Source organism: Mobula birostris, chromosome 1 (assembly GCF_030028105.1).
Source record: "Mobula birostris isolate sMobBir1 chromosome 1, sMobBir1.hap1, whole genome shotgun sequence".
In the NCBI taxonomy this organism is placed as follows: domain Eukaryota; kingdom Metazoa; phylum Chordata; class Chondrichthyes; order Myliobatiformes; family Myliobatidae; genus Mobula; species Mobula birostris.
The window spans coordinates 78,293,878-78,365,966 of NC_092370.1; positions in this window are offsets into that span (position 1 = coordinate 78,293,878).

Genomic DNA, 72,089 nt, shown 5'->3' on the forward strand with positions numbered 1-72,089 from the left:
ATAATTTATTACAGGTTGTGTATAAAAGTACATGAATGGCATACATCATTACACCACCAGGTCATAAGTACAGACCTCACTAGGGTCCTGGATTCCTGTGTTTTTTGTTAAATTAGTTTTTGGAGCTAAAAAACAACTGTGGTGATGAGAAAGTTTTAAATTGAACTGGAGACGACTACCTACCTGTTGAAGTGCAGCAAGATGTTCGAGTTTTTAAAAAAAACACCACTTTTTTTCTTTGGAAGGGGAGAAAGAGACATTAGAGTTGTAAAAAAAAATGAAGCATGTGTTTTTCACAAGGGAAGAAAGACGATCAAGTTAAAAAGGGCAGAAAACAGATGAAATTAATGGGTTCATAATCATAATATATTTTTTAAAAAAGCAGAAATGGCTGGCTACATCAGAACAAGAGACATGTTTGACTGCACAGAAGATAACTGGCTGATGTATACTGAATGAATTGAGCAATATTTTGAAGTAAGTGAAATAGCTAATAAGAAATGAGTGCAACTTTTGCAGAGTGCAATAGGCAGAAAAGCATACAGTTTATTTAAAAGTTTGACAGTTCCAACCAATTATCCAGAATAAGATTTGCTGCTATTATGAAAGTAATGCAGGAATATTTAGAAATGGAATCATTGTTAAATGCAGAATGCTTTTAAATGGAATTAAAAACAACTGGAGGTCCATTTGAACTCATGAGGTTAAATTGAAGAAGTTGTCTGAGCATTGTCAGTTTAGCAATGGGCTTAATGATACATTGAGAGATTGTTTAGTTGGGGAAACCTTCCAAGAAAACGTTCAAAAATGGCTCATAATTGAAGCACAATTCACATTTAAAAGAGCAGTTGTAATCGCTGTATAATGGAAATAGCAGCCAGAGACATAATTGAGTTGAAGTCAGGAATAAAAGTGAGCGTGAAAAAAATTGCAGCATCTGAACAGAAATCTGCTGACAAATTGTGTTACTGTTGTGACAGGAGCTCACATACACCTCACCAAAGCAGGATTAATGGTGAACCTTGCAGAAAATGCAACAAAGTAGGACACATACAAAAAGCATGTTGGGCAGACAAAAAAAAATGGATTGCACAGGAAAGAAATAAAAGATCAAAATTCAGTTTCAGAAAGAGCACTAATCTGCATGTTGTTGATAGTGATCAGAGTGACACAGTACTGAGTAGCACTGAGGTTTACAGTGTGGAAACTAACACCAGATAAGCAATATAGCTTACACCAGAAGTGAACGGCAAATGAGTTAAAATGGAATTGGACACTGGCTTGGCTATTTCAATCATTCAACAAAATGAGTTTGAGTGGCATTTCAAAGATATGGAATTGAAGCCTGCAGATATCCAACTACGAATTTATACTGGAGAAAAGATAACTCCTGTGAGAATAACATTCATAACAGTGATATTCAACAACCAATAAACCACATTGGGCTTGGATATGGTAAAAACAGGAGGGCCAGCATTGTAGGGCTGTGATTGGCTGAGGCAATTACAACTTGATTGGAGATCCATTCACCATTTGTATGTCACATCCCCTGCAATGGATTCAATTGAAATTGAAGTAAGAAAGGTCCTGGATGAAGTCACAGCAGTGTTCAACGATGACATTGGAAATTATTGAAGGTAAAATAGTGTTAAATGAAAATACCACACTCAAGTTTAACAAAGTCCATCTGGTTTCTCATATCATAAAGTAGTCAGTGAGCTGGATCACATGGAGGCAAAAGGAGTTCTTTCCAAGGTTGAGTGGCGGTCATAGGCATCATCAGTGGTCCCAGTAGTCAAATCAAGTCAAATTTATTGTCATTTGACTATATACATGTATACCATCAAACGAGACAATGTTTCTCCAGACAGAATCAGGTTTATTATCATCAGCATGTGATGTGAAATTTGTTAATTTAGCAGCAGCAGTTCAATGCAATACATAATCTAGCAGAGAGAGAAAATAATAATAATAAATAAAATAAAACATCATAATAAATAAACAGGTAAATCAATTGCGTATATTGAATAGATTATTTAAAGATGTGCAAAAACAGAAATACTGTATATCAAAAAAAGTGAGGTGGTGTCCAAAGATTCAATGTCCATTTAGGAATCAGATGGCAGAGGGGAAGAAGCTGTTCCTGAATCACTGAGTGTGTGCCTTCAGGCTTCTGTATCTCCTACCTGATGGTAACAGTGAGAAAAGGCCGTGCCCTGTGTGCTGGAGGTCTTTAATAATGGACATTGCCTTTCTGAGACACCGCTCCCTGAAGATGTCCTGGGTACTTTGTAGGCTAGTGCCCAAGATGGAGCTGACTAGATTTACAACCTTGTGTAGCTTCTTTCAGTCCTGTGCAGTAGCCCCTCCATACCAGACAGTAATACAGTATGTCAGTATGCTCTCCACAGTACAACTATAGAAGTTTTTGAGTTTATATGTTGACGTGCCAAATCGCTTCAAACTCCTAATAAAGTATAGCCGCTGTCTTGCCTTCTTTATGACCAGGTTAGATCCTCAGAGATCTTGACACCCAGGAATGTGAAGCTGCTCACTCTCTCCACTTCTGATCCCTCTGTGAGGATTAGTATGTGTTCCTTCGCCTTACCCTTCCTGAAGTTCACAATCAGCTCTTTCGTCTTATTGATGTTGAATGCCAGGTTGTTGCTGCAGCACCACTCCACTAGTTGGCATATCTCACTCCTGTACGCCCTCTCGTCACCACCGGAGATTCTACCAACAATGGTTGTATCGTCAGCAAATTTATAGATGGTATTTGATCTATGCCGAGGTGTAAAGCACAGTAATACCCATAACAGAATATAACACACAGTAGCTTAGGAGAGTAAAGATAAAATGTACAAATGAATTATGCATAGATAAACAAAGTAGAGTTAAAAAATTAAATATTGTAAGGTACAGAACAGAGTAATCAGTGACCCTTTGAATGTGATGTGGCAGGGAGTTCAGAAGCCGAATGGCCTGAGGGAAGAAGCTGTTTCCCATCTTGACCGTTCCTGTCTTAATGCATTGGGATCTCCTGCCTGATGATAGAAAGTCAAAGAGGTTGCTGGATGAATGGGTGGGATCCTTGATAATACAAAGGGCCCTAGGTATGCAGCACTCACGATAAATGTCCTTGATGGATGGTAGGGAGACCCCTATGATTCTCTCTGCCATTCTTCAGTCCTTTGTACAGACATCTAGTCTGATGCTCTTTTGCTCCCAAACGAGGTGGAGGTGCAGCTTGTCAGGACTCTCTCAATAGTGCTCCTGTAAAATTCAGTTAAGATGGTGGGGGTTAGGGGAGAGCCTTGCTTGCCTTAATCCCTTTAGGAAGTGGAAGTGCTGCTGTGCCTTCTTATTCAGGGAGCTGATATTGAGGGACTAGGTGAGGTTGTCTGTGATGAGAACTCCCAGGAACTTGGTGCACTTAACTTTCTCTATGAAGGAGCCATGTATGCTCATAGGGGGATGGAACTGGTGCTGGAAGCAGAGTTTCAGATTTATGAATCATTGGGGTCTCTTCTGAGGAAAGTATGACCTCCACAAAAGGGATGGGCTACACCTTAACCTGAGGGGGACCAATATGCTGTGGCTAGGTTTGCTAGAGCTGTTGGGGGGGGGGGTGTGGGGTTTAAACTAATTTGGCAGGGAGAAAGGAACCAGAGTTACAGGGCTGAGGATAGGGATGTTGATTTACATCAGACTTAGTATATCGTGACACTGTCAGGAAGGACAGACAGGTGACAGGGCAAAGTTGCAGTCAATGGGTGGGTTACAGTGCAAAAGGAGGACAAAATTGAAAAGGATGACAAATACAGGACTGAAGGTGTTATATTTGAATGCACGCAGTACACGAAATAAGGCAGATGATCTTGTGTTGCAATTAGAGATTGTCAGGTATGATGTTATGGACATCAATGAGTCGTGGCTCAAAGAGGATTGTAGTTGGGAGCTTAATACCCAAGGATACACAAAGGACAGGTAGGTAAGCAGAGAAGGAGGAGAAGTACTTTATACTTTATACTTCATTGTCGCCAAACAATTGATATTAGAATGTATAATCATCACAGTGATATTTGATTCTGTGCTTCCTGCTCCCTGGATTACAAATATTAAATATCAAAAATATTAAAACTAGTAAAAATTAGTAAATATTAAAAATTTAAATTATAAATCATAAATAGAAAATAGAAAAATGGGAAGTAAGGTAGTGTTAAAAAAAAACGAGAGGCAGGTCCGGATATTTGGAGGGTACGGCCCTGATCCGGGTCAGGATCCATTCAGCAGTCTTATCACAGTTGGAAAGAAGCTGTTCCCAAATCTGGCTGTACTAGTCTTCAAGCTCCTGAGCCTTCTCCCGGAGGGAAGAGGGATGAAAAGTGTGTTGGCTGGGTGGGTCATGTCCTTGATTATCCTGGCATCACTGCTCCAACAGCGTGCGGTGTAAAGTGAGTCCAAGGATGGAAGATTGGTTTGTATGATGTGCTGCGCTGTGTTCACGATCTTCTGCAGCTTCTTTCGGTCATGGACAGGATAACTTCCATACTAGGTTGTGATGCACCCTAGAAGAATGCTTTCTATGGTGCATCTATGAAAATTAGTGAGGGTTTTAGGGGACAGGCCAAATTTTTTAGTTTTCTCAGGAAGTAAAGGCACTGGTGGGCCTTCGTGGCAGTGAACTCTGCTTGGTTGGACCAAGTCAGGTCATTTGTGATATTGACCCCGAGGAACTTAAAGCTTTTAACCTGTTCCACTTGTGCACCACCAATGTAAATTGGGTCGTGCGGTCTGCTACTCCTTCTGAAGTCAACAACCAATTCCTTCGTCTTGCTGACATTGAGGGATAGGTTATTGTCTTCGCACCATGCCACCAGGTTCTTAGTTTCCTCTCTGTACTCAAACTCATCATTACCCGAGATACGGCCTACAATTGTGGTGTCATCAGCAAACTTATATATTGAGTTTGATGGAAACTTGGCCACACAATCTTGGGTGTACAGTGAGTACAGCAGGGGGCTGAGTACACAGCCTTGTGGGGCACCGGTGCTCCACAAGTGGCTCTGAAATGAAATCAAATCTTTAGAGAGAGGTGACATAAGATTGGAAGATGTAGAATCCTTGTCAGTTAAGAAACTGCAAGGATAAGAAGATCCTGAAGGGAGTTATTTACAGGCCTCCGAACAGTAGCTTGGTTGTGGTTCACAAATTATAGTAGAAATTCAAAAATCCAAAGTGCAAAGAGATTTGGGAGTCTTTGTGCATAATTCCCCAAAGGTTAATTTGCAGGTTGCAGTGCTAAGCATTCATTTCAAGAGGACGTAATGCTGAGGCTGAATAAGGCACTGGTGAGGCCTTATGAACAGTTTTGGGCCCCTCATATGCTGACATTGGAAGGGCTTCAGAAATGAAAGAGTTATCATATTAGCAGCAATTTAAGGCTCTGGGACTGTACTTAATTGGAATTTAGAAGAATGAGGGGTGATCACGTTGAAACCTATTAAATGTTGAAAGGCCTAGGTACAGTGGATATGAAGAGGATGTTGCCTTTGGTTGAGGAGTCTAGGACCAGAGGACACCAGACATCCCACCTCTCCTGGAAGATCCGGGAGTCTCCCGCATATCGATAGTGGCTCCCTGATGCCCGGAAATTATATACAATATCCCGGAAATAGATTTTTTTGAGAGGGAGAGGGAGAGCGAGCATCCTGATTGGTCTCCGTTCGTGCTAAGAATGGTCCTCAACCACCGGGCCGTGAAGAAACAATATGATTTGGCGATATGAAACGATATGAGTCATTTGCACCTTTCCTCATTCCCTGTCACACACTGTTGAACTTGAACGCATGTGAGGTCATTACCTGCGCGTCATCCATGTCAGCGCGGGAAGAAGATCAACTCCTCGAGCTTGTAAATGACGGCCGGCTGAAAAGTTTCTTTGATGTAACATCTCTGCCAGCATTCTGGATCAAAGTCAAGGCTAAATATCCTCAGATAGCCACGAAAGCACTGAAAACGTTGCTTCCATTTCCAACATCATATCGCTGCGAAGCGGGGTTTTCTGCAATGAATGCAATGAAAACTAAATTGCGGAATAGACTGGACATAAGGAACCCCCTTCGAGTATCGTTGTCTTCCCTCACCCTCAATGGGACTGTCTTGTTGCAGGAAAACAAGCCCAGAGCTCGCACTGATTCAGTGATATTGGTGTGTTGCAATGATTTTATATGTTCATACGCGGAAAATATGCGCTGTGTGTTTAATATCCAAATGTTACTTAACATGTTATGATGCTATTGACTTATCACCTATATTTCGGTCGTGATTAACACCCCCACCCCCCACCCCCGGTCAGCCGGTCCACAAGAATATTGTCAATATTAAACCGGTCTGCGGTGCAAAAACGATTGCGGACCCCTGCTAAGTAGACCCATCAGTTTTCTCTGTGGGCGGGCTTTACAGTCAACCTCAAAAATAATGAGTGTTGCTCGCTGCACTGTTTGCAACAGCGACTTTTCTATTGTCCATGGTGGGTTAAAAGGTAAAAGACATGTTGAGGTGAGTTTAACAGGTGTCATTACAGCATAGCTAACGTTATTTAAACTAACTGACTAGCTGCTAAGGAGCTACTCTATTGATGTCCTACGTGATGAGGCCAAACTCCCTGTAGGCTTGCTTAAAGTTGTAATAGAATAAACATGATAATATAATATAATATAAGTACATATTTTAATGTCACATTTGCTGCATATACCCAACTTGGTTTACAGATTAGACAAAATCACTAAACAAAGTATTACATACACCCTTGGAGGTCGACAGGGGGTGGTGGTGGGGGGATATGGTATTGCGCTGGGGGGAGGGTGCTACCTCCCTGAAATGATTTTTTGCAGGGTGGGATGTCTGGGACACAACCTCAAAATAGATGGACATCCATTTATAACAGAGATGAGGAGGAATTTCTTTAGTCAGATGGTGGTGAATCTGTGGAATTCATTGCCACACATGTCTGTGCAGGCCGGGTCATTGAGTGTATTTAAGGCAGAGGTTCTTGATTAGTCAGGGCATCAAAAGTTACAGGGAGCAGGCAGGAGAATGGGGTTGCGAGGGAAATAGATCAGTCCTGATGAAATGACAGAGCAGACTCGATGGGCCAAATGGCCTAATTCTCCTCCTATGTCTGACGATCTTATGGCCTACCCCATAATCAGGTCCACAAGTCCTGGCAACATCCTTGTGTGCTGGATTGGCTGTGTCCACAGCTCTCTGCAGTTTCTTGTGATCCTGGGAAGAGCCTTTGTCATATTAAGCTGTGATGCTATTGGAGCATCTTGAGGAGGCATATGTTGTCACAGGGAGAACATGTAAACTTCATGCAGACAGCGGCAGAGGTCAGGATTGAACCTGCGTTGCTGGAACTGGTTCTACCAACTGCACCACCACGCTGTTCCAGCTATTCTGTCAAGCCCAGGTGAATACAAAATACTGCATATGATTTCCTCATTAATTGGTGTCCGTCTAATTGGCAAAATTCAGTTGACAGGCAAGTTTTAGTTAGAGATCCATTTAACAAACTATTATATCAGTACAAACTGTCAGACCAGTGTGTAACACCAATTAGCAGGGCTCAACCAGACAGAAGCAAAGCTACTTAATATTTTAATTTAATAACACTTGTTAATAATGGAGTTTTATCCTTTTTAATAAAGACATTTAATTTAACCACATGATAATAAATCTTGCATGGAATATTAAAGAGTCTTCATTTTCACTTATTTTGAGTAATTTTTTTGACTGTTGGGGAGAGCGCAATTACTTTGGCTAAAGTTTATGTGCCATGTTACAAATGTAGGCACTAGAAGTTAAAAAGGGGAAAAGAGATCATACAGAAAGTGTGTATAGGCATCAGAACTGGGAGAGTGGGTATATCCAGACTGCTATAAATGCAGATTAATGTATGGTTTAATGCAATTGTTTTGATTGGGAAATTGGACCAGCCCTTTCATGCTCACACAGCTAATGTTCTTGCGTCATTTGCACACAGAACATCACAAGTCCTTTTGCCCATGATGTTGTCCCATCTAAGTAAGTTAGCAATAAAACACTTAATTAAACTAATCCTTTCTGCCTACACAATGTCCACACCCCTCTATTCTCTGATATTCATTTTAAGAGCCGCTTAAACACCCTTATCATATCAACCTCTATCACCACCCTTTGCAGCTCAATCCATGCATCCGTCATTTTCTGAGTAAAAAATCTTGCCCTGCACTTCTGCTTTGAACTTACTCCCTCTTTCCTTAAATGCATGCCCTCTAGTATAAGACATTTCTACCCTGGTACAAAGATACTGCTGTCTCTAAGCCGCTGATATTTTGTGTGTGTGTGTGTGTGTGTGTGTGTGTGTGTGTGTGTGTGTGTGTTTGTGTGTGTGCATGTTTCTATACAGGTGAGATTGCGTGCATTTTGCTTGTGTGCAGAACAGTGTGTACATGTGTGTATTGTGTGTGATATGAGTGTGTAAATGTGTATTTGTGTGTCTTTTACTGTATCTGCGAATATGTGCACATGTGCACAGATGTGCGTGTATGAGTGTATGCGAGTGTGTGTGTGCATGTATGTGAGTGTGTGTATGGGTGCATGTATGTGAGTGTGTGTGTATTGTAGAGCTCCTGCTTTACAGCTCCAGTGAAGTTGCTCCCACCACCCTATAGACGACTCATACTTAAACACCCCGGCCAACAAAACAAGAGGAATAAGAGAAAAACATCATTGGTGCGAAGAGCAACACACACAAAATACTGGAGGAACTCAGCAGGCCAGAAGCATCTATGGAAAAAAATACGGTCGACATTTCGGGCTGAAACCCTTCGGCAGGAGGGTCGGAAAGCAGCAGGGATCACCGAGAGGGAGCAGTGAGAGAGGGTTTCACTGAACTGCCGTCGAAGGGAAGATTTCAGTCCTGCCAAAGGGTTTCAGCCGGAAACATCGACTGTACTTTTTTCCATGGATGCTGCCTGGCCTGCTGAGTTCCTCCAGCATTTTGTGTGTGTTGCTCAGATTTCCAGCATCTGCAGATTTTCTCTTGTTTGTGATTGGTGTGAAGACCTGGGTTCAATCCTGACCTCAGCACTGTCCGTGTGGAGTTTGCACGTTCTCCTTGTGTCCGTGTGCGTTTCCTCTGAGTGCTTCGGTTTCCTCCCACCTTCCAAAGACAAGTAAGTTGGTTGGTTAATTACGGATGGGGGTCACCTGTGCTGAGGATGACGGGGAGGGAGGAGTGTCTGTGCGTTCTGACCATATGAGATCTGTTCATTAGGAAGTCCAACACACAGTTGCACTGTAGTGCATTTAAATCGAGGGGCAGAAGTTTGTTCACTGAGGTCTGTGGAAACAATAGTGTTGGATGTCGAACTGAAATCCAGAAACAGCATTCTATGAGTGTCAGGGCCTGTTGCATGACTGATGTTATGGTATTGATCATGCTATGATAGATCAGATGCTACGTTTGTCCTTGTCTTGTAATGTACAGTGCTGCTGCTGCTGCTTCAAAAAGCTGATGTTCATGGCATTTATACCCTGCGGATGTGCGAATGCCTATGACAACAATAACCTGCAACTTGAATAATACGGGACAGGAAAAGACCATTCAGAATCAGGTTTATTGTCACTGACTCCTGTTGTGAAATGTGTTGTTTTGTGGCAGCGGCACAGAGCAGGCATAACAAATTACTATGTTATCATAAAAAATAAATAAATAGTCCAAAAATGGAATAGTGAGATGGCCATCAAATTTTACAGCTCCTCCCTTGGAGGGTCAGACACCCTGAGCCAATAGGCTGGTCCTGGACTTATTTCATAATTTACTGGCATAACTTACATACTACTATTTAACTATTTATGGTTCTATTACTATATTATTTATTGTGCAACTGTAACGAAAACCAATTTCCCCCGAGATCAATAAAGTATGACTATGACTATGACTATGACTATGTTCATGGGTTCATGGACCATTGATAAATCTGCTGGCAGAGGGGACGAAGCTGTTCCTAAAACATTGAGTTTGGGTCTTCGGGCTCCTGTACTTCCTCCCTGATGGTAGTAATGTGAAAGAGGGCTTGTCCCTGGTAATGATGGATGCTGCCAACAAGACACTGCCTTTTGAAGATGTCCTCGATGGTGAGGAGGGTTGTACCTGTGATGCAAATGACTGAGTCTACAACTGTCTTGTAGCCTCTTGCAATTCTGTGTGTCGGAGAGTCCATGCCAGGCTGTGGTGCAGCTTCATTTGTCTACCTGCACTGCACACAGTCCTTTACATGTTCTGAGTGGGTCCAGGGTTCCGGCTGGGTTTAGGAGACTGGGATGAGAGTGGTGGTGAGAGGGGTTTTCTTGACCCTTTTAGAATTGTGCTTTTCTTGTCCTTCCCATCAAAGTAAAACACTTCACATTTCTGAATATCACGTTCCACTTGTCACCATTATGGCCATTCACCCAGCCTCTTTCTATCCCTTTTAAGTTTCCCTGCCAGACTTTACTATGCCTTTACTATGATGGACCCAATCGGACGGATACAGTTAATTACAGGGAACGACTACGACCAAGAGCTAGGATAAGAGGCTCTGAATGTCCAGTATGTTGGTGTGGGAGAGCGTTTTCTAGCATTAAAGGTTTACGAGTCCACCAAGCAAAGTTGAAGTGCTATTCCATCCCAGTGGATGAAGATGAGATTACTTCACCAAGCACAGATGATGTGGTCTTTTCAACCACTGATTCACAAGCCACAGCGATTCGCTCTGGAGAGAGTCATCATACTCCAGGTCAGACGAGAGATAACCCAGGTCAGGTTTCAGACCACAGTACCCAGGTAGATCCTTCACATGATGGCGGTGGTGAGGAGGTAGAGAAGAAGAGGAAGGTCAAGTGGCCAGCAATGGCAGATGAGAAGGCTTGGCTATTTGATGCGGATATCAGTATGATGTTGGAGAACACTCTCAGGGGAACATCAAAGAGAAAGTTGGAAGTGATGGGTGATATGATTTACGATGTTGGAAAGTACAGGTTTGGTTTGGTTGAGTTGAAGAAAGCAAAGCCTACACAGCAACCAAGCAGGCGCCAGAAGGAGATTAGTAGGTTGAGGAGAGAGCTTAGATTGTTGAGACAGAGGTGGAAGGTAGCAAGTGAGGGTGACAAGCCAGGGCTTGCTGATCTCCGAGAGCATTTTCGAATAAGGTTAGCATCACTCCGTCGTGCAGAGTCACAACGTAAAAAGAGAAAGAAGAGAGAGAAGGCAAGAAAGTCGTTCTTTGAAAACCCTCACGAGTTCACAAAGAAACTGTTTGAACAAAGTAAGAGTGGGCAGCTTAACATCTCTCAACGAGAACTTGAGGATCACCTGGCAAGCACTTACTCTAACGAACAGTGGGAGGCTCCTTTGCTTGACACTTCAGGGCTTGTGAAGCCTACCGAGCCAGGAGCGAAGTTCGATCCGTCAGAACCCAAACTGGCAGAAGTCGAACGGTTCATCAGAAAGGCAAGGTCAGCCTCAGTGTCAGGACCTAATGGAGTGCCGTATAAGGTGTTCAAGAAGTGTGAACAGCTGAGGAAATACTTGTGGAGATTGTTAAAGGTGGTGTGGAGACAAGGTGTTGTTCCTTTGTCATGGAGTGAGGCTGAAGGAGTATACATCCCGAAGAAACAATTCTTCTACATTGAATCAGTTCCGACCAATTTCACACCTGAATGTCAAGGGGAAGATTATGTTTGGCATTCTGGCAGAAAGGATATCTTCATTTGTGTTAGAGAATGGATTAGTAAATACATCTGTGCAGAAGGCAGGAATACCAGGCTTCCCAGGATGCCTTGAACATTCTAGTATGATATGGCATACCATCCAGGAGTCAAAAAGGTTGAGAAGAAATCTGGCTGTAATTTGGCTTGATCTTGCAAATGCATATGGTTCTGCTCCCCATGTCCTGGTTGAGTTTGCGATGGAATTCCTATGGATTCCCGCTAAGGTGAGGAACTTTGTTATGCAGAACTACAACGATTTCCGGATGAGGTTTTCCACTCAGCAGTTTACAACTCGGTGGCAGAGCTTGGATGTTGGAATCCCAATGGGATGTGCGATTTCACCCATCTTTTTTGTGTTAGCCATGGAGGTCATTGTGAGGGCTGCAGAATCAGTGGGACCAGATGTCGCACTTGATGGTGGAGAGGAGTTACCACCAATACGAGCGTTCATGGACGATCTCACCCTTTTGGGTCCCAGCACGGGGGCAGTGGAAAATGTACTATCTAGACTGGAGGAGCTAATGGATTGGGGAAGAATGAAGTTCAAGACCAAGAAGTCAAGGAGCCTTGTTCTTATGAGAGGAAAGCTGGTTGACTTTCATTTCACCCTTTGTGGAGAGGAGATTCCAGCCATTCAGGACCAACCAGTTAAGAGCCTCAGGCGATGGTACACAGAGGAGCTGAGAGACACCAAGAGGGTTCGAGAGACAGGAGAACAGATCAGCAGAGGTCTGATGTCTGTTGACAAGTGTGGCTTGCCTGGCAAGTTGAAGTTGTGGTGCTTGCAGTACAGACTGATGCCACGGATAATGTGGCCACTAACTGTCTATGAAGTGGCAATGTCCCACGTTGAGGCAATGGAACGGAAGATCAACAAGTATGTGAAGAAATGGCTTGGAGTACCGAGCAGCTTCACCAATGTTGCAATCCACAGTAGCGAGACAAAGCTTACCATCCCAGTGCAATCCCTTGTTGAGGAGGTCAAGGTAGCCAAAGTAAGATCATTTGTGATGCTTCAAGACTCAAAAGACCCTGTCATCAAGAACACCCAGCCAGATGTGAGATCAGGCAGGAAGTGGTCAGCCCGTGTAGCAGTTGATGAGGCAGAGTCCAGATTGAAGCACAAGGAGACGGTTGGGGCTATCCAGCTAGGCCGCCAGGGACTTGGATGGACAACCCACAAGTGGTGGTCATCTTCTACAGGTAAGGAGCGCCGTGAGCTTGTAACACAAGAAGTACGAGAGGTAGAAGAGGAGAAGAGGTTAACTAAAACAGCTGGCCTGGCCAAACAAGGGGCTTGGACCCGGTGGAAAGTGTTGAACAACGACACCTATCTTGGAACGTTCTCTGGCAGATGGAACTGCTCCGCATTTCTTTTTTATGCAGAGCAGCGTACGATCTACTCCCAACACCTGCCAACCTCAGCACCTGGTATGAAGAGAAGACAGACAGGTGTGCTGCTTGTGGCGAGAAGGGAATACTTCAACATATCTTGAGTGCATGCAGAGTCAATCTTTCCAGCGGCATGTACACTTGGAGACATAACAACGTTCTCAAAGTTGTAACAGAAGCAATTGAGCAGAGAGTACTGCAGCACAACTTATCTCATGCCCCATGCTGCACAGAACATCGCATATCATTTGTGAAAGAGGACTCCAAGTCAAGGGTGTGCAGCGCAGGCTCACGATCAAGCATACTTTCTTCAGCCAATGATTGGTGTGTCAAGGCTGACTTGGACTGGAAAGGCAGTTTCCCGGAGCAAATAGCTTTCACCACATTGCGTCCAGATATAATCGTATGGTCTGACAGCAGTAGAGAAGTGGTTATTGGTGAACTCACAGTCCCCTGGGAAGACAACATCGATGAAGCCCATGAGCGCAAGTTAACCAAGTATGCAGAGTTAAGATCAGAGTGCAGAGACAGAGGGTGGAAGGTCTCATGCTATCCATTCGAAGTAGGCTGCCGTGGGTTTATTGCGTTCACTCTCTGGAAGTGGCTGCGTGACCTTGGCTTCACTAGAAGAGAGATCAAGTCAACCAGCAGGGCTGTAGCTGAGGCAGCAGAGAAAGGATCAGCATGGGTGTGGACCAAGTATGTCCAGAGGGGCAGACGGTCAGACAGTGTATACATATCTTGCAAACCCTTCAGTAGTTGCATAGACACCTGAAGAGCAGACTGTCTGTTAGATGGAAGTGACCAACAACTCTGATAGAGGCAGATGCCAAGTTTTTAAGCTCACCAGTGGGAGGTGGTGCTTTAGCACTGCTGGCCCACCACCTCGAGGGAGTCTTGATCATAAGCGGGCCAAAATTCCTGAAGACAGGTGGCAGATCAACTGATAATCCCACTGGTGATAGCACAGGACAGTTAACATCTTAGTCCACGTGTATTTTGTAACTGCCTCCAGGTACTGTGTCATCTCCTGACTTGGAGGTCAGAGTCATGGTATAATACAACATAGAAACAGGCCCTTCAGCCCATCATGCCTGTGTCAACCCATCTGCAGATATCCCCATTACTAGCATTTGGTAGCTTTCTCTGCTCTGGTGATTCAAGTGCCCATCTAAGCACTTCTTAAATGTTGTGTGGGTCTTTGCCTTCACCACCCCCTCAGGCACTGAGTCCATTTTCTAACCCTCTGGGTGATAAAGGTAAGTCTTCAGATCCCCTCTAAACCTCTTCCCCCATACCATAAACCAATGCCCTCTCATAGTAGATACCTCTGCTATGGGGCAAAGTTTATTGTTGCTCTGTTTACCTCAGTTAGGATAACATTTTTCATTGCACCTCTGTAAACATGTACTTGTGCATATTGTGCCCACTGAATATTGAAAGAGTGGACCTGGCAAGGAAGGGGAGTGGATGAATCTAGGACCAGAGGGCATATTCTCAAAATAGAAGGACGGCCCTCTAAAACAGAGAAGAGCAGGAATTTCTGCTCTGGTGCCTTATGGTCTTATGGTCCTGCCTCATTTAATTGTTGGAACTGGAATTGGTTTATTATTGTCACATGTACCAAGATACAATGGAAAACATGTCTTGCATACTGTACATGAAAATCAATTAATTACATAGTGCATCATTGAGGTTGTACAAAGTAAAACAATAACAATGTAGAATGAAGTCTAAAAGCTACAGTGAAAGTGTGGTGCAGGTAAATGATAACGTGCAAGGTCATAACGAAGTAGATCGTGTCCATCCTATTTCATTATTTAATCGTTTTACAACAGTGGGCTAGAAGCCATCCTTGAGCCCAATGGCAAGTTCTTCAGGCTTTTGTATTTCCTGCCTGATGGGAGGACGTCTAGGGTGAGTGGGGTCTTTGATTATGCTGGCTGCGTCACTGAGGGTGCAGAACTGTAGCCTGCATCCATAGAGGTGAGGCTGGCTTCCCTGCTGTGCTGAGCTATAAAGTGAGTGTTGCAAAAGTCTTAATGGTTGGAGACACGAAATACTCAGTCGCAGAGTCATAGAAGTATAAAGCACAGAAATAGGCCTTTTGGTCCATCAAATCTATGCCAACCATGATGTCTATCTACGTTAATTCCTTTAGACCTGTTTGTCTCCACTAGATGTTTTTTAAACATTGTACATTAAATTTAAAATGAATTCTCTATCAAAGCACTCAGCTAATATGAAGAGCAAAGTCAGCAAACAGCTCGGGCTGACACTAAGAGAGGATTGTGAATGAATGAAGGAAGACAGTGGAACTGCACTTGACAGAAAAATTGTTAGACAAGGTGCTATTGTAATGAAAACACCAAAAGCATTTATGGAGCCTAGTGTTCCTGCTCTGTGGGAGGCTGCACCCACTGCAGAGACAGCAAATGTTTGTTTCAGAGTAAGTGGCCTTTTTCTCTCAAAGTGCATTGGCAAATGAACGTTTTAAAGTGGGAAGTTAAAAAGGTGCTGTTTACTGGAAATCATTATTACAGCAGAATAAAGGGAGCTACGAAGTTATGAAAGAGGAGCTGGCCAAGGCTGATTGGTATGGTCACTAACAGGGATGATGGCAGAATTAGGTTCTGGAATGATTTCAGAGAAATGGAAAATTGCAAAGGTCACCCCACTCTTTAAGAAAGAAAGGGGGCAAAAGAAAGGAAATTATAGGCCAGTTAGCCTGACTTCAGTGGCTGATAAGATATTGGAGACCATGATTAATTATGAAGTTTTGGTTACTTGGAGGCACATGAAAAAATAGGCTGAAGACAATATGGTTTCCTTAAGGGGAAATTTTGATAATTATGTTGGAATACTTTGAAGAAATAACAGGTAGCATAGACAAAGGAGAGTCGGTACATGTTGTTTACTTGGATTTTCAGAAGGCATTCGACTCATTAGAGAGAGTCCAGAGGAGGTTCATGAGGATGATTCTAGGAATGAAGGGGTTAACATATGAGGAGCATTTGGCAGCTTTGGGCCTGTACTCACTGCAATTTAAAAGAATGCACAGGGGTCTCATTGAAATTTACCAAATGTTGAAAGGACTGAATAGGGTGGATGCGGAGAGGATGTTTCTAATGGTGGGGATATCCAGAACTAGCGGACACAGCCTCAAAATGGAATGGAAACCTTTTAGAACAGGGGTAAGGAGGAATTTTTTTAGCCAGAGAGTGGTGAAACTGTGGAATACTCTGCCACAGACTGCTACGGTGGCTAAGTCCTTGGGTATTTTTAAGGCGGAAGTTGATCATTTCCTGATCGGTCAGAGCATCTAAGAATATGGCAAGAAGGCAGGTGTATGGGGTTGAATGGGATCTGGGATCGGCCATGATGAAATGGTGGAGCAGATTCAATGGACTGAATGGCCTAATTATGCTCCTATGTCTTATGGACGTGGTAATTTTATGTGTTGAGTAGCGACGAATAGGAGTTCCAAAGCGTGAGAAAACATGCCTCACTCAGGTTCACCGACAGGCTACATAAGGAATTGAGTCACAGCAGTTTGGGCCTTCTGACCAGCGGTCAATCAGCAGTCAGGATTGATTGGCAAGATCAAATTACAATAAGGCACAGGTAAGCGGAGTGGACATCGTTGGAGTGGACAGTGTTAGGGTGGATGTTTTGAGGCTTTGGCTCTTCGAGGCTTCAGTGGGGAGAGGCTTAAGTGAGAGAAGGCGAAAAGGCTGCAGGTAGATTTTTATTCCCACAGTTTAATCATTGTTTTTCCTTCTTTATATTTTCTCAGTTGGAACAGTAGGGATGCAGGCAGGATAGTTGAATGTTGCTCTTGTGTGATGTGGGAAGGCAGGGAGGACCTCCAGTATCCCTGATGACTACACCTGTGAGAAGTGCATCTAGCCGCAGCTTCTAACTCTCCACATTAAGTAGCTGAAACTGGAACTGGATGAACTCCGGATCATTTGGGAGATTAAGGGGGTGATACATAGGACATATGGAGATTGTAGTTATACGCAGGATGCAGATAACATGACAGAAGGAAAAGGGAATAAGGAACCATTGCCCATTCCCTTTTCCCTCTCTCTCCTTATCTCCTTACCTGTCCAACACTGCCCTCTGAAGCTCCTCCCCTTTTCTTTCTTCCATGGCCTTTTGTCCTTTCCGATCAGATTCCCCCTTCTCAAGTCCTGTAACTCTTTCACCAATCAACTTCCCAACTTTTTACTTCACCCCTCATTCTCCTCCACCGTGATTTCACCTATCACCTTGTGTTTCTTCCTTCCCTCCCCTGTCTAACTCTGACTCCTTATCTCTTTCTCTCCAGTCCTGATGAAGGGTCTTGTCCCGAAATGCTGACTGTACTTCTTTCCATAGATGCTGCCTGGCCTGCTGAGTTCCTCCAGCATTTTGTGTGTGTTGCTTGGAATTCCAGCATCTGCAGATTTTCTCTTGTTTGGAACTGATTGTGGACTTCAGAAAGGGTAAGACGGGGAAATGCATACCAATCCTCATCAGAACTGGAAAGGGTGAGCAATTTCAAGTTCCTGGGTATCAACATCTCTAAGGATCTCTCCTGGGCCCACATATCGATGAATTTACAAAGAAGGCATGACAGCGGCTATATTTTATTATGATTACGAAGACACGTAGTCCTCCTTTATTGCCATTTAGTAATGCATGTATTAAGAAATGATACAATATTTCCTCCGGTGTGATATTACAAAACACAGGACAAACCAAGACTGAAAAAACTGACAAAACCACGTAATTATAACATGTAGTTACGAACAGTGTAACAATACCATAACTTGATGAAGAACAGTCCATGAGCACAGTAAAAAGTTCAAAGTTTCTCAAATGTCCCACATCTCACGCAGACGGGAGAAGGAAGAAAAACTCTCCCTGCCATGCCGACCACAATCCGACTCTGAGTCATCCGAAAACTTCGAGCTCTGATCAGCTCTCCGACACTGAGTGCTGAGCGCCATCTCTCTCTGAACGATTTGACCTCCTTCTCGGTCGCCAAAAGCAGGCAAGGCTGGGGATTTTGAGGCCTACCCTCCGAAAGATTCACGACCGCACAGTAACGACAGCAGCGAATGGGCGTTTCAGAAATTTCTCCAGATGTTCCTCTGTGCTTTCACGTCCATTCTCCATCAAATCAGAATTGTCCACGGCCCCTATTTAGCAGATACAATATCATTTTTCACCAGAGGGCTGCGCATGCGTGCTGCGCTGCCATCTTCTCCTCCCGCCAAATTAAGAATTTGAGGCGAATTTTGTATGCCACCAAAGACTCTTGCAAATTTCTACAGATGTACCACGAAGAGCATTCTAACTGGCTGCATCACCATCTGGTCTAGGGGGTGGGCTACTGCACATGATCTGTAGTATTCAGGACATTTTTCAAGGAGCAATGCCTTAGAAAGGCAGCATCCATCATTGTCCCCATTACCCAGGACATGCCCTCTTCTATTGCTACTATTAGGCAGGAGGTACAGAAGCCTGAAGGCACACACTCAATGATTTAGAAACAGCTTCTTCCCCTCTGCCATCAGATTTCTGACTGCACATTGAACTCATGAACACTACCTCATTTTTTGCACTACTTATTTAATTTAACTATGTACTGCGGCCACAAAAACAACAAATTTCATGACATACGCTGATGGTGTTAAACCTGATTCTGATGTGGGTAGAAACTCAATATCAATATAATGGGTCTAATAGCTGGTGTTTCCGCTTTTATCTCAATTTATATCTGTCTACACTGCTGAACCATTTTACCATTCAAAGGGCAGTCTCCATAAAACAAATGATTAATTTAACCTCATTAATACCTTTGTTTCCATTAACATTTCTCATCATCTATTGTCAGTCCTAGTAATAGATCCTAATTGTCAAGGTTTGCTTTCCAAAACTCTTCAGTGATTTTAGTTTCAGATGATTGAGCTCAGCAAATGAGGCAGTTCAAGCCAGCATTCAGGAGAACGTTGGACGTCTTTCAGGATTGTCCTGTAAGTGACAGGTAACATTCACATCCTGAGAGTGCCAGGCAATGTTCACCTCCAGCCAGAGGAAGTTTAGCCTTTTGTTCTTGATATTTATCACTCAGTCCCCTCTTGTCTTGGCTTGATATGGCAACCGCTCTGCCTGAAGTAGTTAAAGCCCAGGGAAAGCAGCCAACATAATCAAAGACCCCACCTATCTTGGACATTTTCTTCTTCCCCCTTCTCATCAGGCAGCAGACACCAAAGCTTGAAACCATGTACCACCAGGCTCAAGGACAGCTTCTATCCCACTGTTATAAGACTGTTGACTGGCCGCCTAAAACGATAAGGTGAACTCTTGACATCACAATTTAGCTCATTATGGCCTTACATCTCATTGTCTGCCTGCACTGCATTAACTCCTATCCTGTATTCGGCTATTGTTTTCCCTTGTGCTACTTCAATGTGCTGTTGTGATGAAATGATCTGTAAAATCTCTTTGTGCATGTGACAATAATAAACCAATTTACCAATTTAAGAAAATACCAATTTACTTGTCCAAATGTCCCCTATTGTGCTAGAGTGGGACCAATTTACATTTTTGACATTCTGAAGTTCTTCCAGGCATGACGAAAATCAGTAGAACATTTTCCATTAAAGCAAGATGCACCCTGGACTGATCTTAAACCGCTTCTGTGAAGTGTTTACCACTTTCAGCTTCTGTTGTGGATTAAGGTTAGTGCAAAGAACATGGAGTGGTTTGTTATCTTGTACAACAATCCCCATTATTCAGAGCTGCTCAGGAGGCAAGACTTAGACCAGCCAGACCTGGGAGGATTATCCATTCGAAGGGATTACTGAGATATGGAGTGCAGGACTGTGGATGAATAATGAAGAAGGTGAAGGAATTCTTCCTCTGGAAGGCAAAGTACTTCAGATCACAGGCACTTCTTATATTTAAAGGACAATCAATCTCTCCCCAGGAGCGAGGGTGGGAAGTGTGTGAAGTGTGGTGGCGGGGGGGTGGTTAACAATCTGATTCCCTCCCCAGGAGTGGGAAACTTTCCCACACTCTTCCAGGGGAGGGGTAACTCTCCCTTACTATCCCTGGGCAAGGTGCACTCTTCTATATATCAAATAAAGTCAAGTTTATTGTTATGTGCACGTGCGACGAGATACAACGAAAAAGCTGCTTGTATCAGTATCACAGGCACAAGGCATGTGACTCCCTTGTCCAAACATTCCCTCTCCACTGGTCTCCCCCCGGCACTTATCCCTGCAAGTAGGGCAAGTGCTACACCTGCCGCTAAACCCATTATTTCTTCAGCGGTTTGATCGGGGCATGACTGCGCAAGCGCATGGACGTCAGCCAGTGAGAACAGTGAGAAAAGTTTAAAAGGAGACACCTAATAGAGCAGGCATCGTGGTAGAGGGAGACAGAGTAGGAAGTCTTTGGCTCAGCGGGGCTTCGGCGATAACGGGTCGAGGCGAGGTAGGTTGCCTATGTAGAATACAGACAGGAAGAATGTGTGTGAGGCCGGTGTTCTGTGCTCGGTGTCAGATGTGGGAACTCCAGGAGACTCCCAGCCTCCCAGACGGCCACATCTACCCCAGGTTGTCGAGCTGCAGATCCTTAGGGACTGCATTAGGGAACTGGAGATGCAGCTCGATGACCTTTGTCTGGTCAGGGAAAGTGAGGAGGTATAGGCAGGTAGTCACACCGGGGCCTAGGGAGACAGATAAGTGGGTAACAGTCAGGATAGGGAAGGAGCTAGAGAGCACCCCTGCGGCTGTAAATACTTCTGCTTGAGTACTGTTGCGGGAGGGACGGCCTACCTGGGGGAAGCAACAGTGGTCATGCCTCTGGGACAGAGTCTGGCCCTGTGGCTCAGAAGGGCAGGGAAAGGAAGAGGATGGCAGCAGTAAGACGGGACTCTATAGTTAGGGGGTCAGAAAGACGATTCTGTGGATGCAGGAAGGAAGCACGGATGGTAGTTTGCCTCCCAGGTGCCAGGGCCCGGGATGTTTCCGATCGCGTCTGCGATATCCTGAGGTGGGAGGGAGAACGGCCAGAGGTTGTGGTACATATAGGTACCAATGACATAGGCAGGAAAAGGGAGGAGGTCCTGAAAGCAGACTACAGGAAGTTAGGAAGGAAGTTGAGAAGCAGGACCACAAAGGTAGTAATCTCGGGATTACTGCCTGTGCCATGTGACAGTGAGTATAGGAATAGAGTGAGGTGGAGGATAAATGCGTGGCTGAGGGATTGGAGCAGGGGACAGGGATTCAGATTTCTGGATCATTGGGACCTCCTTTGGGGCAGGTGTGACCTGTACAAAAAGGACGGGTTGTACTTGAATCCCAGGGGGTCCAATATCCCGGCGGGGAGCTTTACTGAGGCTATTGAGGAATGTTTAAACTAGGATTACTGGGGGGGGGGGGGTGGAACCCAGACTGAAGGGACGGAGGAAGAGGCAGTTGGCTCACAAATAGAGAAAGCTTGGAGACAGTGCGAGAGGGAGGATAGGCAGGTGATAGAGAAGGGATACGCTCAGACCAATGGTTTGCGATGTGTCTGTTTTAATGCGAGGAGTATTATGAACAAAACGGATGAGTTTAGAGTGCAGATCAGTACTTGGAGCTATGATGTTGTGGCCATTACAGAGACTTGGATGGCTCAGGGGCAGAAATGGTTACTTCGTATGCCAGGCTTTAGATGTTTCAGAAAGGACAGGGAGGGAGTCAGAAGAGGTGGGGACGTGGCACTGTTGATCAGAGATAGTGTCACAGCTACAGAAAAGGAGGAAGACATAGAGGGATTGTCTACAGAGTCTCTGTGGGTGGAAGTTAGAAACAGGAAGAGGTCAATAACTCTACTGGGTATTTTTATAGCCATCCCAATAGTAACAGGGACATTGAGGAGGAGATAGGGAGACAGATTCTGGAAAGGTGTAATAATAACAGGGTTGTTGTGGTGGGAGATTTTAATTTCCCAAATATCGATTGGAATGTCCCTAGAGCGAGGGGTTTAGATGGGGTGGAGTTAGGTGGGTTCAGGAAGGTTTCTTGACACAATATGTAGACAAGCCAACAAGAGGAGAGACTGACAAAGGGTTCCGGCCAGAAATGTTGACTGTACCTCTTCCTAGAGATGCTGCCTGGCCTGCTGCGTTCACCAGTAACTTTGATGTGTGTTGCTAGGAAATCGTTGAATTGGAGTAAGGGGAAATATGAGGCTATCAGGCAGGAAATTGGAAGCATAAATTGGGAACAGATGTTCTCAGGGAAATGTATGGAAGAAATGTGGCAAATGTTCAGGGGATATTTGCGTGGAGTTCTGCGTAGGTACGTTCCAATGAGACAGGGAAAGGATGGTAGGGTACAGTAACCTTGGTGTACAAAGACTGTTGTAAACCTAGTCAAGAAGAAAAGAAGAACTTATGAAAGGTTCAAAAGACTAGGTAACGATAGAGATCTAGAAAATTATAAGGCCAGCAGGAAGGAGCTTAAGAAAGAAATTAGGAGAGCCAGAAGGGGCCGTGAGAAGGTCTTGGCGAGCAGGATTAAGGAAAACCCCCAAGGCATTCTACAGGTATGTGAAGAACAAGAGGTAGATCGTGTCTAACAAGCCTGACAGAGTTCTTTGAGGATGTGACTAAACACATTGATGAAGGTAGAGTAGTAGATGTGGTGTATATGGATTTCAGCAAGGCATTTGACAAGGTACCCCATGCAAGGCTTATTGAGAAAGTAAGGATGCATAGGATCCAAGGGGACATTGCTTTGTGGATCCAGAACTGGCTTGCCCACAGAAGGCAAAGAGTAGACGGGTCATAATCTGCATGGAGGTCAGTGGTGTGCCTCAGGGATCCGTTCTGGGACTCTTACTCTTTATGATTTTTATAAATGATCTTGATGAGGAAATGGAGGGATGGGTTAGTAAATTTGCTGATGACCCAAAGGTTGGGGGTGTAGTGGATAGTGTGGAGGGCTGTCAGAGGTTACAGCAGGACATTGATAGGATGCTAAACTGGGCTGAGAAATGGCAGATGGCGTTCAAGCCAGATAAGTGTGAGGTGGTTCATTTTGGTAGGTCAAATATGATGGCAGAGTATAGTATTAGTGGTAAGACTCTTGGCAGTGTGGAGGATCAGAGGGATCTTGGGGTCTGAGTCCATCGGACACTCAAAGCAGCTACGCAGGTTGACTATGTGGTTACAAAAGCATATGGTGCATTGGCCTTCATCAATCATGGGATTAAGTTTAGGAGCCAAGAGGTAATGTTGCAGCTATATAGGACCCTGGTCAGACCACACTTGCAACACTGTGTTCAGTTCTGGTTGTCTCACTACAGGAAGGATGTGGAATCCACAGAAAGGATGCCAAGGAGATTTACAAGGGTGTTGCCTGGATTAGAGAGCATGCCTTATGAGAATAGGTTGAATGAACTCGGCCTTTTTTCCTTGGAGCGACGGAGGATGAGAGGTGACCTGATAGAGGTGTATAAGATGATGAGAAGCATTGATCATGTGGATAGTCAGTGGCTTTTTCCCAGGGCTGAAATGGCTAACATGAGAGGGCACAGTTTTAAGATGCTTGGAAGTAGGTACAGTGGAGATGTCAGGGGTAAGTTTTTTATGCAGAGTGGTGAGTGCATGGAATGGGCTGCCGGCGACAGTGGTGGAGGCTGAAACATTAGGGTCTTTTAAGAGACTCTTGAACAGGTACATGCAGCTCAGAAAAATAGAGGTCCTTGGGAATTTCTAGGAAAAGGACATGTTCAGCACAGCGTTGTTGGGCTGAAGGGCCTGTATTGTGCTGTAGGTTTTCTATGTTTCTATGTTTCTAAACCTCTTCTCTCATTCAGGGCCCCAAACCTTCTCGTTTAAAATGTGACAACTTGCTGGTGGTTCATAGAGTAAGAAATACAACTGAATGTTTTATTTATTAATCAAACTTTTTCTGTGAAAAACTGTAAACAATCTTCACAATGAAGAGGCGAATGAAGGCGAGGCCGACGTGAAGGTCGAGGCATGCAGGTTAGAATGTTGTCTGCTGCACATCTGTAGAAGGACATGAGTCTAGATGTGCATAGTCCAGCTCCTTTCAGCCTCCTTAGAAAAGCGTGGTGTTGGTGAGCTTCCCTGATCATGTAGGATGTGTTCTGAGATCATAGGAGTTGGTGCGAGATGTGCTCTCCCAAGAGTTTGAAACTGCTGGCAGGTTCCACTACTGTGCCACTGATGTGAAGAGGAGTGTGAGTGGTTCGAGTTCTCCTGAAGTCGATAACCATCTCTTTGTCTTGTTGACATTGAGGAAGAGGTTACTTGCCTGGCACCAGATCTCGAGCTCTTCCAGCTTCTCTCTCTGGGCCATCTCATCATTGTTGGCGATGAGCCCCACCACTGTCATGCCATTCGCAAACCTTACAATGAGTGACGCGAGTGTTTGGCCATGCGCTCATGTGTGAGCACAATATACAGTAATGGGCTCAGCACACAGCCTGGGGGGAGAGACACCCATGTTGAGGATGATGTGGAGAAAGGAGTGGTTCTGCATCCTGACTATCTGAGGTCTGTTGGTCAGGATGTCCAACACCCAGTTGCACAGTGATGTATTCAGACCGGGGAGTGAGAGTTTGTTTACAAACGGGTGTGGAGCAAGAGTGTTGAATGCTGAACTGAAATCCGGAAGCAGGGAGGTGTCACTGATACAGTCAATATCAGTCTTGATGGCCTGCCATGTATGCTGGGAATCGTTATCGGACAGATGCCCCTGAATTTTTCTGGGTGTAGGCAGTCTTTGTCCTCTTGATGCCTAAGATGAAGTTTCTCCTGGCTGCTCTAAGACCTGTTCTGGTTCCAGACTTGAAGTCAGCTTCCAGACCTTTAGTAGGGAGCACAGCACAGCTCTGCATGAGCCAGGGCTTCTGGCTGGGCCTGCCCCCTCCGTAACAGACTTAGCCTCCGCTTGTCTGGAGTAGGGCTGCAGCACCATTGCCCTCTGATTTAAAGCCAAGAATGCTGATCACAAAACTACACCTAAAACGACATTACTATACACACACAGACACACACAAACACACACCCCTTGCATTGACCAATACAGTCATGACTATTTAAAGTAAGTGACTTCAGTTTAACAGCTGCTGATAACCAGAGCTGGTGAATGGGCAGCTGAGTCAATGAAAGCCTTTAGTCACCAACTTGTCATCTTTGGTATCCACACATTCATCACATTGCATTTTGTTAAATCTCATTAATCTTTAACTTGCTTCTCTGAAGCAAATCCCAATCCTTCCAGCCAGACAGCGCAATCTCCCATGACTCCTATTTACCTGTGTCTGGTGGAAACCTCACACTCTCATAAGGAACAAGTCTCAATTGTTTGTAAGTTAGTTCTGCTAACGAGTTTAAAGGTTAAGGATTTGTGGTTTACTCATCCACACTTTCAAACAGTTGCTGGTGGTTCCTGAACAGACTAGACGAGTTCAAATCAAATCAAAATCAGAATCAAGTTTATTATCACTAAGTTACAGTACATAGGAAAGATAGAAGAAGGTTAGCTTAGTCACATGTACTGTAAAACATATGTTGAAATGTGTCATTAGCGTCACTGCACAACTTAGTCCGACTATGTTGTGGAAGCAACCTGTAATTGTTGTCAACAACACAGCATTTTACTTGTTTAATTTGATGTACAGCGTGGAATAGGCCCTTCCTGCCTGCCGAGTCATGCCTCCCAGCAATGCCCCCATTTAATCCAAACCTAATCACCAAACAATTTACAATGACCAATTAACCTACCAACTGTTATGCCTTTGGACTGTGGGAGGAAACCCATGCGATCACAAGGAGGACGTAGAAACTCCCTACAGCCAGTGGGTGGGAAGTGAACCTGGATCACCTGTACTGTAAAGCCTTGTGCTAACAGCTCCTCTACTATGCCACGCCATGCCTTTGGAAGGTGAGATGAAACTGGGGCACCCGGAGGAAGCACATGTGGTCACGGGAGAGGGTAAAACACTTCTTACAGGCAGCGGCTGGAATTGAACAGCCATCGAAATGATGACTCCAAATTTGCTGTTTTACAGCAGCGACACAGTGAAAAAGGACTACAAATTCAAAGCTAAGTAAAAAGTACAAAGAGAAATGAATAATGAGGCAGTGTTTATGGGTTCAATTTCTTTCCACGTGGAAGTCCTTCACCTTATGTAGAGTTTTTTGGAAAGTGTAATGTCTAAAAAAATCTTGCGTGCCCTCGAGAGATTGAAGATAACTGTCTTCCACCCTGGTTTTGCAGTTTCTAGTCCGACAGATGAGGGCAATGATGCCAATAGACCAGGAGATGACTATGTTCAAAACATATGAGAGGGTGAGCAATTGGTTTCTGTCCGTGTTTTAGAACCTAGCAGGGGCTCTTTGGCCTCTAACATTGTGCCAAGAAATATAAACTTAATCCACGAGCAATCTAACCCTTCACTCCTCCACACCCCAGACCCTCCATTATTCTTACATCCGTGTGCCTATCTAAGAGTCTCTTAAATGTCTGTATAGCATCAGCCCCTACCACTACCCCTGGCAGTGCATTCTGGGCAGTCACCACTCCATGTGTAAAAAAAGCCACCTCTGACACATATATTGTATATCATATATCGGCCATACCCCCATCAGGGAGCATAGGAAGTGTATCCATTTGGGACACATGGAGAATTTGGTGGTAGCAGAATATTGCATTCACAAAGGCCATAGGATTCACTTCGACAACACAAAACTACTGTGCCACGTTAGTGGCTTTTGGGACCCCCCCGGTGAAGGAAGCCATTGAAATAAAACTAGAGGAAAAAAATTTTAAGAAAGTTAAAGGTTGCACTCGAGTAAGAACTGGATTCGACTGTAAACAGGATGGGACAGCGGAAACCTGATTGGATGAGGACTAACCAATCAGGAGGGACAGACAACAGGATATAAATACCACCAGACTAGACATGCCCAGGCATCATCCCTGATGAAGATGGCAGAGTTTGTAATTGAAACGTTGGTTAAAGTTGATACTTGTACCAGATGGAAGGCTGAGAAGGGTTTATTTGTTAGCTCTGACACCTCCAATAAACTTTTCTTTACTTACTTTAAATCAGTGATTCCCAACAGCGGCGGTTACTTGTCCTAACGAGGCAGTGGGGGAAATAGAAGTTGTCGGGAGGGCGTTCAAGATTCTTGGGGGGGGAGGTGGTAAGCAACACCCTAACTTGAGGCATGAGACTTGACCGACCATGTCAACTCACTGCTGTCATCAACATCCAATAGGCATTCCCAGTTTGTGTTAATTTTACATTTTAATTTAGACCCATTAATGTTGGATAAATACGTATGGCATGATCTCTATGAGTCTGATGGCAGTGAAGCCTTGAATTCTAAATCTGCTAAGAAACAGAAACTACAAAAAGTGCATCATAACAATGTTACATACCTGGAGTATGGTTTTATTCTCTTCCTGTCAGATCCGTGCTGCCCATGTGTTTTATTCGTAATTCTGCATTGTCTAATGAAGCCTTGGAACCATCAAGATTGCAGGAGTACCTCTATAAAAGACACCCTGAAAAGGCTACTTATGGTATTACTCTGTTCCAGAAGATGAAGGAAGCATTTGAAAAGAATTGTCCACTTGAGTCATTTGGCAAGAAAACTAAAAATAACCTTGATAGTGGTCTCATTGCTTCTTATAACATTTCCAAAATGATAGCAAAGTGGAAAATCTCATACAATTGGTGAAAGATTGGCAATGCTTGCTGTATCTGAAATGCTCACCACTGTTCGCAAAATGGATACCAGTATTTTAAAATCAATTCCACTGAGTAATAACTCTGCAGCTCGTTGTATTGATGAAATGAGTTAAGACATTGAGTATCAACTATGCACAGAGCTGCAAAAAACAGAACTTGGGATACAACTGGATGAGTCCACTCTGAGAGACAATGAGGCATTGCTAATGGCATATGTATCATTTATCAAAAATGGAAAAGTTTATGAAGAGATTCTCTTTTGTAAAAAGTTAAAAACAAATTTCAGAAGGAAATCAATCTACAATGAGCTCAAAATATATATTGAGGATAAAAGTATTCTGATTAGGAACATTATTTCTTGTGGAACAGATGGAACACCATATAAGACAGGTCACCTTGCTGATTTAGCGGCATTTATGAAAAAGAAATTCCAAGTCTGTTTGTAATACATTGTGTAATTCATTGTCAACATCTCGCAGCCAAAAACCTCAGCCAGCAACTTTTTTCAAGCATGACTCTTGTAATAACTAGTATCAACAAAATTAAAGCTCATTCAATAAATCGCAGAATATTTCTCCAGTTATGCCAAGATAATGACGAAGAGTTTGAATGCTTGCTTCTTCACACTAAAGTGCACTGGCTGTCAAAAGGCTGCTGCTTAAAAAATTTCTTTGATCTTTTTAATGCTGCTGTTGAATTTTTACTCAAAGTTGACAAGAGCATGAGAAACAAGTTTGAACTTTTACGTGGAGATGTGGTATACCTAGCCAATTTGTATGACAAAATGACAAAATTCTAAATATGAAACTGTAGGGTGAGAATTTCAGTTTAACTCAAGCAAAAAGTGCAGTGTCCAGTTTCTTTTGCAATTTGGAAATATGTAAGTAAACATTGGGAAAATGTTCCCACAGTTTCCCTACATGGGAAGTATGCACTCTCTTTCTTAGATGGTGATTTACAAGAGTAAAGCGTACTACTTACTCCCGCAGTCACTAAAGAAGGATTTTCAGAATCAATTCAAAGATTAGAATGATCCGGAAATTGTGGACTGGGTAATTAACCCATTTTTTTTGCAAGGTGGAAGAGAGCTTGTAGGAAGAAATTATCGAAATTCAGAATAATGAAGAAGCAGAAATGTTTTCAAAAATGTTGGCTTTTGTGGTATGTCTTTATACTGTCATACGAAGTTTAGTGGTCTTTGGAGAAGAACCAAACTGCTCTTCATTTCCATCCTCCTACCTTGCTGAAAAAAGCTTCAGTGCAGTGAACCACGTACTCACATAAAACAGAAACCACTTGGACATTGTAACGTGTGGGGACTTAAGGCTTTTGCTGACACAACTTGAACAAGATATTTCAACTCTTGCTAGAAACCATCAAGCTCAAGGATCACATTGATATTGAAGCTGCTGTACAATGCATGGGTACTGTGTAAGCTAGATTTAAAGATAAAAATTTAAAGCGGAATCATTTTTCTCATGTTAGCATATGGTAGATGTTTTTACAGTATGGGGTTGCTGGAAAGTAGATTGTGCCTTAGAGGGGTGTTGGCAAGTATGAAGGTTTGATAAATTAATGGGGCTTTGGCAAGTATGAAAGTGCTTTAAGGGTGCATTTGGCTGAAAAAGGTTGGGAAACTCTGCCTTAAACGGATGTCCTCTGCTATTGGCAATTGCTACTCTGGGGAAGAGGTGCCGACTGACCACTCTCTCTATGCCTCTCGTAATCTTATATACCTCTATCAAGTCACCTCTCATCCTCTGTTGCTCCAAAGAGAAGTCCTACTTGCTCAAACCAGAGGTTTATAGAGCTGCAACATTATCTCTTGGCTCTTGAACTCAATTTCCTGATTAATGAAGGCCAACACACTATATGCCTTCTGAACCACCCTGTTGACTTGAATTGCAACTTTGAGGGATCTGTGGATGTGGACCCCAAAAACCCCCTGTTCCTCCATACTTTCTCCTCACTCCTGCCCCATTCCATACCCCACCTTGTCTTCTATTCTTTTCCCTCTCATATGTTTATCCACCTTCCTTTTCAAATCAGTTCGGATCTTTAGAGTCATGGAGTCAATAAGCACAGAATCCGGCCTTTCCAATCCGGCCAGCCTATGCTAACCAATAAGCCCATCTAAACATTTGGCTCACATTTTTGTAAGCCTTTCTTATCCATTTACTGCCCAAGTCTCAACCACTTCCTTCTGTACTTCATTCCATATACAAACGATCCTCTGGGTGAGAATATTGCTCTCAAGTTCCGCACCCTCTCCTCGAATCAATGCCTTCCAGTTTCCCATTTCAGAATCTGGGAAAGAAACCGTATCCACCATGTCCATGCTAACCTCTTCGTCTATTCACTCCATGGATAAAATTTTTACTGGATCTATTCATGGCTGTATTATCTATAAAGGAAGGATTTAATTGGTTTATTATTGTCGCCTGTACTGAGCGAAAAACTGCTTTGTATGCCATCCACAACTGGATCCTTGATTTCCTCATCAAGAAACCACAGTCAGTGCAGACTGGAAATAACATCTCCTTACTGACAATCAGCTCTGCTGCACCCAAAGATGTGTGCTTAGCCCACTGCTCTACTCTCTCTACACCCATGACTCTGTGGCTAGGCACAGCAAAATGCCATCTATAAATTTGCTGATCAACTAACTGTTGGTGGCAAAATCTCAGGTGGTGATTTGGAGGTGGACAATAGCGGGAAGTGTGGGAAGTCAGCAGGAGTTGACAACATCCCTGCTGAACTGCTGAAGCATGGAGGAGAGGCTACGAAAGACACGCTTACCACCATCTGCAATAAGATCTGGCAGACAGGTGAATGGCCAACACCTTGGACTCAGTTGCTGATCATTGTGCTTCCCAATAAAGGCAATCTCCAACTTTGCCAGAATTACCGTAACATCAGTTTGATCAGCCATGTAAGCAAGGTAATGCTCAGAATCATCTTGAACAGACCTCAGGCAGAAGACATCATTGCCAAGGAACAAGCAGGCTTCCATAAGGGCAGAAGCACCACTGAGCAGAGTTTCAACCTCTGCACCCTCTGCGAGAAACACCTTCAGCACCAGAGAGACCTACCATGTCTTCATAGACTTCAAGAAGGCGTTTGACAGAGTCTGACATGATGCCTTATGGGCCACCATGAAGAAATTCAACATGGGGCAGAAGCTGATTCATACAATTCATCAGCTTTACGCCAAGGCAACCAGTGCAGTGCTCACTCAGGGCACCAATGGGGAGTGGTTCCATACCTCTGTAGGAATCCGTCAGGGTTGCCTCGTCTCCCCCACTCTCTTCAACATCTTCCTGGAACAAATCATGAGTGTTGCCCTTGAAGATCATGTGGGCACAGTCAGCATCGGAAGGAGGAACATCACAAACCTAAGATTTGCTGACGACATTGATGGATTTGCAGGAAAAGAGGATGAACTGGCCAACCTGGTCAGCCTTCTTGACAGAGCCTCCACAAAGTCTGGAATGAAAGTAAGCGCCCAGAAAACCAAGCTCATGGCAAATGCCAAGGGTGCCATCACAACAGACATCTCAGTCCACGGTCAGAAACTTGAGACAGTGCAGCAGTTCAAATACCTGGGGGCAATCATCAGCGATGAAGGATCAAGACCAGAAGTCCTGGCAAGAACTGCACAGACAATGACTACACTATCCAAACTCAAGACAATATGGAGGGACAGCAACATCACCATGAAGTACAGGATCAGACTCCTGCGTGCACTGGTATTCTCCATCTTCCTGTACGCATGTGAGACATGGACCCTCACAGCACAGCTACAGAGGAAGATACAGGCATTGGAAATGAGATGCTATCGCAACATCTTGGGCATCTCATACTTGGACCAAAGATGGATAGACAACATTAAAGAACGGACAGGGAAAACATTTGTGATGACCCAGGCTCTGGCACACAACCGTGACAGATGGAACAGACTGGTGCAAAGCTTGTCATGACAGCGCCCCGACGACTCCACCAGGAGTTAAGGGCACAAGGAGGGAAGGAAGGAATAGTGAGATAGGTCAGCTGGTTCAGTGGGTATTGCAACCACAGCCTTGCACTACGGACATCCATGTGAGTCTGGAAGACTAGGCCTGAAAGTCAAACCTGTGATTGGTGAGACCTTGGATCAATATCCAGACGTCGGTGAAGTCCGAAGTGCAGAGCATGGTGAGCCGTGCTCATCAAAGGCTGAAGGTGCCATGAGGAGCAGGTCTGTGGGAGTCCAGAAGTTGAGGATTGAACGCCAAAGTCATAATCGGCAAATCCTGAGTCTAGATCTGAAGGTCAAGCTCGTTATCAGCAAGTCCTGGGGTGAAATCCGTTGGAGGCCCAATATGTGTGAGTCTGAGACTCCTGGGCCGAGGACTGGAGGCCCAGAAGAGGTCTGACCTGTGGCTGGAGGCTTGTCTGTGTGGGTATGTGGGAGGTGGGAAAGTGACTTGTACGGCTGCTGTTGTCTTGTTTAGTTTTGTTGTCATTGTTGCTGCTTGTGTTATTCTGCTGAGCATTGTGGGCGTTCTGTATAGGTGCCAGAGTGAGTGGCAGCACTTGTAGGCGGCCCTCAACAAGTCCTTGTATATAATGGCTGTTAATGCAAATAATGTATTTCACTGTATGCTTCAAGTTGAAGTTTAGTGTATTGTCATCCAGCTGCACATGCGTACACTACCAAATAAAACAATGTTCCTCTGGACCAAAGTGCACAGCACAGTACATATAACTCACACACACAACACATAAAATAGTATTTACACAAATAAATTAACAAATAATCAGGTGCATTTATAACAAGTTGAAAAGTAAACAATAAACACTACTGGCACTTCATTAAATGTTGAGACCCAGGTGGTGGCAAGTAGTTTAGTAGTCCTATGGTCTTGGGAAGAAGCTATTTCCCACCCTAGCAGTTCTTGTCTTAATCTACACTCCTGGCTGATGGTAGCGGGTCAATGAGATTGTGGGATGGATGGGAGGGATCATTGACAATGCTAAGGGCCCTGCGTATGCAGCGCTCCTGATAAATATCTCTGATGGTGGAAGAGAGGCCCCAGTGATCCTCTCAGCAGTCCTTGCAATCCTTTGTAGAGAGCCTTGTCATTCCCATACCAGCTGCTGAGGACACTCTCGATGGTGCTTCTGTAAAAATTGGTTAGAATGAGGTGGGGGCGCCTCGCTCACCTCAGTCTCCTCAGGAAGCGGAACTTGGTGCTCCCAATGTCAGCGTACATTCCGATGTACGTGTGATGAATAAATCTGGATCTGAATCTGAATGTGGTAAGGGTGGGATAGAAGCTGTTATTGAGCCTAGTGGTACATCAGTTAGAATGAGGTGGGGGCGCCTCACTCACCTCAATCTCCTCAGGAAGTAGAACATACTGCTCCTAATGTCAGTGTACATTTCGATGTACATGTGATAAATAAATCTGAATGTGGTAAGGGTAGGATAGAAGCTGTTCTTGAGTCTGGTGGTATATTCTTTCAGGCATTTGTATCTTCTGCCAGACGAGGCGGGATGGAGAAGTGAGAGTGTTGGGAGTGGATGAGGCCTTTGATTATGTTGGCTGCTTTACTGAAGCAGTGAGAAGTGTAGACAGAGTCTGTAGGGGGCGAGCCTAGTTTCTGTGATGTTGCTATGAAGTCAAACAGCGCAATCTGTCATGACATGTATTTACTGTGTCTGGTGGAAGCTCCACACTCTCATCAGGAATAAGTCTCGTTTGTTTGAAAATTAGTTTCTTAACGAGTTTGGAGGTGAGGGATTTGTTGTTACCTTCTTGAGGCACTACCTCCTGTAGATACCAGCAATGGTGGGGAGGGATTTGCCTGTGATGTTTCGGGCAGAATCCCATCAACACAATCATGTCCCCGTGCTCTGTTCTAACCCCAGCAGATATACGCCCCACCTTTACAACTGCTGGCCATGGGACAACCTTTCCACGCCTGGTATCTCAAGAACACAAGGAAATTGGTGCAGTAGATGGCCACTCAGCCCATCAAGCCTGCCCCACTATTCAGCTTTACGATGGCTGATCTGTGCTAACCTCAAGTCCAAGTTTAATTGTCATTCAACCATACACATGAATGCAGCCAAACGAAGCAGTGTTCCTCTGGGGCCGAGGTACAAAAAACAGTACAAACAGTCACACAGAGCACACATAGCACATTTAGCTATGACAGCAGAGAAATATACGGTCACATGAAAAATACTATGACCCATGTCCCTGAGTGTCATGGCCTGAATACAGTCCAGCCTCCACCAAGTGCACACTGGGAAGAAGCAATGATGGGAGGGGCCAGCTCCCAACCCAGCACACCCGCTGTGCCTCTGCTCTCATCCCACATGGTCGCTAGCGCATCCTTCCCTGGGCGGCTGTAACAGGTGACACCATGTCATGAGGGTCTGGTCCACGCAGCTTCCCTGCTGCCGGTCTCACCAATGAACCAGTGAGCCAGACTTGGTGCATTCTTCATTACTATTGTCCAACAGGGTCTCTGTGATCACAAGAACAATGTCCAAGACAATCCTTTGCACTATTTGTGGAGCGCGCCACCACCTCTGTGTACTGCCTCTGAAGCCTTCCTCCTTGGGTGGCTGTAGCTTGCGACGACACGGTACGCAATGAGCCCAGCTTCACGGCTATTGAGCAACTCACTGCTGCAGTAGACCTGCAGTAGGTGATATTCGTAATCTTCAGCAGTGTCTGGCGATTGTAAATATGATGTAAAAGACAAACAATTACAGCGTTAGCTAGGCCCAGAGAAGCTACTGTGACTGAACTCACTGCTATCTTACTCTTCTCTGCCAGTTCCCCATTATCCTCAAATTTTTTTAGTCTTCCAGACATTTATCTATTTCTACTTTAAGCATATCTAATGATTTACCACCCTCAGGAGAGGACAATCCCAGAGGTTCACTGCCCTTTGAGAGAAGGATTTCATAAAACTTTCCTAATTTGCAGTGCTCTATTAGACTTGTTTAAATACAAAAAACAAAAATATGCACAGGACTCCAGATGAAGTCTCACAAACTAGCCTGAAATAAAATTCTTTTCTCTCTTCAAAGGTGAGAAGTCAAATATTTCCAGAATTTTTCCAAATCAAAGTTCAAATTCTTCTCATTACTACTATCAGGGCAAAGGTATAGGAATCTGAAGACCCTCACTCAGTGATTCAGGAACAGGTTTTTCCCCTCCACCACCAGATTTTTAAATACTCAATAAATCCTTAAACACTTGCTTTTGCAGTCCAAGAAGAATGATATTGTTTGCTAGTTTGCTTTCATATTTCATCTTTTCCCTCCTAATGATTCTTTTAATTGCTCTTTGTAGGTTTTAAAATGCTTCCCAATCCTCCATCTTCCCGCTAATTTTTGCTTTGTTGTATGCCCTTTCTTTTGCATTTACATTAGCAAAAGAGGACATTAGCAAATTTTATGAGGGATTTAAAATTCAAATCTGAATCAAACCTAACACCTAGGTTAGATACTTCTGAAATTAGAGATGGAGCCAAGTTTATCAAGAAGTTTATCTCTTTTGGCTTTGGGACCAATCAAAGTTTTTCAGTTTTATCTTCATTTAGTTTTAGGAAATTATTGCTCATCCATTTGTTTATTGCAGCCATACCAGATGTCAGAGAAAATAGGGTGTTATCATCATCAGCTTAACTGAGATAATTAATTCTGTGTCATCTGCATAACTGTGGAATTCAAGTTTATGGTCTCTAATGACACACACAAAAAATGCTGGTGAACGGAGCAGGCCAGGCAGCATCTCTAGGAAGAGGTACAGTCGATGTTTCGGGCCAGGACCCTTTGTCAGGACTAACTGAAAGAGATTTAGTAAGAGATAGTAAGAGATTTGAAAGTGGAAGGGGGAGGGGGAGATCTGAAATAATAGGAGAAGACAGGAGGGGGAGGGATGGATCTAAGAGCTGGGGAAGGGAGAGGATCATGGGATGGGAAGCCTGGGGAGAAAGAGAAGGGAGGAAGGGAGCCCAGAGGGTGGAGAGCAGGCAAGAGGTTATAGTGAGAGGGACAGAGGGAGAAAAAAGAGAAAGAGAGAAAAAAGGGGGGAAAAATAAAAAATATATTAAATAAATAAATAAATAAATAAATAAGGGATGGGGTGTGAAGGGGAGGAGGGACATCAACGGAAGTTAAAGAAGTCAATATTCATGCCATCAGGTTGGAGAGTACCCAGGTGGAATATAAGGTGCTGTTCCTCCAACCTGAGTGTGGCTTCATCTTGACAGTAGAGGAGGCCGTGGATAGACATGTCAGAATGGGAATGGGATGTGGAATTAAAATGTGTGGCCACTGGGAGATCCTGCTTTCTCTGGCGGATAGAGCGTAGATGTTCAATGAAACGGTCTCCCAGCCTGCTTCGGGTCTCGCCAATATATAGAAGACCGCGCTGGGAGCACCGGACGCAGTATATCACACCCGCTGACTCACAGGTGAAGTGTCGCCTCACCTGGAAGGACTGTCTGGGGCCCTGAATGGTGGTAAGGGAGGAAGTGTAAGGGCATGTGTGGCACTTGTTCCGCTTACAAAGGTAAGTGCTGGGAGGGAGATTGGTGGAAAGGGATGGGGGGTATGAATGGACAAGGGAGTCGCGTAGGGAGCGATCCCTGTGGAAAGCAGAGGGGAGGGAGGGAAAGATGTGCTTAGTGGTGGGATCCCATTGGAGGCGCCAGAGAAAACAAGATCTCCCAGTGGCCACACATTTTAATTCCATGTCCCATTCCCATTCTGATATGTCTATCCACGGCCTCCTCTACTGTCAAGATGAAGCCACACTCAGGTTGGAGAAACAACACCTTATATTCCGCCTGGATAGCCTCCAACCTGATGGCATGAATATTGACTTCTTTAACTTCCGTTGATGTCCTTCCTCCCCTTCACACCCCATCCCTTATTTATTTATTTAATAAACATATTTTTTATTCCCCCCCCCCTTTTTTCTCTCTTTCTCTTTTTTCTTCCTCTGTCCCTCTCACTATAACCTCTTGCCTGCTCTCCACCCTCTGGGCTCCCCTCCCCTCTTCTCTTTCTGCCCAAGCTTCCCATCCCATGATCCTCTCCCTTCTCCAGCTCTTGGCTCCATCCCTCCCCCTCCTGTCTTCTCCTATCATTTCAGATCTCCCCTTCCCCTCCCACTTTCAAATCTCTTACTACCTCTTCTTTCAGTTAGTCCTGACGAAGGGTCCCGGCCCAAAACATCGACTGTACCTCTTCCTATAGATGCTGCCTGGCCTGCTGCATTCACCAGCATTTTTTGTGTGTGTTGTTTGAATTTCCAGCATCTGCAGATTTCCTCGTGTGTGGTTTCTAATGATGTCTCCTAAGGGGAGCATGTATAAGGAGTAGAGTAGGGGACCAAGGCAGCTTCCATGAGCAACACCAAATGGTACATCAGAAAATTGGTCTCAAAGTCAAACCAAAAATTAGTTCATCACAATGTTGTAGGCTAAAGCACCTGTTCTTGTGCTGTACAATTCTATTTTCTATCTATAATTTATCAACAATTTATAAATTAAATTTATCAACAGTTTATAAATTGCTGATAAATTATATATCATAGAACAGAGAAGTGTACAGCACAAGAACAGGTGCTTTGTTCAGCCTATGAAGTCTTTGCTTCAGCCAATGAGAGGCAACGCTCTTATCTTATCCATCTCCTTCCCAACCTCTCTACAAATTTAAACTAACCAGTTTTCTCTCTTCTTCAGTTCTGATGAAGGGTATTTAACTTGCAATTTTGACACCATTTTTCCTCGGCCACTGTCTGACCTCCTGAAAGTTCCTAATCTTTTCTATTTCAGATTTCAGATATAAACCGTCCCTTTTTTCTGAACCTTGCTAATGGAAACACCCTCTCTACATCCACCCTATCCAGGCCTCTTAGTGAGATTCCCCCTCATCACCTTGAACTACATTGAGTACGGACACAGAGACATCAAACACTTCTCATATATTAAGTCTTTCATTCTTAGGATCATTCCTGTGAACCTCCGCTGGGCCCTCTTCAAGGCCAGCACTTCCTTCCTTAGATACGGAGCCCAAAATTGCTCACAACATTCCAAATGTGGACTGATCAATGTCTTATAAAGCCATGGCGGTATGTTCTGCTTTTATATTCTAGTCCTCTTGAAATGAATGCCAACATTGTATTTGGCTTCTTTATTTCCAGATCAATCTGCAAGTGATGCTGAATAAACTGACCCCCTCTCCGTGCACATGGTCCATATCCTTCTTATATGCCTCTAACTGAAACAGCAGTCAATGATCTCTTGATCTCCTAATCTACCTTGTTGTGGCTTTGCACTTTATTTGTCTACGTGTACTGCACTTTCCCTGTAAATGGAACACTATATTCTGCATTTGTTTTCTTCGTACTATCTTAGTGTACTTACATATGTTATAATCTGTCTGGATGAGACCTAAACAAAAGTTTTTCACTGTAACTCAGTACATGTAACAGTAGTAAACTTATTCCCATTTCATTTCCAATTTCCATCAATTCTCTGATCATCCACTTACACTTAGGGAAGTTTAAACCATCAAGTTAATCAACGGGATGTGGGAAGAAACCCACATGGAGAATGTGCAAACACCACACAAACAATACTGAGGTCATAATTGAACCTGGGTCGCTAGATTCTATGCTATTTTCTCACAGCTACCATCAGGCAGGAGGTACAGATGCCTGAAATCCCACAGCAGCACATTCAAGAAGTTATTTCACTTTAACCATTCTGTTCTTCAACCAGTCGGCACAATCCCTACAATTTAGCAACACTATGATCACTTTGACCACATTGCACTAAAATAGATCCTTCTTGCTCTAATTGTGTTCCTTCCCATAAGAATTCTGTATAATTTATGTTTTACTTAAGAAGGTTGCTTATATGATGTTATATGCTTATGATGATTGCAGAAAGTGAGTTCTCTTTGCACCTGAGCATACTTGTACTTGTAGTTATGACAATAAATTTAACTTTGAATTGTGAACTGGGAGCAGCAGCATTAACTAGTACACATGACACTGATTTGTCCATTAAGATAGCTTTCTTTAAAATTATTTTCTCAGCATTTACTCAGGCAGTGCCTGGAGCCACTTATTTTCGAAAATTGCCCTTCTAATTGTACACTCCATCCTCACAGACTGCCACTGAGCCAACTTTAAACATATGTTCTTGGTGAAGTCATTTTCAGGATATTGCTACTTGTCCATCCACAGATACCAGAACTTTAAAAACCCCTCTGTGTGTTGAAATCTCTCCACAGACACCACCTCTGTACCTCTAACAACAGGAACAAATATAGCCACAAATACTGGGTTGGGTTAAATTGAATTTTAAAAAAAGTAATTCTAACTTAGTCCAAAGCTGCTGAGTAAGCAGATGATAGGAGGGAAGGAGGTGGCTGTTGGGAAGAAAAGCAAATGACAAGAGAGAAGAAAGTAAGGAATCTTAGGTTGGGTGCAATGGCACTGTCGTTAAATTGGAGACACGAGAGACTGCAGATGTTGGAATCTGGATGAGCAAACAATTGGCTGAGAAAACTCAGCAGGTCAGGCCACATCTGTAGGGGGAAAGAAACTGTTGATGCTTCAGGTTGCAACCCTGTATCAGGACTAAGAGTGGAGAGGGGAGATGGGTGATAGAAAGAAGAGAAGGAGAGTGGTGAGAAAGGATTCAGAGGAGATTGGTGGAGATGGAAGATTGTGGTATGTGGATGATAGACGGAGGGGTGATGGCTGTATGAAAGAGGAGGTGAGGAGTGGTAAGACAGGAAGGAGCATGAAGTGATTGGTGGATAGAGGAGGGGGGAAAGATGATGGGCAGGTTGCACTGGGTAGGGTAGGGGAGGGGAGGGGAGCAGAATTGGGAGACTGTGGCAAGTGTGAGTTCGAGGAAGACAGACATAGAGAAAATTAATGTAAGCAGATGGAGGTGGGAAGAGGGTACAGTGAGGGTCAAAGAGATCTGCTGGAGGGTGCAAGCAAGAACAATGGTTGGGGTGGGAGGGCTCTGTGATTATGCTGGCTGCTTTTCTGAGGTGGTAGGACATGAAGACAGGGTCAATGGTGGGTATGTTGGTTTGCATGATGAACTGGGATGCATTTACAACTATTTGCAATTTCTTAGACTTGGGCAGAACAGTTCTTTCAATATCTTGTATGTTGCTCCAGGTTCCAACCTGTTGTCACAGAGGTGTAGAGCACTACAGCAAAGGAACAGCCCTTCAGCGCATCTAGTCTATGCCAAACTGTTCTTCTGCTTAGTCCCATCCACCCCCACCTGGACCATATCTCTCCAAACCCCCCTATCCAAAATTCTCCTAAATGTTACAATCTCCACAACTACCACTTCTGCTGGCAGCTCGTTCCACACTTGCATCACCTTCTGAGTCAAGAAGTTTCCCTCAGATCTCCCTTAAATATTTCACCTTTCAGCCTAAACCTCTGAACTCTAGATCTAGTCTCATCCAGCCTGAGAGAAAGAAAAACCTGCATGCGTTCACCCTGTCTATACTCCTCAGAATGTTGCATACTTCTATAAGATCTCCTCTCATTCTCCTGGAGCTCCAGGGTATAAAGTTCTAAAGTATTCAAACTTCTCCTGTCTCTCCTCTAATAACTCTATCTACACCTCGCTACCTTGGGAAAGTAATAACATACCCCTCCCACCCCGGACATCTTCTCTTCACCAGACTTGTGCAGAAGTTACAAAAACTTATAGCAGGTACCAATAGCCAAGGATAACTTCTATCGCACTGTTGTAAGACTCTTAAACAGACTTTTCATACTGTATACTAAAGCGGAACTCTTGATCTCCCTATCGCTATCTATAGCACTCATAATTTTGTATACCTCTATCAAATCTCCTCTGAATCTTCTACTTTCTAACCTATTCAACCTATCCCTTTTACTTAGGTCTTCAAATCCCAGCAACATCCTTGTAAATTTTTTCTGTACTCTTTCAATCTTATTTACATCTTTCCTGAAGGTAGGTGCCTGAATTGCCTCACTATAGTCTTATACAATTTCAACATAACAGCCCAACTCCTGTACTCAATATATTGATTTATGGAGTCCAATGTGCCAAAGGCTTTCTTTCTGATCCTATCTACCTGTGATGTCACTTTCAAAGAATTATGGATCTGTATTCCCAGATCCCTCTGTTCTACCTACTCCTCAGTGCCCGACTGCTCACCATGTAAGACCTACCCTGGTTGGTCCTCCCAAAGTGCAACACCTCACATTTGTCTGCATGAAATTCCATCTGCCATTTCTTAGCCCATTTTCCTAGATGGTCCAGATTCGGCTGCAAGATTTGACAGTTTTCCTTACTACTGCTCCAATCTTGCTGTCATCTACAAATTTGCATATCCAGTTAACCAAATTAGCACTGAGATCATTGACATAGATGACAAATGACAACGGACACAGCACCAATCCGTGTGGCACACCACTAGTCACCTCCAGTCAAAGAGACAACTATCTACTACCACTCTTTCTGGCTTCTCCCACATTGCCAATGTGTAGTCTAATTTTCAATCAGCATCTGTGGAAAAAAAGTACAGTCAATGATTCAGGCCGAGACCTTTCATTGGGATGCTGCCTGGCCTGCTGAGTTCCTCCAGCATTTTGTATGTGTTGCTTGACTATCCCTAATCAGTCCTTGTCTATCCAAATAGTTGTACATCTGGTCCCTTGGAATACCTTCCAATAACTTTCCCACTACTAATTGTCAGGCTCAGTGACCTATGATTTCCTGGTTTATTTTTAGAGCCTTTTTAGACAATAGAACAATATTAGCTATCCTCCAGTCCTCCGGCACCTCACCCGTGGTTAAGGGTGCTTTAAGTATCTCTGCTCGGGCCCCTGAAATTTCTACATTAGCCTCCCACAAGGTCTGAGGGAACACCTTGTCAGGCCCTGGGGATTTACCCACCGTAATTTGCCTCAAGACAGGAAACACCTCCTCCTCTATAAGCAACACACATCAAAGTTGCTGGTGAACGCAGCAGGCCAGGCAGCATCTCTAGGAAGAGGTACAGTCGACGTATCAGGCCGAGACTCTTCGTCAGGACTAACTGAAGGAAGAGCTAGTAAGAGATTTGGAAGTGGGAGGGGGAGGGGGAGATCTGCATAGGGTCCATGAGCTCTCTGCTATCCGCACTGCACTTTCTCTGTATTCTGCATTCTATTATTGTTTCTCTGTACAGTAACACTATATTCTGCATTCTATTATTGTTTCCCTGCTGTACTCCCTCGATGTAATTAACATGGAACGGTCTGTTTCAATGACACCCAAGCAAAGCTTTTCATTGCATCTCAGTACATGTGACAATTACCAAGCTCCTGTGTGCATTGACTATGAAACAGGTGCCACATTAAAGCCAATTGTTGTTGTAAACAATAAAATTCTCATTAAGGACCGGAAAATGCCCTGTGTCCACTCAATCTTGCCTGAAACTCAGAAGCTCTCTTCATTAAGATGTTGAACTTGACAGAATTCGCCGCCTTCCCACTCTGCCCTGGAAGGGCAGCTACTTCCTCCCTACTCTCTTTAATAGAAAGTTCCTCAGTTGAAGAATGATTTGCTTACACTCTGGTTCTGTAGGCCCTGAGGTGGTTGACGAGGCCACGGTGCAGACACTTCCACAAATGGGGCGAGAAATATCTGATTGATGTAGTTTACACTCCTGTTAACTGTGAGGCTAACAGATTTCCCCTTCCCCCAACAGCGATTCCTCTGGCTAAAGCCATGCACAATTGATCAGTGTACAGGCAAGCAGACCATTCAATTACACACTGTGAAAGCTGAAGAGATTAATGTGTAGCCGAAGATAAGGATGCTGGACTCACAAAGGCAATGTTCAGGGAGATAAGAAATCCAACCCAAATGAACAGGACAAGGTACTTAGCAAACCAGACAATGGATTAACTGTGCAGAACACTCAACCACAAAATGAACAGTGAGAGGAACAAATAAACACACAGCAGAGAGGCAGGTTATCGAGGATGAACTCTTATCCAGAAAAACAAATGGTCGATAGAGACTTTTAAAATTGTGGAAGGGATTGATGGGGTAGAATTTAATGGTGAGTGGGACATAAATACAGGACGGATGGGGGTAAATGCAACACCTATCAGGAGATGTTGGCTAGTAGAGGTTAATGCCTGATAGTTGCTTTCACAGTGAGGGGTCAAAGTGAGCGAGGAAGATGTTTTTAAGGGGAAGCATTGTGGATAACCACAATGGGGAGAGGGTGGAGACGGAGGTTGTGGTAGCAGAGAGGGGATCATATATAGAATAGAAACAGTGACAGAGACTCAAAAATATAAATAATGCATGAATAAACTCTTCTCAGGCTTCCAGCCAGGTACAGGTTACGACTTTAACCAATGTTTTATGACAAGCTCTGCCATCTTGATCATGGATGATGGCAAGACATGTTTAGTCCCGCGGTATTTATACCCCCATCATCTATCCCTCCTGATTGGTTAGTCCTCATTGAATTTGGATTCCGCTGTCTCACCTTCCTTACAATCTAATTCCAGTTCTTACTTGGAACGAGACCTTCAACTTTGTTAAAATTCTTTTCTCTAGCTTTATTTTAATGGTTTCCTTCACCAGGCAGTCCCAAAAGCCATTGGCGTGTCACAGTAGTTTTGTGCTAGTAAAGTCAGTCCCATGGTTGTTGTGAATGCAGTGTTCTGCTCCCACCGATTTCTCTGGGTAACACAAAAGCATACACCTCCTGTGCTCCTTGCTGCGGGTTTCCACCTGTGTCTGAGTGATAAGTGCTGCTTCATATCCACAGGGAATCCTGTAAACGCCAGCTATCCTGAGTACCTTCCTAGGATTGAGGAATCCAAAACTAAAGCACATAGGTTTGTAGCAGGAGGGGAGATGTTTAAAAGGGACCTGAGGGCAACCTTTTTCACCCAGGGGGTGGTGGGTATATGGAATGAAGTGCAGATGAAGTGATTGAAGCAGATACAATAACAACATTTAAAATACATTTGAACAGGTATTTAGAGAGGAATAATTGAGTGTAACATGGGCCAAACATGGGCAAATGGGACTATAATAGTTAGAAACCTTGGTCAGCATGGACAAATTGGGCCAACAGGATTGGTTCCATGCTGTCAAACTCTGTAACTCTGAGAACCTACGGAAAGACGGCCCTTTGGCCCAAATCGTTGCTCAGTGAAGTAGTCTCATCTACCTGAGTTTGGCCCGTAGCCCTTTAAACCTCTCCTATCCATGTAGTTATCTCAATGACTTTTAAATGTTGTTAATGTATCTGCCTCAATCACTAGTTCTGCAGCTCATTCCAAATACGTACCAACCTTAATGTGTCCCTGATGCCTCTTTTAAATCTCTTGCCTCTAATTTTCAACATCTTGGTTTCAGCATCCCCTCCCTGGGAAAAAAAGACTATATGCTTTCAAGCAACACACACAAAAAATGCTGGGGTGAATGCAGCAGGCTAGGCAGCATCTATAGGAAGAGGTACAGTCGACGTTTCGGGCCGAGATCCTTCGTCAGGACACCAGTCCCGACAAAGGTGTGTGTTGCTTGAAATTCCAGCATCTGCAGATTTCCTCGTGTTTGTGTACTATCTGCTTTCAACCTGCCTGAGCCCCTCAATATCTTATATTCCTCTATCAGGTCATCCCTTGATCCCATACACTTCAGAGCATAAAGTCATAGTCTACACAACCTCTCCTTATAATTCAGGCCCTCAAGTCCAAACGACATCCTGGTAAATCTTTTCTGCACTCAGCCTAGTTTAATAACATATTTCCTATGGAAATATGTTATATGGAACAGGGTGATTAAAACTGTGCATGATACTTCAAAGTGTGGTCTCACCTACGTCTTATATAACTGCAACATAACATCCTAACTTCTGTACTCGTGCCCTGACTGATGTTGACCAGAACTATAAGCTGTGCTTAGTCTATGATGTATACAGTTCTAGCCTAACCTCTCAGCTCTTATATTCTGTGCCTGGGAGCAAGCACTCATATTCTCCTTCAGTCAGCTTAGTTGACCTGCCTAATGCCTTCACAAAGTGCTCATATACTCCAAGATTCCTTTGTTCCGCCACGCCACTCAAAACCCTTCACTGATTGCAGAAAATGCTTGCAGCAATATAAATAAATTTCATATTTATTCCACTGCCCAAGGCCATTTGGTTCTTCAATTTCTTATGGGATTAGTTCTGAATCTTCATTCTGACCCCTGAACATGCACAAGAACCAGAGGCAACCAACCATTTTGGATCTGTCAGGAAACGTAGAGGAGGCTTGACCCAAACCCAGAGCAGCAAAGACAATTTAGTGGTGAGCAATCACTTTAATAATAAACTGTGAAATAACAAGCCATGAGAGGCCAAAAAAAACAGAGCGAATGGATACTTAACATGACAAGGTAACTGAAGGCTGGGAGCAGATGGTAGGTTCAATGAATGAACAAAGACTGTGGATGAGAGGTGATGAGCTGGAAACAAGTGGCAGGTGACTCCTGTCAGCTGGGTGGAGACTGGGAGGTGCCTGCATGCGCAGGCCTGAAATACTCACCCTCTTACAGGATGGAGCTAATGGCCCAGGGCAATCTGAACGGTTCTGGTGGAACTCCATGAGCAATGGTTCAAGATGAAACTGGGCAGCACCCAAGACCTCTCCTTCAGGCCGTACCTTTCCCAGTCGAACAGGTACTGCACAGACCATCCATGATGATGTGAATTCACGAAATGTGTACACTGGAGCACCTTCCACCATCCTAGGGTCTGGAGGTGCAAGCTCTGGTGGGATGAGTGGCCCATGGACAACGTGCTTGAGCCAGGACACATGGGGGTTAAGGTGTGATCCTGGGGGATGGTGCCAGCTGGAGATGGTAAGTGACTAGATTGATGCAATTGGAGATCTTGAAGAAACTGATGAATTGGGGCGAGAACTTGAGGGAGTTGGTGTGCAGGGGCATATTTGGGTGGACTACCATACAGAGTCCCCTGGCTAAGAGTATTGTGGTGTCGACAGTAGGCCTGGCAGCTGTAGGCGCGGTTAGCAGGTTGGATGGCCTTTTGTGCTCTCTTCAAAGCATTCTGGCAGTGGCGAACCAGAATCCTGGTGTACAGGACCTCTGCTGTTGGCTCCTCTGCAGGGAACAATGGGGATTGGTAACCATGAAGCCCTTCAAACGGTGACATATGTGTGGCAGTGGACATGTGCAGATTATGGGACCGTTCGGCCCAGACTCAGAGACTTCTTCCATGTAGAAGCTCAAAGTTCAAAGTACATTTATTATCAACGTATGTATGCACACTTGAGAGTTGCCTCCTTACAGGCAGCCACTAAACAAAGAAACACAAACAGCCCATTAAAAAAGAGCAACACAGAGAGAAATAACGCGTCATGCAAACAGTAAAAGTAAGCAAGTAGCATTTAGAACAAAAGTGAGTCCACAGGCATGAACCCCAGAGCAGCCAGAGCAGGCCCCAGGCCTGGCCTCAGTGAAAGTTCAGCACATAGTGGAGTAAACATTGTGAACTGAGGCTCAGGCTGAGGGTTATAGGCAGTGAACTTCTCCACTTTCTGACTGACTGTTGCTCTGTGGATGATAGCCAGAGGACAAGCTCACTGAAGTGTGGAGGAGGGAACAGAAGGCTCACCAGAAGTGGGAAACAAATTGTGGGCCCCGGTCCAACACGATGTCCTGGAGGCAAACTGCATATTGGAGAACCAGGTCTGCCATCTCAGCAGCTGATGGAAGTTTGGGGATATTGATCCTAAAATTTCCTCCTATATATGGCAGAATAAATATCTCAGGTTAAGTAAAAAATATTTACAGAAGTCCAAGAAAGATGGTGGTTTAGCATTGCCGAATCTAAGATTCTATTATTGGGCAATTAATATTTGATATTTAATATTTTGGACACAAGATTGGAATATAATTCCAAGTCCACAATGGGTAAACCTTGAAGGTTACTCTGTACAAGGGTTCTCTTTGGCTTCCATTTTAGGAACTTCACTTCCTTTTGTATTATCTAAATTGAATAAACAAATGGTTAATCGAATAATCAAACATACATTACGAACATGGTTTCAATTTCGTAAATTTTTTGGTTTGAACAAATTTATATTATCAAGCCCTATTATATCTAATTTTTTTTCAACCCTCGGTTATGGATCAAGCCTTTTTGATATGGAAAATGAAGGGTATAATATGTTTCTGTGACTTATTTCTGAATAACTGTTTCATGTCTTTTGAACAGTTATCTAATAAATATGATTTGCCCAGATCCCATTTTTTTAGATATTTACAAATAAGAAACTTTTTAAATACCACGCTGCCTACCTTCCCAATTTCATACCCTACTGATATCACTGATAAAATTTTAGGTTTAAGTCCCTTTCAGAAAGGATTAATAGCAACTGTTTATGATATAATTATGAAATTACAGCCAGGTATATCAGATAAAATTAAAAATGAATGGGAAAGGGAACTTTAACTTCGCCTACCTATAGCGAAATGGGATAGAATTTTTCAATTAGTTAGCTCTTCAAACATATACAGTACTAATACAATTTAAAGTAGTGCATAGGGCCCATATGTCTAAAGATAAACTAGCTCGTTTTTATTCCCATATAAACCCTATTTGTGACAGATGTCACTCTGAGGTGGCTTCCTTGACTCATATGTTCTGGTCCTGCCCTCTCTTGAAAAAATTCTAGAAAGATATTTTTGATATTATTTCAATAGTTTTGCATTTTGATTTACATTCCCATCCTATTACGGAAATTTTTGGTTTGCCAATGACAGAACATGGATCTTTACCCTCCTCAGCCTGTCAGATGATCGTATTTGTTACTTTAATGGCCAGAAGATCCATTTTATTGAACTGGAAGGAGACCAATCCTCCTACCACATTTCAATGGTTTTCCCAAACTATATCATGTTTAAATTTAGAAAAAATCAGAAGTGACATTTTTGATCCTTCGGTTAAATTTGAAAAGACTTGGAAACCATTTATTCAACATTTTCATATGACGTAACTTGACCTTTTCCGAGTCCTTCTTATTAACTTAAAATATATGAATGGAGTGCGGAGTTGATGACATTATTGAATGTATTCTATTTAAGATATTGGTCTAGCCTTGTTTTGTTCCGTTTCCTTCTTTTTGGGTTTAGTATTTGTTTTTTTTTGTTTTTTTGGGGGGTTTTCTTTGCATTATTTTTTTCTTTTTTCTCTATGATTAACTATATTAAGAGTTTGGAAGTCTATTACACCTGTATTATTTGAAGTCTTTTTTGTACATGTTTATCAACAATAAGATAATTTCAGTCTCTCTGTATCAATACTGTTATTCTGTTTATAATTTTGGAAAATTAATAAAATATTTAAAGAGAAAGAAAAGAAGTTTGGGGATGACAATGAAGTGGAGAACCAGTCCACCACCATCATGATCACCGTGGAGCCACCAGCAGGTGAAATCCATGGCCCTGTGGGACTTTGGGCACTGAGGGACTGGCAGGGGCCGCAGGAGCCCAGAGGCTGCTGGTTGGAGGAATTAGACTGGGCACATTGAGGCAAGCAGCGATAAATTGCCATACATCTGCAATCATGGCGGGTCACCCGAACCTGTCGCAGAAGATCCAGGGTCCATCGTGCGCCTGGATGGCTTGAAGGGGGTAAGGAGCAGGCCCACTGGAGTGCCTCAGAGTGTACGACACCTGACGCGTACATGCGGCTGATAGGTGTGTTGGCCGGATGATCATGCGTGTGTTGTAGGGCCCGACAGATCTGGTTCTCAAGATCCCAGATGATCAGGACGAGGATCTACGAAGATGGAATGATGGGCTGAGGTTCGATTTCCGTTTCTGCTGGGTCAAACTGTCTTAAAAAGGCATCCACCTTAGTGTTCCTTGGGCCGTGTCGATAGGGGATGGTGAAGCTGAATTCCTCGAAGAAGAGTGCCCAGCGAGCCTGACATGGGTTGAGCTGGTGGGTCTGTTGTATGGATACAAGGTTTTATTGATCAGTCCAGATCAGGAAGGGCCTGGTATTTCCTCATCAGTTAATGTCTCCATTCCTCCAAGGCTCATTTAATAGTAGCTGCCTGTCCCCTAATCCATAATGGCGCTGTGTAGAATTGAACTTGTGCGAGAAGAACTCACAAGAGTGTGTCTTCCTGTCTGGTCCTCATGGGGAGAGGATGGCCCCGGCGCCCATCTCAGATGTGTCCACCTCGACCACAAGAGGTGCAGGTGTTCAGATGTTGCAGTGGCAGCAGACCAGGTTATCTGTGAAGTCGGTGACTTGGTGAGGGAGGTGAGAGGTGCGGTGGCTTGGCTGTAGTTTATAATGAAATGGTGGTAGAAGTTGGAGAAGCTCAAGGAGTACTGTAGCTGTTTGAGGGAGCAAGTTCGGGACCAGTCAACAAAGGTTGTGCCTTGGGGTGAAAGGGTGTAACCCAGGAAGGAAATGACTAAGTTATGACACCCGCCACCCAGGACATGCCCTCTTCTCATTGTTACCATCAGAAAGGAGGCACCCACCCAGTGAATCAGGAACAGCTTCTTCCCCTCTGCCATCCGATTCCTAAATGGACATTGAATCCATGAACACTACCTCACTACTTTTTAATTTCGTTTTTTGTTTGCGCAACTTATTTTAACTATTTAACAAACACATATATATATATATATACTTACTGTAATTCAGTTTTCCTCTCTATTTGTTTATCATGTATTGCATCATACTGGTGCTACAAATTTCATGACATATGCAAACATGATTCTGATACTGATATTAATTTTCCCATTAGCATATCTTCAGACATGAATGTGGGTAGTCGATTGAATTTAAAATACAGACCTGCGCAATAGTTTCCTGGAGCTGTGGACAACAGTTGATTGAGAACCAGGCAATGCTGATTAACATTCATTTTAGGTGTCTGGAGCATGGGTGTGAAGAAGGAGGTGTAATTCAAAGGAAGAAGGAAGCATTGTAAGTATAGAATTGTCCTGCTGTTACCTTTGATCTTTATCACATAGTATGTCATGCAATATTGAGTCAACAGGCCTCTTCCTCCAAGAGTGACTCATTTTGCTGAATAATATATGGGCATCCGTTAGTCTCATGATTCCATGCATTTGCACCTTGGAAGGTTTCCAGGGCGCAGGCCTGGGCAAGGTTGTATGGAAGACCGGCAGCTGCCCATGCTGCAAGTCTCTCCTCTCCACACCACCGATGTTGTCCAAGGGAAGGACAGTAGGGCCGATACAGCATTTTTTTTTCTAAATCTACACCCACTACCAAGACAAAGCTGGTTGGTAAAAAAAAACAAAAAGAGAGTACTTTACCATATAGTGTTTTATAATAATAGCCCAGATCTATATTTTATTAACAATAACAATTCAAAGATTTTCAAAATAGTTCAGAAAGGGTCCCCATAACATTTGAAAATCTTGATTAGAATCAGAAATCGAACAACGAATCTTCTCTAAATTTAAACATGACATAACATCGCATAACCATTGACCGTGTGTGGCGGGGGGCAACCTCCTTCCACTTAAGCAAGATCGCCCTCCTAGCCATAAGAGAAATAAAAGCCAGTACCCGTAAATGAGAAGGCTCCAAAATTAAAGCTCTTTCCTCAACAATACCAAATAAGGCCGTCAAAGGATTGGGCTTAAAATTAACTTTAAAAAGTACAGAAAAAGTTTGGAATACATTTTTCCAATATTTTTCAAGGCTCGAACATGACCAAAACATATGAATTAATGAAGTTTCTCCATTATTACATCTGTCACAATAAGGAGATATATCTGCAATAAAACAAGAGAGCTTGCCTTTAGACATATGAGCCCTATGTACCACTTTAAATTGCAGGAGGAAATGACGAGTACATAATGATGAAGAATTAACCATTTTGAAAATAGCCCTCCAGGTCTCATCAGATAATGAAATCTGTAAATCCTTTTCCCAATCTTTTTAAATTTTGTCTAAAGGAGCCATTCTCAGTCCCAACAACAGACCATAAATATAAGATATTAAGTCATTATCAAACGGTTTCAAATTAAAAATTACATCTATTATGTTCTTTTCTGGCCTGGTAGGAAATATATGTAGTTTAGATCTTAAAAAATCTCTAATCTGCAGATACTGAAAAATGTGGGTATTTGATAAGTTATTTCACTGAGAGCTGCTCAAAAGAAGAAAGATGTCCTCCAACAAACAGATCCTGAAATCATTTAGTGCCTAATCTATCCAATTCTCTAAAAAACAGATCGGTCGTAGATGGTTTAAAAAAAAATTAGAAAAAACAAGACTAGAAAGAGAAAATATCAATAAACAAATGTTTTCTAAATTGTAGCCAGATCCTTAAAGTGTGCTTAACCACCAAACTGTCAGTTAATTTATTTAAAGATAAAGAAAGAGAGGATCTGAGAAGAGAAATAATAGAAAATTTCGTAACAGAGTTGGCTTCCAAAAAGACCCATATTGGACAATCCTCACGATTAATATAATATAACCAGAACATGAGATTTCGTATGTTATTTGCCCAATAATATAACCTATATATGGAAGAACAGAAAACTCCGATTAAGTAAAGCCCACCCTCAAAATTAAAAAGAATGGAGGCCTCAATATTTTAATTATCCGGTGTTTTAAGTGCTTTGTCTTATGAGGATAGGTTGAGCTGGCGAGGGCGTTTCTCTTTAGAGTGAAGGAGAACGAGAGGTGACTTGATATATAAGATGAATATATAAGAGGTATATAAGATGAATAGAGACACTGAAAGAGTGGGCAGCTAGTGCCTTTTTCCCCATGGCAGAAATGAAAAATACAAGGGGGTATAATTTTAAGGTAATTTGAGGAAAGTATAGGGGAATATCAGAGGTATTTTGTTTACATAGTCATAATCACACTTTATTGATCCCGGGGGAAATTGGTTTTCGTTACAGTTGCACCATAAATAATAAATAGTAATAGAACCATAAATAGTTAAATAGTAATATGTAAATTATGCCAGTAAATTATGAAAGAAATCCAGGACCAGCCTATCGACTCAGGGTGTCTGACCCTCCAAGGGAGAAGTTGTAAAGTTTGACGGCCACAGGCAGGAATGACTTCCTATGACGCTCTGTGCTGCATCTCAGAGGAATGAGTCTCTGGCTGAATGTACTCCTGTGCCCACCCAGTACATTATGTAGTGGATGGGAGACATTGACCAAGGTGGTATGCAACTTAGACAGCATCCTCTTTTTAGACATCACCGTGAGAGAGTCCAGTTCCATCCCCACAACATCATTAGCCTTACGAATGAGTTTGTTGATTCTGTTGGTGTCTGCTACGCTCAGCCTGCTGCCCCAGCACACAACAGCAAACATGATAGCACTGGCCACCACAGACTCGTAGAACATCCTCAGCATCGTCCGGCAGATGTTAAAGGACCTCAGTCTCCTCAGGAAATAGAGAGTTTGGTGGGTGCACGGAACTGCTGCCGGGTTGATGGTAGAGGTGGATACATGGGAGAAAAAAATGGAGGGTTATATGAGAGGGAAGGGTTAATTTGATCTTGGAGTAGATTGGAAGGTTGCACAAAATTGTGGGCTGAAGGACATGCACTGTACTGTATTGTTCTGTGTTCTAAATTGAGATTAGATTATGAGAACACTCAGTCCTCCTTGATTGTCATTTAGAAATGCATGCATGCATTGAGAAATGATACAATGTTTCTCCAGAGTGAGAAAAATTCTGAAATCACAGAAGAACAGGACAAACCAAAGACTAACACTAACAGAACCACATAATTATAACATATCGCAAAACAATACCATAATTTGATAAAGAACAACAGACCATGGGCATGGTAATAAAAAGTCTCAAAGTCCCGAGTCAATCGACTCCTGAGTTGCCAACAACAGGCGAGAAAGGGAGAAACTCCCTGCCATAAACCTCCAGGCACCGACAACTGCCGATGCATTGGAAACACCCGACCACAGCCGACACTGAGTCCGTTTGTCCGAAAACTTCGAGCCTCCGACCAGCCCCTCCGATACAGCCTTCCGAGCGCCATCCTCTGCCGAGTGCCTTCGACCTCGCCCGGCCGCCGAAACAAGCAAAGCCGAGGATTCGGGGCCTTCTCCTCCGGAGATTCCGGACCACACAGTAACAGCGGCAGCGAAGCGGGCATTTCAGAAGTTTCTCCAGATGTTCCTCTGTACTCTCACGTCTGTTTCCATCAAATCAAAATTGTGCATGGTCCCCTACTTGACAAATAACAGACATCACCACCGAAGTGGCTGCGTGCTCTGCATCGCGCCGCCATCTTCTCCTCTTCCTCCTGCATAGTTAAGGTGCCAAAAGAATCGAAAGGAAATAGATGGACCTGTCTAATGTTGAGCTTGGTTAACCAAGAGTCTGTAAATGCTAGAATCGGGAGCAACATGCAGACTGCTGGAGGAAGTCACTGGGTCAGTGGAGGGGAATTGATTGAAGCACGGCATCTGGATGGTTGATTGGGTGCTGCATGCCACCCTTATGTGGGAGGGTGGCAGGACAATCAGGGTGGAGGGGGCAGTTGAAAAGTATGTGAGTCATAGTCACAGAATCATACAGCAGGGAAACAGGCCTTTCAGCCTCGCTCATCCAAGCTGTTCAAGATGCCCATCTAAGCTTGTTCCATTTGCTTGCATTTGGCCCAAATCTCTCTAAACCTTTCCTAACCATGTCCCTGTCCAAATGTCTTTTACATTTTATTGTATCTGCCTCAACCACTTCCTCTGGAAGCTTGTTCCATATACTGGCCACCCTCTGTATGAAGAAGTTGCCCGTCAGGTTTTTTTAAAACCTCACCCTAAACCTGTGCCTTCTAGTTTAGATTCCCCTTTCCTTGGGGGAAAAAAAAACCCTGACTGCATTTGCCCTGCTATGCCTTTCATGGTTTTATATACATCTCAGGCTACGTCCACACTATGTCGGATAATTTTGAAAACAAAGCTTTTTCTCTTCGTTTTGACCTTCTGTTCACACTGAAACGGCGTTTTCAGCCCCTGAAAATGGAGATTTTCAGAAACGGTTTCCAGAGTGAATAAATCTGAAAATGCCTAATATTCATTGCAGTGTGTACGGGGTAACAGGAGCTTTTGAAAACCGCTGTCATGACGTGCCGGAACAGATGGCGACAACCCGGCATTTCATTGTTTTCCTCTTATTATTATTACTTTATGTCGTCAAACAATTGATACGAGAGCGTACAATCATCACAGCGATATTTGATTCTGCACTTCACAGAACCTAACAAATTCAGAACAGACAGCAACGAGACTGAAGCCAGAAGAGTTAGAAATGTACTCACCAAATACTTTGACCCATAGCTTACTGAATAAATAAGTATACTCACTTCGCCCTGTTTTCTGTCCTTACTTGTATGAAGGTAAGGACAGAAAACACCCTCCACCACCTCCAGTTTAAATTCCATGTGGAGTATTTTGGAGGATCAAGAACCAAGGTGGTTTACCTATTTATGCAAGTACTTCTCTGACAATAGATGTGTAACAGCCTAATGTAACATTGTGTGGAGATACAAGATAACACTGATGCAGACATGTTTTTATTCATTTAACAAGGTACTTTATTAATGCAACAGAGTTAGTCAGTTTTTCAATGTTCGTCGTCAGCCGGGTCATACTGTCCGTGAACTCCCTGTCGATTGCCTCCATACGCTCCAGTATTTGTTTTTTTTAGTTTTAAGTCCTCCTGCGTGAGAGCCAAGAGCAATTCCTTTTAACTTTTTCTACTCTGTAACTGGACAAATACGCACCATTTATATTGTTTCCTCTTCGTTTGTTTTCTGTGTGTCCTGCACATGCCCAGTAGGAGGAGATTTGCTCAAATATCCAGCTAATGTGGACAGAGATATTTTGAAGAACGCTTAGTGTGGACGCCTGTCATTTTTACTCGAAACTGGAGTAAAATGTAGCCTCAGTCTCCTATGTTCCAAAGAATAAATTCCAAGCCTTCCTAACTTCTCCTCAGGACTCAGGCCTTCGAGGTGACGCTAGAGCCAGTAGATTTTGGAATCTGGAGCAACACACAAAATGCTGGAAGAACTCAAAAGGTCGGGCAGCACCCTGGAGGAAAATGGACAGTTGACATTTCTGGATTTTCTACAAATTTTGATTTTTATCTCGGTTATTAGATCCATAAGAAGAGTCTGTCCATGAAATGCTGACTGTCCATTTCAGGCTCCTGAGTCCAGGCAACATTCTTGTAGATCTTCCATCTTAACGACATCTTTTCCTCCAACAGGGAGGTCAAAGCCACACACAATAATGAATGAATGAATTTATCGATACAGCATGAAGTAGACCCTTCCAGCCCTTTGAGCAATGCCACTCCAGCACCACCCGAAAAATTGAATTAGCCCTAACCTGATCACAGGACAATTTACAATGACCAATTAACCTACCTGGTACGTCTTTAGACCGTGGGAGGAAACCAAGGGACCTGGAGAAGACCCATGCATTCCACGGGGTGGACGTACTGAGACTTCTTACAGAACGGAACTGGAATTGATCTCCAAACTCCGGAATGCCCCAGGCTGTAGTAGTGTCGTGCTAATCACTACGCTACCATTGGACTCTACTCTTCAGGAAGAATAGGTCACAGGAAATTAAGACAGGTAGATAAATACTTCATTGATTCCAAAGGAAATTACTGTGTCACAGTAGCATTACAATTGCACAGTTATACAAATATACAAATATTAGAAGAGAAGTAAGAAAGAATAAAAAATGAGTTACCTCAAGCAGTCTAACGGGAAGGGGTCATCACTTCCCCGGCTACAGGTTGACTCATTATAGAATCTAATGGCTGAGGGTAAGAACGACCTCATATAGCACTCTTTGGAGCAGCACAGTTGTCTTAGTCTATGACTAAAAGTTCTCCTCTGTTCAGCCAAGGAGGAGTCAGAATCAAAATCAGTTTATTATCACCAGCATCTATTGTGAAATTTGTTAACTTAGCAGCAGCAGTTCAATGCAATACATAATATAGAAGAAAAAATAATAATAATATTAAATAAATAAGTAAAATCAATTATAGTATACATACATTGAACAGATTAAAAATCGTGCTAAAAACAAAAGTAATATATATTAAAAAAGTGAGGTAGTGTTCAAGGGTTCAGTGTCCATTTAGGAATTGGATGGCAGAGGGGAAGAAGCTGTTCCTGAATCGCTGAGTGTGTGCCTTCAGGCTTCTGTATCTCCTACCTGATGGTTAACAGTCAGAAAAGGTGCTGGAGGTCCTTAATAATGGACGCTGCCTTTCTGAGATACCGCTCCTTGAAGATATCCTGGGTACTTTGTAGGCTAGTACCCAAATTGGAGCCAACTAAATTTACAACCCACTGCAGCTTCTTTCGGTCCTATGCAGTACTCTCCCCTATTACCAGACAGTGATGCAGCTTGTCAGAATGCTTTCCATGGTATATCTATAGAAGTTTTTGAGTGTACTGTATTTGTTGACATACCAAATCTCTTCAAACAACTAATGAAATACAGTTGCTGTCTTGCCTTCTTTTCAACTGCGCCGATATGTTGGAACCAGGTTAGGTCCTCAGAGATCTTGGCACCCAGGAACTTGAAACTGCTCACTCTCTCCACTACTGATCCCTCTATGAGGATTAGTATGTGTTCCTTCGTCTTATCTTTCCTGAAGTACACAATCAGCTTTTGTCTTACTGACGTTGAGTGCCAGGTTGTTGCTGCAACACCGCTCCACCATGCAGAGGGTGAGATGTATTGTCCAGAACTGCTATGATTTTCTGTAGGGTTCTTTGTTCTACCACAGCCTCCAGTGTGTCCAGTTTGACTCATATAACAGAGCCAGCCTTTCTAATCAGTTTATTGAGCCTGTTGGCATCGCCTGTGTTGATGCCATTGCCCCAGCACACCACCACATAGAAGATTGTACTGGTGACAACAGACAGGTAGAACATGTGAAGGAGTGGCCTCCATACTCCAAAGGACCTCAGTCTCCTCAGGAAGTAGAGGCCACTCTGGCCCTTTTTGTACACAGCCTCTGTGTTGGTGCTCAACTCAAGTCTGTAATCCAGGTCCCCTTGCAGGTACTTGCAGGTCCTCACTGCATCCATGTCCTCACCATTAATAGTAACAGGGATCAATGCAGGCTTAGTCTTCCTAAAGCCCATCACCATCTCCTTTGTCTTACTGATGTTGAGCTGCAGATGATTCAGCTTGCACCATTTGACAAAGTTCTCCACCAGGGCCCTGCATTCACCTTCCCGTCCTCCCTTTATACACCCAATTATTGCTCAGTCATCAGGGAATTTCCGCAGGTGATATGACTCAGTGTTGTATCTAAAGTCCCAAGTATGCAGAATAAACAGGAAGGGAGTCAATACAGTCCTCTGTGGGGCCCCAGTGCTGCATGTAGCCATGTCTAACACACAGCTCTGAAGCTGCACAAACTGTGATCTGCCAGTCAGGTAGTCCATTATTCAGAATACAATGAAAGTACCAACCTACATTGAATGGAGCTTTTCCCCCAGCAATGAGGACTGTGTGGTATGGAAGGCATGGAAATCAAAAAACATGATCCTCACAGTGCTGCCCTGCTTATTCATTAGCCTCACCAGGTAAATGACAGCACTGTCAACTGCAGGGGACCGAGGGCTGATTAAAGGATTGGGCCAAATGGCTTAATTCCATATTGTATTAAGGTAAGGCAGAGAACAATTGTTGAGCTTTAGGGAAAGATGGGAAGAGGAAAATCCCAGTGGCCACACATTTTAATTCCACATCCCATTCCCATTCTGACATGTCTATCCACGGCCTCATCTACTGTCAAGATGAAGCCACAATCAGGTTGGAGGAACAACACCTTATATTCCGTCTGGGTAGCCTCCAACCTGATGGCATGAACATTGACTTCTCTAACTTCCGTTAATGCCCCACCTCCCCTTTGCACCCCATCATTTATTATCTATCTATCTATTTATTTATTTATTCCCCTTTTTTTTTTCTTTCCCCCTTTTTTCTCCATCTCTTTTTTCTCCCTCTGTTCCTCTCACTATAACTCATTGCCCATCCTCTGGGCCTCCCTCCCGCTTTCTTTCTCCCTAAGCCTCCCGTCCCATGATCCTCTCCCTTCTCCAGACTTGTATCCCTTTTGCCAATCACCTGTCCAGCTCTTGGCTCCATCCCTCCCCCTCCTGTCTTCTCCTATCATTTCGGATCCCCCCCTCCCCCTCCCACCTTCAAATCTCTTACTATCTCTTCTTTCAGCTAGTCCTGACGAAGGGTCTCGGTCCGAAACGTTGACTGTACCTCTTCCTATAGACGCTGCCTGGCCTGCTGCGTCCACCAGCATTTTTTGTGTGTGTTGCTTGAATTTCCAGCATCTGCAGGTTTCCTCTTGTTAGAGGAATATAATTGATGGGAATGTTCTGCTGGGGGTCAATGGGACTGAATGAATTGGAATTGGCTTATTATTGTCACATGTATTGAACATAGAACATAGAACATAGAATAGTACAGCACAGTACAGGCCCTTCGGCCCACAATGTTGTGCCGACCATCGAACCCTGCCTCCCATATAAGCCCCCAACTTAAATTCCTCCATATACCTGTCTAGTAGTTTCTTAAACTTCACTAGTGTACCTGCCTCCACATCTGACTCAGGCAGTGCATTCCACGCACCAACCACTCTCTGAGTAAAAAACCTTCCTCTAATATCCCCCTTGAACTTCCCACCCCTTACCTTAAAGCCATGTCCTCTTGTATTGAGCAGTGGTGCCCTGGGGAAGAGGCACTGGCTATCCACTCTATCTATTCCTCTTATTATCTCGTACACCTCTATCATGTCTCCTCTCATCCTCCTTCTCTCCAAAGAGTAAAGCCCTAGCTCCCTTAATCTCTGATAATGCATACTTTCTAAATCAGGCAGCATCCTGGTAAATCTCTTCTGTATCTTTTCCAATGCTTCCACATCCTTCCTATAGTGAGGTGACCAGAACTGGACAAAGTACTCCAAGTGTGGCCTAACCAGAGTTTTATAGAGCTGCATCATTACATCGCGACTCTTAAACTCTATCCCTCGACTTATGAAAGCTAACACTCCATAAGCTTTCTTAACTACCCTATCCACTTGTGAGGCAACTTTCAGGAATCTGTGGACATGTACCCTGAGATCCCTCTGCTCCTCCACACTACCAAGTATCCTGCCATTTACTTTGTACTCTGCCTTGGAATTTGTCCTTCCAAAGTGTACCACCTCACACTTCTCTGGGTTGAACTCCATCTGCCACTTCTCAGCCCACTTCTGCATCCTATCAATGTCTCTCTGCAATCTTTGATAATCCTCTACACTATCTACAACACCACCAACCTTTGTGTCATCTGCAAACTTGCCAACCCACCCTTCTACCCCCACATCCAGGTCGTTAATAAAAATCATGAAAAGTAGAGGTCCCAGAACAGATCCTTGTGGGACACCACTCGTCACAATCCTCCAATCTGAATGTACTCCCTCCACCACCACTCTCTGCCTTCTGCAGGCAAACCAATTCTGAATCCACTTGGCCAAACTTCCCTGGATCCCATGCCTTCTAACTTCTGAATAAGTCTACCGTGTGGAACCTTGTCAAATGCCTTACTAAAATCCATATAGATCACATCCACTGCACTACCCCCATCTATATGCCTGGTCACCTCCTCAAAGAACTCTATCAGGCTTGTTAAACACGATCTGCCCTTCACAAAGCCATGCTGACTGTCCCTGATCAGACCATGATTCTCTAAATGCCTATAGATCCTATCTCTAAGAATCTTTTCCAACAGCTTTCCCACCACAGACGTAAGACTCACTGGTCTATAATTACCCGGACTATCCCTACTACCTTTTTTGAACAAGGGGACAACATTCGCCTCCCTCCAATCCTCCGGTACCATTCCCGTGGACAACGAGGACATAAAGATCCTAGCCAGAGGCTCAGCAATCTCTTCTCCCGCCTCGTGGAGCAGCCTGGGGAATATTCCGTCAGGCCCCGGGGACTTATCTGTCCTAATGTATTTTAACAACTCCAACACCTCCTCTCCCTTAATATCAACATGCTCCAGAACATCAACCTCACTCATATTGTCCTCACCATCATCAAGTTCCCTCTCATTGGTGAATACCAAAGAGAAGTATTCATTGAGGACCTCGCTCACTTCTACAGCCTCCAGGCACATCTTCCCCCCTTCATCTCTAATCGGTCCTACCTTCACTCCTGTCATCCTTTTTTCTTCACATAATTGAAGAATGCCTTGGGGTTTTCCTTTACCCTACTTGCCAAGGCCTTCTCATGCCCCATTCTTGCTCTTCTCAGCCCCTTCTTAAGCTCCTTTCTTGCTTCCCTATATTCCTCAATAGACCCATCTGATCCTTGCTTCCTAAACCTCATGTATGCTGCCTTCTTCCACCTGACTAGATTTTCCACCTCACTTGTCACCCATGGTTCCTTCACCCTACCATTCTTTATCTTCCTCACCAGGACAAATTTATCCCTAACATCCCGCAAGAGATCTCTAAACATTGACCACATGTCCATAGTACATTTCCCTGCAAAAACGTCATCCCAATTCACACCCGCAAGTTCTAGCCTTATAGCCTCATAATTTGCCTTTCCCCAATTAAAAATTTTCCTGTGCTCTCTGATTCTATCCTTTTCCATGATAATGCTAAAGGCCAGGGAGCAGTGGTCACTGTCCCCCAGATGCTCACCCACTGAGAGATCTGTGACCTGACCCGGTTCATTACCTAGTACTAGATCTAGTATGGTATTCCCCCTGGTCGGCCTGTCCACATACTGTGACAGGAATCCATCCTGGACACACTTAACAAACTCTGCCCCATCTAAACCCTTGGAACTAATCAGGTGCCAATCAATATTAGGGAAGTTAAAGTCACCCATGATAACAACCCTGTTATTTTTGCACCTTTCTAAAATCTGCCTCTCAACTGCTCCTCTGTATCTCTGCTGCTACCAGGGGGCCTATAGAATACCCCCAATAGAGTAACTGCTCCCTTCCTGTTCCTGACTTCCACCCATATTGACTCAAAAGAGGATCCTGCTACATTAACCCCCCTTTCTGTAGCTGTAATAGTATCCCTGACCAGTAATGCCACCCTTCCTCCCCTTTTTCCACCCTCCCTATCCCTTTTAAAGCACTGAAATCCAGGAATATTGAGAATCCATTCCTGCCCTGGTGCCAGCCAAGTCTCTGTAATGGCCACTACATCATAATTCCATGTATGTATCCAAGCTCTCAGTTCATCACCTTTGTTCCTGATGCTTCCTGCATTGAGATACACAAATTTCAGTCCTTCTACCTTACTGTCTTTACACTGTTTATTCTGCTTCTCTTTCCTCAAAGCCTCTCTATAGTGAAAAGCTTCTCTTGCATACTGTTCATACAGATCAATTCATCATATAGTGCATTGAGGTAGTGTAAGGTAAAACAATAACTTAATGCAGAATAAAGCTCATCAGCTACTGAAAGAGTGCAGTGCAGGTAAACAATAAAGTGCAAGATTATAACGAGATAGATTGTGAAGTCAAAAATCCATCTTATTGTACCGGTCACTACCTATGGACTCACTTTCAAGGACTCTAAAACCCATGTTCTCTATATTATTTATTTATTATTTTGTTTTTCTTTTTGTATTTGTACAATTTGTTGTCTTTTGTACATTGGTTGCCTGTCTGTTTTTGTGTGTAGTTTTTTCATTGATTCTACTGTGTTTTTTGTATTTCCTGTGAATGCCTGCAAGAAAATGAATCTCAGGGCTATGTATGGTGTCATACAGTGGTGCTAGAAAGTTTGTGAACCCTTCTGAATTTTATCTATTTCTCCATAAATATGACCTAAAACGTGATTAGATCTTCACGTACGTCCTAAAACTAGATAAAGAAAACTCAATTAAATAAATAGCACAAAAACACTGTAAGACCATAATATCATAAGACACAGGAGTAGAATTAGGCTATCTGGCCCACTGAGTCTGCTCTGCCAATAGACAATAGACAATAGGTGCAGGAGTAGGCCATTCAGTCCTTCGAGCCATTTAATCGTGGCCGATACTTTTTCCCTCCTGGGCCCCGCTCCCTGGCCTTCTCCCTGTAACTTTTGATGCCATGTCCAATCAAGAAACTATCAAGCTCTGCCTTAAATACACCCAATGACTTGGCATCCACAGCAGCCTGTGGTAACAAATTCCACAAACATCACTCTCTGGCTAAAGAAATTTCTCCGCATCTCTGTTTTATATAGACGCCCCTCTATCCTGAGGCTGTGTCCTCTTGTCCTAGACTCCTCCAACATAGGAAACATTCTTTCCACATCTACTCTTTTAACATTTGAAAAGTTTCAATGGGATCCCCCTTCATCCTTCTAAATTCCAGTGAGTACAGACCCAGAGCAATCAAACATTCCTTGTATGTTAACACTTTCATTCCTGGAATCATCCTTGTGAACCTCCTCTGGAACCCTTTCCAATGCCAGCACATCAGTTCTTAGATGAGGAGCCCAAAACTGTTCACAATACTCAAGGTGAGGCCTCACCAGTGCCTTACAAAGCCTCAGCATCACATCCTGCTCTTGCATTCTAGACCTCTTGAAATGAATGCTAACACTGCATTTGCCTTTCTCACCACCATCCTTACCTGCAAGTTAACCTTTCGGGTGTTCTGCACAAGAACTCTCAAGTCCCTCTGCATCTCAGATTTTTGGATTTTCTCCCAATTTAGATAATAGTCTCCACATTTATTTCTTCTACCAAAGAGCATGACCTTGCATTTTTCAACATTGCATTTCATTTGCTACTTTCTTGCCCATGCTCCTAATCTGTCTAAGTCCTTCTGCAGCCTATCTGTTTGCTCACTACTACCTGCCCCTCCACCAATCTTTGTATCATCTGCAAACTTGTCAACAAAGCCATCTATTCCATCAACTAAGTCATTTATATACAGCCTAAAAAGAAGTGGTCCCAACACTGACCCCTGTGGAACACCACTCGTCACTGGCAACCAACCAGAAAAGGACCCTTTAATTCCCACTTGCTGCCTCTTACCAATCAGCTAATGCGCTAATCTTGTTAGTAACTTTCCTGTAATATCATGGGTTCTTAACTTGGTAAGCAACCACAATTATACTTGTTCATTTACTTATTGAGAAAAAATGATCCACTATTACATGTATTTGTTGAAAAAAATATGTGAACCCTTGCTTTCAGTAACTGGTGTGATCCCCTTGTGCAGCAATAACATTTCCAATATCTGTTGATCAGTCCTGCACATTGTCTTGGAGGAAGTCCACGCTATTCCTCCTTACCAAAACTACTTCAACTCTGGGATGTTGGTGGGTTCCTTATATGAAATGCTTGCTTCAGGTCTTTCCACTACGTTTCCATAGGATTAAGGTCAGGACTTCGTCTCAGCCATTCCAAAACACAAATTTTCTTCTTTTTAAACAATTCTGTTGTTGATTTACTCTTGTCTTTTGGATCATTGTCTTGTTCCAACTTCTATTCAGCTTCAGGTAATGGACAGTTACCCTGACATTCTCCTGTAAAATGTACAATTTCAAATTCATTGTTCCCTTAATGATTGCAGGCTGTCTAGGCCCTGAGGCAGCAAAGCAGCTCCAAAGCATGATTCTCCTTCTACCTCACTTCACAGTTGTTATGAGGTTTTGGTGTTGATGTGCAGTGCCTTTTTCCCTCTAAACAAAGTAATGTGCATTTCTGCCAGAAAGTTCAACTTTTGTCTCATCTATCCACAGAACATTGCCCCATAAATGTTGTAGAACATCCAGGTGGTCTTTTGCAAACTTGAGATATACAGCAATGTTTTTATTTTGGAGAGCAGGGTTTCCTCCATGGTGTCCTTCTATGAACACCTTTCTTGTTCAGTGTTTTTCCTATAGTGGACACAGGGACAGAGACTTTAGGAAGTTCTAGAAATTTCTGCGGGTCTCTTGCTGTTACCCTTAGGTTCTTTTTCACCTCCTTCAGAATTACATGTTGTTCTCTTTGCAGGCTGCCCACTCCTAGGGAGAGTAGCAACAGTACTGAATTTCCTCCATTTGTAGACAACTTCTCTTACTGTCAACTGATGAACAATCAGGTCTTTAGAAATGCTTTTGAAGCCTTTTCCAGCTTCATGCATCTCTAAATTCTTCTTCTAAGGTCCTCTGAAAGTTGTTTTCATTGAGGCATGGTGCACATAAACAGATCTTTCTTGAGAAGAGAAGGCTCTGTCAGTAACCTGACTTTGTGTGTCTTTTCTTCAGGGCAGGGCACTTCTACAACCCACACCGCCAATCTCATCTCATTGATTGGAACACCTGACTCCAAATAGCTTCTGTAGAAGGCATTACTCCAGAGGCTCACATACTTTGTCCAACAAATTCATGTAATATTGGATCATTTTTCTCAATAAATAAATGAACAAGTATAATTTTCTGTGTTACTTATTTAATTGGGTTCTCTTTATCTAGTTTTAGGACTTACGTGAAGATCTAATCACATTTTAGGTCATATTTATGCAGAAATAGAGAAAATTCTACAGGGTTCACAAACTTCCTAGCACCACAGTATATATATTTTGATAATAAATTTACTTTGAACTAGGAAACGTTCAATAGACATAGTGTGCAATTACTGTGAATCCCTTTCCAGAACCAGACTATTAAAATTACTCTAAGGAACATTTGAGATTAAAATAGAGACTAACTGACATTACTATCTGTCCGTAAATGAGCAAGGTTTACACTAAATTAAAATTAAAATAGAACTTAATTGAAAAGGAAAGAACTATGCTTTAGGGGAAGGAACACACAGAAAGTTATGAAACTTGGCAGATTCCTTTACTAGAATTAAAAGTGGGTGAGAAATGATACAAGAACCCAAGGGGTGTAAAGGTGTAATTACAGATAGAGCCTGTTTCTCAGGGATGCTTCTGCAGGAGAAGGAAATTGTTCCAATTGGGAATTCAGGAGAAAGCTCTTTCCTCAGAGATTGGGGAGAAATGGAATTGGAATTGCAACTATTTTATGATTATCGTATGTCAAAGTCAAAGGCAAGTTTATTGTCATATGCTCGTGTACAGGAGCTTGAAGATCCACAATTCTTCACTCCAGCTGTGCGAACAGAACCTGAACCAGATTTATTACCATTGACTTGTATGACATGAAATTTGTTGTTTTGCCTCAGCACTATAGTGAAAGACATAAAATTATCATAAATCACAAAAGAGTAGTGCAAGAAAATTACATAAGTTACATAGAATTGCTATAAGTTACAAAAAAAAGTGCGAAAGAGGAACAGTGAAACAATGTTTCGGGGTTCATGGACTGTTCAGAAACTGTACTTCCCTCAATCGCAGGACCCTGCAGAGAGTGATGTGGACAGACCAGTGCATCTGTAGTTGTAAGCTTCCCACTATTCAGGACATTTTCAGAGACAGATGTGTAAAAAAGGCCTAAAGGATCATTGGGGACCTGAGTCACCCCAACCATAAACTGTTCCAGTTGCTACCTTCCAGGAAACAGTACCGCAGCATAAAAGCCAGGACCAGCATGCTCCGGGACAGCTTCTTCCACCAGACCATCAGATTGATTACTTCACACTGATACAACTGTACTTCTGTGCTATATTGACTGTCTGGCACATACTATTTATTACAAATTACTATAATTTGCACATTGCACATTTAGATGGAGACGTAATGATAGATAGATAGACATACTTTATTGATCCCAAGGGAAATTGGGTTTTGTTACAGTTGCACCAACCAAGAATAGAGTATAAATATAGCAATATAAAACCATAAATAATTAAATAATAATATGTAAATTATGCCAGATGGAAATAAATCCAGGACCAGCCTATTGGCTCAGGGTTTCTGATCCTCCAAGGGAGGAGTTGTAAAGTTTGATGGCCACAGGCAGGAATGACTTCCTATGATGCTCTGTGTTGCATCTCGGTGGAATGAGTCTCTGGCTGAATGTATTCCTGTGCCCAACCAGTGGATGGGAGACATTGTCCAAGATGGCATGCAGCTTGGACAGCATCTTCTTTTTAGACATCACCGTGAGAGAGTCCAGTTCCATCCCCACAACATCACTGGCCTTACGAATGAGCTTGTTGATTCTGTTGGTGTCTGCTACCCTCAGCCTGCTGCCCCAGCACACAACAGCAAACATGATAGCACTGGCCACCACTGACTCGTAGAACATCCCCAGCATCGTCCAACAGATGTTAAAGGACCTCAGTCTCCTTAGGAAGTAGAGATGGCTCTATGTAAATTTTTGCTCCTCATGTATGTGAAGGATGTAAGAAATAAAGTCAAAATTTGATGGTGGACAGGAAGAAACTGTTCAGTGTGGGTCTTCAGGCTCCTGTACCTCCTTCTTGATGGTAGCAATAAGATGAGGGAACGCCACAGATGGTGAGAGTCTTTAGTAGTGATGTACCTTCTTGAGACACCATCTCTTGAAGATATCCTCAGTGGCGGGGTTGTCCAAACTGTACGGTTGTGATACCACCCCTTTGGATATAGGATGTGTCTAGCCCCTCAGTCTAGGCTGTCTGACCTGGGACCTGACCTCTGCCCCATTCCTGACTCCTTGTAGCAACAGGCAGATGGGGCAAAGTTGCTGCAGTCTACCAACGTTTCTCTCCAGTTATTGGTCTTCAGAAGCATAATAATTTATTTAATTAATGACTGGTCTTTCACCCACATATCAGAATTCAACTTCTTGAAAATCAAGTTGTCATAAGACATAAACATAGAAGCATAGGAACATAGAAAACAGATGCAGGAGTAGGCCATTCGGCCCTTTGAGCCTGCACCACCATTCAGTATGATCATGGCTGATCATCCAACTCAGAACCCTGCACCAGCCTTCCCTCCATACCCTCTGATCCCTTTAGCCACAAGGGCCATATCTAACTCCCTCTTAATTATAGCCAATGAACTGGCCTCAACTGTTTCCTGTGGCAGAGAATTCCACAGATTCACCACTCTCTGTGTGAAGAAGTTTTTCCTAATCTCGGTCCTAAAAGGCTTCCTCTTTATCCTCAGACTGTGACCCCTCATTCTGGACTTCCCCAACATCGGGAACAATCTTCCTGCATCTAGCCTGTCCAATCCCTTTAGGGTTTTATATGTTTCAATAAGATCCCCCATCAATCTTCTAAGTTCCAACGAGTATAAGCCAAGTCGATCCAGTCTTTCATCATATGAAAGTCCTGCCATCCCAGGAATTTATCTGGTGAACCTTCTTTGTACTCCCTCTATGGCAAGGATGTCTTTCCTCAGATTAGGGGACCAAAACTGCAAGAACAGAATTAGGCAATTCGACCCATCGAGTCTGCTCCGCCATTCAATCATGGCTGACATTTACCACCTTAATCCCATTCTACTGCCTTCTCCCCATAACCCTTAACACCCTCACTAATTAAGAACCTAATAACCTCCACTGTCAATGTTCCAAATGACTTGACATTCACAGCTGTCTGTGGCAATGAATTTCACAGATTCACCATCCTCTAGCTAAAGAAATTCCTCCTCATCTCTACTCTAATGAGATGTCCTTCTCCTCTGAGTCTGTGCCCTCTGGTTGCCCCTGTTCCGTGCATCAGCAAGATTAATGGACAATGTACAGTTCCAGAATCCAAATGTCTTGCAAGTGACATTCTCGGCAACTGAAGCATAGTGCCATTGACTTCTCCAATGGAGTGTGAAAAGAGTGCAAGTTGAAGCAACAAAGTATGGAGTAAATATTTCAAATAAACTATAAGGCAACACAGCATTCTTTGAAGAAGTTTATTGAATTTGACCTGATGCTCACTAAATCTCTGAACAAAATCCAATTATCTCAAGGGAGGGAAACAGAATCTCAAGATAATTGAACAATTCTAACTGCTTGTATCTGGCTATGGAATGAAAGATGACTGATCTCTCATATTGTGCTCACCAGTTTAATGAATCCCTGAGATTAACTGAACTAAATGAGGTTGGGTGTGATTCCTTACAGATCCCTCACTCCTATTTTCAAAGATATATGTGCAGTGTGTGTGTGTGTCAAATAAAATCATTAGTTTATAAAAGAAAAGAGCAGGGTGTAAGCTATTTGGCTCCTTAAATGTACTCAACAAGATTATCTCTGATCCTGAGATTCAAGATCACTTCACTGCCCAATCCTCAGATTACTAGGGCTTCCAAATGTTCATCAAACTCAGTCATATATACCGGATAAGAAAATACTTACATCTCTCTTGCATAGAGATTTCCAAAGGTTCATTGATTTTGATTTGAGGAAATTTCTCTTCCTCTTCACCAGGGAATGTGGCACCTATCTATGCTCTCAATTAGGTTGAAGGAATTTAGAAAGCACTGGAGGAACTAGGTGGATTAAAAATACATCTGTGAAGGGAAATGGACAATCGACACCTTGGGCCAAGACCCTTCATCTGGACTGGAAAGATATAGCTAATATAAAGATGTGGAGGGAAGAGATGGAGATAAAGTCGACAGGTGATCCTGAACCCTGGTGGGTGGGGTGGGGTGGTGGATGTGAGAAATAGATTCAAAAACTTGAGGGTGAAAGGTTGTCTATTGGCCTTGGGGAAGTATATTGCAGCGGGTCCCCAGGACTTGATACCAGATCTCTGCATTCCTCCATTTGTGTTAATTTGGAATTGGATTATTATTGTCACATGTAATGAAAAACTTGTCTTGCACACTGTTCATGCGGATCAGATCATTACACAGTGCTTTGATGCAGAACAAGGTAAAACAATAACAATGCAGAATAAATTGTGCCAGCTACAGAGAAAGTGTAGGGCAGTCAAACAAAAAAGTGTAAGATTGTATCGAGGCAGGCTGTGGGGTCAGTAGTCCATTTTATCGTACCAGTGAACCATTTATTAGCCATATAACAGCAGGGTAGAAGCTGCCCTTGAGCCTGATGTGGACTTAATCCCTTAATGAAATGGACTTGGATGTTTAAGGCATAATAGAACATAGAACACAGAGCAAGCAGTACAGTGCAGGAATGGGCCTTTCAGCCTATGAAGTCTGCATTGAACAAGATGCCAAATTAAATTAAATCTCTTCTAACTGCATGTGATCCACATCCCTCTATTTTCTGCATATTCAAGTCCCAACAAAATTTCCTTATACACCATTATTGTATCTGCTTCCACCATTCCTGGTATCCCAGTCCAGACATCTACGGCTCTCTGTGTGAAAAAAAGCCTTGACCCGCAATTCTCCTTTATTCTCCCGCCTTCTCACCTCAAATGGTATTTGCTTTTTACAACCTGGGAAAGAAGACTCTTGACTGTCTGTCCTACCTAAGCCTGTCATTATTTTATAAATTTCTGTGAAGTCTCTCCTCAGTCTCTGACACTCGAGCAAAAACAATGCAAGTTTGTTCAACCTCTCCTTTAGCTCAAATCCTCTAATCCAGGTGGCATCCTGGTAGACCTCTTCTGCACCCTTTCCAAAGCCTCCAAATCCTCCCTGTGATGGGGTGACCACAATTTTGGGAAGAAATTTTTACTCGGTGGGTGATTGTAATCTGGAACTCAGTGTCTGAGGGGATGGTGGAGGCAGAGACTCTGCCAACATTGAAGAAGCATCTGGACAAGAACTTGAATTGCTGTAACTTAGAAAACTATGGACCAAGTATATTGGTGAGGTTGAATTTGGAATACTGGGTTAAGTTTTGTAAATCTGTTGTAGGAAAGATGACATTGAACTGGAAAAACTGCAGAGGTAGTTTACAAGGATGTTGCAGGTACTCAAGGGGCTGAGTTATGGAAAGGTTTTGTTTAGGTTGAGACTTGTTTCACTGGAGTGTAGGAGAATGAGGGGTGATCTTACAGAGGTTTATAAAATGAGGGTCGTAGGAAGAAAGGATGAATGCACAAAAATGAAAGGAGGAAGAAACTGAGATGTAATGCTTTCACTCAGAGGGTGGTCAGTATATGGAATGAGCTGCCTGAGAAGTGGTTGAGGCAGGAATGTTAACAATGTTTGAAAAGCACTTGGAGAGGTACACGGGTGGTAAAGGTTTAGAGGGATAAGGGGTAAATGTGGGCAAATGGGACTAGCTTAGGCAAATTGGGCTGAAAGGCCTGTTTCTGTGCAGTATGATCCTATGATTCTAACTTGAATCAGGAGATGACGCAAAACATGGAGACATAGTGAAATGTGAAGTGGAGACAGGGAAAGGTTGGTGAATGGTCACAGAGGTGACAGGTGGAACTCTGCATGGAAGGATGAGGAGAGGCAATATAAACTACAGAACACAATTCTAAAAGGGTGTAAGAAGAGGAGATCAAGGGGTATATGTGCATCATTCATTAACAAAGGAGAGCAGATGAGCAGGTAAAAAACAGAGAACATAGTACATGAGATAGTGCAGTACAGGAACGTTGGTGCATGAAGGAAGTCACTGGAGAAAAGCAGTGGCAGATATGAAGCAGTTTCTTTGTTCGACAAAACAAAATGCAGTTTGGATCATATGGAGACGCTTTCGGTCAAAAGGATTAGATATGCCCAGCACTACACACATTTTATGTGCTAAACTTCAAAGAACAATTCCATATTTACAGTGTTTTCTTTGAAAATACACACAAACTTCACGCTACCTGAATTGCACACCCACCACAGAGAACTGAATGAATTTTAGCAACTCACACAAAACTCAGCAGGCCAGGCAGCATCTATGGAAGAGTACAGTCGACGTTTCAGGCTGAAACCCTTTGGCAAGACTGGAGAAAAAAAGCTAAGCAGTAGATTTAAAAGGTAGGGGAGGGGAAATCTACTCAGCATTTTTTCTCCGGTCTTGCTGAAGGGTTTCAGCCTGAAATGTCTACTGTACTCTTCCATAGAAGCTGCCTGCCCTGCTGAGTTCCTCCAGCACGTTGTGTGTGATGCTTGGATTTCCAGCATCTGTAGATTTTCTCGTTTGTGGTAAATGAATTTTAATCACCATTGTCTGGTCTGTGATTCACGTCATTTAGGAACCTATTGTTCATTTAAATTAAATCTACAATTTATATTCAGATTTGAAGACTGGTGGCTGAGAGTTAATTTGCTAAATGTAAATGTGCTAAACCCAAAACTTGCTCTAACAGTCTCTCCTGGACAAAGATAAATCTGTATCGGGAAAGACCCTCCATAAAGAGGATCTACTCAAATAGGGCAGCAAAAATGCCCTGCCTTGGGATTCCCCTCAGTTATTTTATGAGCATCAACATTTACCCTATCATCCCTAATCACTACCTACAAAATGCTGAGCAGAGAGACTGCTCAGAAATTTGAACAGCAGTTTATAGAAATGCAGCTTCATTCGAATACCCGTTGGCTCTTCCCATGCTGGCAGATTGCAGCTTAATCACATTCCTTGTCTTCATCCCTTCATTCTCTGGGAGCTAAAACTCTCTCTTTCCAGGGCCACCAGCAGGGTAAATGTATCGGGCTCACAGGCCCTCTCATTAATGTACAAGAAGAGGATAGGATGGTCTCTGTTTGAATGACTGCAAGGATCTCTCCCTGGTGGCAACCTCTTCTGAACTGTCCAGTCTATCACTGGCCCGATTGGGCCCAGCTCCTTTGTATTCACTCCCCATTCAGGCTGGGGGTGACTGCCTTCAGATGCTGTGTGTGATTTTTCTCAATCTGCCATGCCATTGAAGTTGTAGAACTTGCTGTCTGCCTCCCCATCTATTTTCCCCAATATCTTTTCTACTCTATGCTATTTAACTAATCATCTGCCTTCAGCAACCAGCCTTCATTACGGGGTACCGTTACCATCACACTTCAGCATGCTAGTCACAGCTTTCTGTCACGCTCTCGGTGTCTTCCGTCTTTGCGTTTACAGCGGGTGTTCTTCCATCTACTGTGGTCAGGTCTGGTGTGGCTGGCTGGTGTTCATCTCTTAGGTTCCCTGTAATTACACAGTTACTGGTA